The following is a 72089-nucleotide window of genomic DNA, read 5'->3' as shown; positions in this document are numbered from 1 at the left end:
TATGGTATATGCACAAGAATATTTCCTGTTCATCAGAAAAGAAGAACAAAGAATATTATAATATTTGGAGAATATAGAGAAAGACTCACTCTCAATGGAAAAGATCAGATTATGGAACTTAAGCTAGATAAATGAAAGTCCACAGGGCCTGGTGACAAGCAATTAGGTGAGCTGGGGGAGCTGGCTGATTCCGTTGTGAGGTGACTCCTATTTTATCTCTGACAGTTCCTGATTGTCCAAGGAGGTTCCTGACAACTGGAAGAGACCAAAGGTCATTCCCATCTTCAGGAAGGGCAAGAAGGAATATAAATGGAATTACATCTTAATCTGTGCATAGGCAATTGAGCAACTAATCCTTGGAAATATTTTCAAGCACATAAATGACAAGAAGGTAATCTGGAGCTGTTGGATATATGAAGAGGAAATCATGTTTGGTCAACCTTATATATAACCTTATGTTATGATGTGACTAAAAAGAGGAGAGAAGTGAGTGTTGTTTCTCTTGGCTTTAACAGTTTTTAATTCTTTCTTTCACAACATTTTGATAGAAAAATTGATAAATTATAGATTAGATAAGTGGGAAGAGACATGAAGAGGAAACTGGTTGAACAAGTGGGCCCAGAGGATTTTGATCAGCAATGTAAAATCCACTTAGGGATAGATCATAAGTGGGCCAACACTGCTTAGCGATCCTTCAACTCTGCTCAGCAGTGGTGAGACACATCTGGAGTGCTGGCTTCTGACCCTCATGTAGAAACTGATAGAGTGTAATTAACTTTTCTGTTAAAAAAAAAAAAAAAAATCACAATTTCACAAGATTTTCACCACCACTAGTTACCTTACAACTTTGTTCCTACATTTTTCTAAGTGTTTTATTTATTTCAGTTCTTATCACTTTACTCCACTAGGCTATAAAATCCCATTTGCCCTTGAAATTTATGCTCTTCAGCTATGTATAGATTTTTAGTACATTAAATTCCTGTAGTTATTGAGTGAAGCTACAACACAAAATATTTTTAATGGCCTCTATTTTGTACCAGCACATTGTTCCTTCACTTGAAGTGTTTAAATATCTAAGTACTTGATTACGTCCATATATCAGGCATGTACTGAGATAAATGCTTCAACTGTTTAATCAAATAAATTACAGGTAAAGATTCTACCTGCAGTAATACAGACAGAAGTATGAAAAGTCCACTGAGCTGTTGAATGTTATCCCATGTATCTGCCAATATCAGTAAAGAACCCTTAAAAAATTTATTTTGTATACGGTCAAGTGATAAGTAACAGATGGTGAAAAAACCCTGCACATTTGTTTTCCTGTTTTGGCATTTAAAATATGTCAAGTGTGGATAAAACATATAATACCATGACCAAACTATTTTCAGTGAAGGTCTCGGAAGCGCAGTATTCTAATTTTTTTTCGTAATGTTAAGTTCTATTTGTTATCTCTCTCTCTCTTTTTCTCCATCCACAAATAATCATGTTTACTTTGGATTACGCTGGCATAAATGCAGATAAAGGTTAAAAGACAGCTTTAATCATGAGCTGTTGCTTTGAGAGACAGCTACCAGAGGGATGGTGGGAAACGAACTGCAAGTGTACCAAACTTCAGACAGTGAACATTGGAGAAGTTGCTGGATTTACACCCAGCTCTAAACATCTGTCACTCAGTGCAGTTTGACACCTAGACCTGTTTCTAGTCAGGTTTTTGATTGATTAAATCAAAATTCTGATTAACATCCTGATATTCAGGGCCTGAAGTAGAGTGGGCCATCCCTTTCTGCTTACCATGAGATATCTTTGAAGGTTGCAGTCTGCAGCAGAAGTCTGAGTCGTAACTTGGAAACAAATCCAGAAGGATTTAAACCTTAATATATGGCAAACATATGCAGGAATTCTTCCCCAAGAAGGGACTGTCTACTCAATGCACCAGATAAACTTTATCCTTCCTGAATTCACAGAGGCCTGAATCCTGACTCAAAATGCTTAACTTTTCAAAACTGTCAAAACTGACAAACATGGAATGAAACCTCTGAATAGTTGTTGTGTACCTCTTTCACCTTAGGGGATCATACTTGTCAAAGACACTTTGCCAAGATGTAAGCCACCAGGCACTCTGAACAGGTGATTTTCCGAATTTGAGTGTCTCTGAAGTCAACAACGGGAGTTCTGAGTGCAGGAAATAGTATATGAGAACACATGTCCTAAAATGGAGTAGCATAGGAAGAGGGAGCTTAGGGCTGCCTTGCTTTCCACTCCTCTCAGCACAAGGTGAGATGTGTTTGAGTTCCACAAGAGAGGGCTGGGCTCTGGAGATGTTCCTTTCTCAGGCATATCCCTGTGACTACAATCCAGCACTTGTTTCCCCGCTGCTTTCCCAGAATAATGAATTTTACATTCCTGGCTACACAGCAGTTCAGTCTCGGGAGAAGGAGCAGTAAGTGCCTCACTCCGATTATTCATGGCACAGTGGTCAGGTCACTCTCCAGAGTGACAGGAGAGATGGATTTAGTCCCCTGCAAGACAATCAGGGCTGGGAATGCAAACCACTCATTTGCTTAGTGAACACTCAAACCACTAGACTATTAAGCATAAGACGGTGTCACCTTTGCCAGATACCTTTCTCAGAAGAGGACTAAAACACTCTGGGTCCTGAGTGGATGGAAGCACCTAACATTTTCTATTAATTTTCTGCATTCTCAGTGGAAAGATAGACACTAAAAATAGGAGTGGATTTCCCTCTGCTTATCTTCAGAGGCTCTCTCTCCACTATGGTAGGCAAACTCCAGCCTTCTTCTAGGGCCAAACAGGATTCTGTGCATAATGTCTAAATTAAGCACCTAAATGAAGTGTGCAGGATTATAAGCAGGTAAATGAAATCTCTTCAGACATGACTGCTATGTAAGAAGAGTGACATTTGAACCTTTTTTGTCAGAAAAATCTCTGGGGAGTTCTGAGCTGAGACATGCAAGTACAGCAGCATCACTTTTGACCCTGACCAATTCTGAGTTGTTCAAATATTTTTGCTTGGGTCTTGCTAGCTCAGGCATTCCCTGTGCCATACTCCTTTGTGTGAGGAGCCTGAGGACAGCGTTTGATACCAGGAGTTAAGCATCTAAATCCACCACTTATGTATGCAAGAAGTAATGAGTTATTCAGAGGCAAGGGGCAGGCAGAGCCCCGTCAACTTAATGAATATTTGGGGTACAAATGACCTCTGAAAATCAGGCCATTTATTTGAGCACCTAAAAATAGATTTGGATGTTTAATTTTACATATTCAGGTTGAAAAATTTTGGCTAGAGAGTAAATTAATTGCCTGAGGTCACACAGCAAGTCAATGTATAATGAGAAAGTAATAATGAGTGAAGAAAAAAGGTATTTTTAATCTCTACGGATTTATTGAATCCCAAAACTCTTTTATTAAAAGTGTTCTTAAATATGTCTCCACATTTTTTTAAATTGTGGTTTAGCATTATTATTTAAAATGCATTTCTTTTAAATGAAACCATTCTTTTTCTCCATGTTTAACCCCAATTGGTGGTATCTCCTTATTGCTATGAAAACAAAAGGTTCACTCAGATCTTCAACAGTAGATATTTTGTTGCATAGGTAGTTAATGAATGGGATATTTGATTACAAAGGGATAAGTAACCTCTCTGTAGCCTGCAATTAACATTTAACTTGATATGGTCAATAAGCCAAACGAAGGGAGAGTAAACTGAATAAAGAGGATTTTTCTCCCATTAGGGGTTCATCACCCACACATATGTTACTGAAGCATACTGTTGTGATTGGCAATTTTGTTTGTATGTTCCTATAAAGCTAAGCTTTCATCTGGTCAAAAAAAAAATAAAAGAAATAAAAGAACCCACTCTCTGGAGAAAAACAAGATTTTAATCCATTCAGATTTCAAGTGTGTGAAGATAATTTATAACAGTCAAGTGCATTATTAGGCAATAATGATATCTCAGGAAGTTAGTCACTCAGTTCTTACTAAAATCCTGTGAGACTGGAGTGCCTAATTCCCTCACAGGCTTTCTAGTTTTAATGAGCTCTTGCTTACACACAGACACAGCAAATGGTATCTGTTATATCCTTTTCATGCAAATATAAAGGAAACCCTAAGTGATATGCTCTGATTCAAAATATATATAAAATATCTGTTTTAAACAGTTATGCAGTTCAAAGTCAGCTTCACTGTGCCTTTTTCCTGGTACACAGAATTTCTCAAAGCTGTTCATCATAAACATAGCAATAAAATGAGAATGGTCTCCACGTTAAGGTTTGAAGCTTGGGAAATACATGCTGAATTTCTTTTACTGCTGCCAGCTTCCTGCACTATCTTGGCCATATCATTTATATCATAGCACTAAAGACCAAACACTTTCCTCAGCTGAAAGAGAAATTTGAGTTCACAAGATTAGCTTTTTCTTGGCTTTGAGGTTGATTATTCCTGCTGCGAGCACAATTCTAAGAGAAAATTAAAACAGAAGAAAGCCCAAACTGCTAATTACATGAAACCCATCAGACAAATGAATATTAATATATGTCATTATTCTGTTATGAAGAATTCGGTAAATATACCTTTTCCTGGTTCTTCTCCCTGGTTCTTTTCTCCATAGTGGTTTTCACCTTTTTTTTTTTTTTTACTCTTTCCAAAATTTCAGATTCTTTGTTGCAGAAGTCCCCAGGATGGATTCTTCCCCCAGGATATGTTTGGAATCACACCATGGTAAGGGATCTACCTTATATACTGGACTTTTCATGCAAGAGATAGAAAAAAAGTCTATACCATCGATCCTCTAAACATTCAAATGTTATATATATTGAAGAGAAAGTACAAGAACTGCCACTTTTTATTATTTTTAAAGTTCACCACAAATGGACTTTTCATTGAGCCATGATTCTGAAGATAGGATGCAACAACTTGGCCAAGACTCACAATCAGTGAGTGATCATAAAATTTTTGACCACTGCCACTTTTTCATTCTGTCATGCGAGCCACGTGTGAGCGTGTGCTGGCTCTCTTTAGAGAAGATTTCAGCAACTCAGGGGAAAATGAGGGTTCCTTTCTCCCTACAGTGATGGCTGCTTTTCTCCCTACAGTGATGGCTGCTTTGTGAGCTGCATTTTCTCATTGCAACTGTTATGTATGTATGTTCAAAATTGTTTTTTATTGCACTTTTGTCCATGAAACACATCTTATCTCAAAGCTTCTGAAAATGAATGTGTGCCCAAACTACACATCACCTCTCTGCTGTTCTCTGTTAGGAGCCATACTGGTCCTGGATACCATTCCAAGACAAAAGTTCTTGCTTAAGCAACATTAGCCTGTTTTTTTTTAAATGAAACTAAGAGTAATGTTTTAACAAAATGGATTTCTGCTTTAGGCAGTGGACATGGACTAAAATGAAAATCTGCTGCCTCATACTAAAGAAGTAAAGGAGTTGGGTAATAGAGCTCAGTTTGTGGGTTTGCTGCTTTGTTTCTTTGGATCTGATGAAGATATCCTGTGGTTTCTGAATTCCGGAAATTTTTGATGTCTAATGATTCAGCCAGAGTGAGTTTGAGGTCTAAACCACTACCTTCATGGTTATAAACATTATTGCTTATCCACAGCTTTAAATGTGGTTTCATTCATTGAAAGAAACACAGAAGTCCTGTGCTTTTCTCTATTCCCATCTTCTATTTCCTTTCATGTTTAAGTATTAAAATAGTTTTTACTCTCCTCTTCTGAGACCCCTCTTTAACTTTTTCTTGTGTCGGTTAGGGGAGGACTAAGCATAAGATTACACACAAATATTTTAAGAGAAAAGCTCCAGTAATGGAACTTGCTGTTAATACTGTCTTCACTTCTCCTATCTGAAAAGGAGATCTAACAGGTGATCTAAGGGCAGGCTCCTCTGGCTTAGTCTGTAGCTGTGTTGAGCAGGTCTATGTTGAATTGTGTTTGTAGCACAAGTTATTGTGTCCATGGGGAGAAACAGACATGCAATTGAATTCATTTTATGTAAATGTTAGAGAGGAAAATTCCACAGGATGGATTTTCCTATATTCTTAAAACTGATATAAGACCAAAAGGAAATAGATTTATTATTTATTTATAGTAGTAGTTAATATTAAGAGAATGTGTAATTGCAATATATTACAATATAAATTTAATAATATATTTTAGTACTTTAATTCTTACAAAAATATAAGCACATAACCAATTTTTTGCTAATTTTCAGTAAGATATTCTATTTTTATTACCCTTTTATTATTTTAAGTTAAAGTTTGTGCTGCATAGCAAACAAAGAAATAAAAAAGTTTGGATTTTTTTCTTGCTTTTCAACACTGCAAACTACATCTGGAATGTGAAGTGAAGAGAAAAAGCTCTTTTTTTTTTCATACCCCATCCCCAACAATAAGTATTCTGAAGGGCAAAAGCAGTCTTAGATTACAGTATTGGCTTTCCTTTGCTTTATGAAGTCTGCTTTGGCCTTCTAGTGTAAGTCTGTGCCTTCAATGGGGCTCCACAGATGTATGTATCTATGAGCATAATTTGTACACTCAAGCTGAAGAGTGAACCTGCCACAGGAATTTAATGCTGTGGATTGATGAGCAAGAAAAATAAAATGTCCCTTTCTTAGAGCTCTCCCCTTCTGTAGGACTGTCACCAGTAAAAAGTAAAAGCTAGTCTATGTCAGTGAAAGGATATTATACTGAATACAACCAGGACAGGCCAGCATGCTGAATATAATAGGGGCATTTTTAGTTGGAAATGTTAGTTACAGTTTAGGTTTTCAATTCTGTGTGGGTCAATAACAGTAATTAATTCTATACTAGTTTGTTCACCATAATACCTGAGTCCATAATATTTGTGTTGCACGGTGGAATTGTGTTGACGTGTTCTATTTCACAGCTTAAGATTACTGCATGCAGTGAATAACACATATTTGCCTTATTTTTTAAACCATATTACTATTAAACAAGCAATGTGCAGACACATTGAACCAAAGTGCAAATTCAATTAGACAATATAGGGTGAAGAAGCAACTTTATACCCAGTGAGGACATAGGGAAGACTTCTAAGTGCCCTCAGTTTCTGTGAGGGTTCACAGTTTCAAGCTGGCTTTCAAAAAAATCTTTGCTTCCCTTCAGATGAATTTCTCCCTCTGTGGATCTGTGCAGGCCAGGCACAGTTCTCAGCTATTGTCTCCACACCAGAGCTTAGTTAATCTTCCAGCCAGACTGGTTCCAGGCCATTGAGTGCCTGAGAGAGATAGGCTCTGTGACACTGGCCATGATTGAAGCCAGAGGCAGCTTTGGGCAGCGAGGCAATCAGGGGTAAAAGCGAGCAAATGGAGTTTGCCCACATTTCTTGTCAGCAATACAGACCTTACCCACTTCTTGCTGCTTTGCCTGAAAGACAAAACAAACTGATTTCACCACATTTCAAACCCCATTTCACCTCAGGTTTTTAGTCTAATTCTAGTGGGCAAAAGCCAGAGGCCTCAGTGGAAAACAAATGATGGCTTCACTGATAAAATTACAAATGAGAAAATTACCCCTCTCTACACCCTGCAGCTCCTTTTTCCTCTTCTGTATCTTCTCCTTTCCTTTCCAATCAACAACAGCACCAAAGGCTAGCAACACACTGTGGTTTGCAAAGATTGCTGCAAACTGGCTGCCTCTCCAGCAAAGTGAAGCATGCTGCAGGCATGCCTGGATGGCTGGAACATGCTCCAGAGCTTGCCCTGTTCACAACATGGCATGGAAAAAGCTTTAGTGTGGCCAAGGTGAAGAGAGGACTGAACAGAGGTAAGATATTTCAATTTACACAAGAATTTTTACTATTAGGTCCTGACAACATATCGAAAACCTTAACTGCCATGTGATTTTGAGATTAATTAAAAGCTTTTAGTTTACACAGGATGTCAATATCTCAAAATGTTTAATGTTTGCTCTTCATTTAGGGCATTGTCAGTTTCCCCATTGCTATATGGTGCACAATAATTTCTTTAAATATTGCATTTCTTGGTGACTTGCAAGGGCAATTACTTGCCATGATTAAAGATTTGAAATCTGTAGAAAAGGATTGAGCTGCCTATAAATATTTTAAAACATACAGGTAAAAGTAAAAGAACAAGTATATATTATATAAGTAAAGAACAAGTCTGAAGGAAGAAGATTGAAAGAATAGGACAGAAAAATGGCTGGAGTGAAATGGAATTCAGGCTAATTTATAATAATCATCATACTTTTGATGACTGCAAATTATAAAACCGAAGGACTTTATAACTACTTGAGATTGCTAGAAAGAGAAATATGCCATTCCCTCACTTTTTAATCTTATTTTGTGATCTCATCTACTTTACAATATATAAAAATTATAGAAAATTATGGAAAATTATGGATTTTATATATATATATATATATATATATATATGTCTTACTGCAACAAGTATATATAAACTCAATGCTAAGAGTCTTAAAAAAAAAAAAACAAACCCAAAGACCAATCCCATACCAAAAGAAAATACAAAATTTTGTGCAGTTTAAATGGCTTCTGTTTCATCTGAGTGTATTTTTTCTTTTGCTCTTAATTTGCATAACCCCAAACTCATATTTTGATTCCCATTACAATATAGCGAGGAACAGGCAAGCAGGTGTCATTAGATAATCAAGAGCTTCAGTCCATAGAATTTATGTCTGGCTTTTCAAAACCAGATGGTTCAAGTACTGCTGCGCAGGCACTGTTAGAAGTTGACTGAGAGTTCCGTGAGTCTCTAAGGGTCTTTGATTCAAATATTTGTCCAGCTGGGTGTCATGAGGGAGCTATGTGACCACACATTCTCTTATAAATGTGTGCTCATACTTTTTGGTTCAACCAGCTTGGAAAACAAACACAGAAATAGCTCTTGGAACTGCTGCCCCTTGGCTTCTCTGAAGAAATTTAGCCCTTGTCTTCATGTCCTCCTGGAACCAATGTAAAAACTTTTAGCACTTTTAATATTTTTAAATATTGTGAGAAATTCACATTTCTGAGAAGAGCAAGATACATGCTTATCTTTCTTAGCACCAGTGAGCCTATTCAGATTTGATGCCCTGCAGTAGTGAAGCACGCTGCTCTCATGGAATGCTAAAAGGTGTTTGACAAGGTGCACATCAGTTAAGTCCATAATTTTAACCACTCTCTATATTCACTTTTAATGTCAAATCTTTCTGTTATTAGAGGTTAAATATACTTTAATATTAGTTTTTGTATCACATGAGCAAAAAATCTAAAAACAATGAATCAGATACAGAGCAACACACTAAAGGCAGGACAGGATGCAGTAGTGATATTATTTAATATTTATACTATTTGATAACAGCTATTTCCTCCACAGGAAATGTGGATAAGGAGACCACTGATAACATTCACTGCTCTACAGGAGAAGGCTTTTGGTGCAGTTTATAAATCATATTGTGCTGTATGGGGAGCCCTAAAGGTACTATATTGAAAGTCTATAATGCATTAGAAGCCTTTCAGTTTTATGTATTTAATGTTTCTTCTTGGTCTGCTCTGATGTGGAAAATAGGAAGCACAAACTTGCTTATTTTGAGTGGTTTTAGACTGAGATTCTATTGCTAAAGGTACAACTTTATTGTTTTATTTGCAATACAGGACAAATGTATTCAATGAGAGTAAAGCAACAAACAGCCATTCAAACTCAGTGCTCAAGAAATTTGGTTCTGTCTCGTTATGGAGGTTACGTTGTTTGTTTCCTGTATCTTTACATGTTTTACCCCAGCAACAGATATGAAAACAAAAGAAAGAGATTTAAAAAAGTGAGTAAGAATGGGGAAAAATAATACAGAAAACTGGAACTAACAAACAAAGTTTGCTTCATACTGAATTTGTGCCATTTTAGGATTCAGTTTTTTAACCCATAGTATTGGTCTCTTCAAAGGAGTGAAATACTTTATCTTCTTGACAGAACAAATTGAGTGGAAAATTACATAAACCCCTCAGCAGATGTTCTTTCCCACATTGTTTGGGAATTTATCCTGTTACACAGTTCTTCTAAGGCCCTTGCCAATCTGAATGGGGACATTAGAAAACTTGAAGATATGTTTAGGTGAGCATTATGCAAATATTCTCTTACCATTTCTTTATTATTTTTCGGTGCCAGTCAACTTCACCATGGTATTTTATTTTTCTATCAAGAATATCTCTGTGTAGGTGCTAGACATATCATATCTCCATTGCAAATCCAATAAATGAGAACCTGTTTTTTTTCACTGAAGCAAAAGCCAAAGTCCAGACCTCTATAAATTCAGTTTGCTATAATGAATGGGTCTTGGAGTCAAAGTTGTCAGGCAACAAACAACAGGAAAAAAATAACCCAATTCTAGTTCCTACTGCCTGCAACATATCTATAGCTGCATAGCATACTAATTTCTGCAAATCAGATGGTATCTTCAAAATTATAATGCACACCAACAAGTTAAGCATCTGTATAACAGTAAGATTTGTCATCCATCATTCAGTGAACAGCATAAGGCAACTTACTGTCATCTAGTGCCAAGTGACATCCATCTAAATTGTCTGCCTGTCCATCTGACTCTAAACTTTTCTACAATCTTTAATCCAACCTTTGTTTTTAAATTATTATTGCACTTTTTTGATGTTCTACTACTGCATGCACAAAGTTTGTGAATGAAAACAAGGGCATTTTATAACTAATGCACAAGGAAAATCTCTTCAATAAATATCCATTATCCCTGTTTATTCTTTAGCAAACATCATGAATTTCACCAGTGAAAGTCCCAATAGAATGGCGAGAGGGATTTACAGTCCAAACTGAGGAAGATACATCTGCAGCTGAGAAGTGCATGAAGAGATGCATAGGAATCTGGGGATAAATCAACAATTCCATGCTCTGGGATGCATTCACAAAAAAATTAAGACTACCTGCAGAGAAAAACGTCTCTGCTGTTTTCCCTGTATTTCCTTGCTCCTAAAAATACATCGAGAATTGGAACGGTGGAAAAAAGAGACTGAAGAATAGCAACAAGAGATGAACAGTAGTGGAAGTTTTCTCCACTGGGATTAATTAATTAGTCTTCCTTGGCCTAGGAAGAATGGCACAAAGCAGATTCATTGGATCTGAGAATTGGACAGAGCCGGATGTTTTTAAATAGAAGCAGCAATTTAGACAGGAGAATACTCAGGAGAAACGTGAATTCCTTTTGTAAAAGATAAATGCTGTTTGTGGTGTTTCCAGTAACAGACCTAAAGGAGATGATTTTGGAAATGAAACATTAGTGCAGTGACTGGTGGCTACTCCTGAATGATTCCTGGCACACTATCATGGTGAGGTGAGCTTTCCAGAAAAAACTTGATGCAAAACCCACTAACACAACTACATGAAAAGGATATTTTCAATAGTATCAGGACAAATCTAAGGAACAAGAAATAAATTTTTATTTAATTATCTGTAAGTAAGAATAGTTATCATGATCTTAAACTGATATTATTAGAGAGAAAAACAGAAGACAAATACTATGTTAAAAGGAATTGCAAAAGATAATAAATAAATCATTATATACAGAGATCTCAGACCTCACCTAGTAGTAATTGCCCTAAGTTTTACCAGCATCCTGTACGGATCATTATTCTCTCCTAGAGCCTAACTATAGGGAGCTGTGTTAATACAGCTCTGTTTTTCACATTGTGGAATCACTTTTCACAAAGTGATTACAAAGTGTTAATCCATCAGTGGTGAATCTAATGCAAGAGTTTTCCATTTTCCCATCCCTCTTCCTCCATCATCAGCCCTTGCAGAATACAGGCCCCTCTGCTGCTCTGCTGACCTCAGCCAAGAGGTCCTGGAGGAACACTTCTGGAGGCTGATGATACAACCCCTGAATAGTCACAGATCTGGTTGAAATGGTTCATGTGAATGTAGTCAAACCATTTTTAGTAGTCATATACTCAAAGGAATTTCTCACTGACTTCTGATCAGGGGGTCCCTCTAACTTCAGAATAAGAGGGTTGAAAATAGTAAGGAGGGAATGGTAAGATTTTGCCTCAATCTTCCCTGTCCATAATACTGAAAAAGCCAAAAAAATTATTTGAAAAACTATGGTGGAGTTTTGCTAGCATCTCATAGCATCTCATATGCAACTTAATTAACAGAATGCAACAAGTTGACACATAAATTTAGGTGATGCAGCTCTGTTTTTATTAGCAGAAGTTAATTAGTAAGTGTTCTATTTATGGCCCTTGTACTTGGACAAATAAAAGCTCCAAATTCTCAAAACCATCCTAACTTCAAAAGTCACCCAGGCTCAGATATGTGAAAGGATTTATGATACTTCTTCACTTTCGGGAAAACTGAAAAAAAAATCTAGGTAACTTGTTTGCTAAATCCTTTCCTATTTGCGCACTTAAGTTGGATCCACAAAAGCACTTGTGCTGAGTACTGCTCCTTTAGCTTTCCTAATACAGCTGTTTGTCTTCCTTACTCCCAGCTGAAGAGCCAATTCAGTTTGATACTAGGGTCAGCATAAAACATATGGAAAGGTTTAGCCTCTTGGGGGGCAATGGAGAGCATGCCAAGAGATGTCTGCAATAATGGATGGAGGATGCCACAGGAACCATGTGTCATACATGTATGTGAAGGCTGCAAAAGTTAGCACAACCAGCTTTCATGATTCTAAGATATTTCTGCGCACTTCCTTGTTAAATACTATTAAAAACAAGAAGATATGATCATTGATGCTTTCCTAATCTTTAGACCCTTGATCCAGCCTAGACAACAGACTATATGGACACGCTCATGTAGCCTTTTTCTGGCCCACCAAGAAAATCCACCAAAATGGATTTTTTTACTGTGGATGGCTTCTTCCACAGTAATTTAAAGTTTTTATTATTTCATTATTCAAGAACAAAAGATACCACTTTTGCAGTCTAAGTGTGGAGGTGGATTTTGACACTAAAAGTTTTATGGACCTAACTCAGAGAATTTTACTGCATTGCTTGGCATTCATGGCCAAAGGTCTGTAAGGAGAATTTATGTTTCTATCTATGTTATTGTGTTTTTAAGTATGGACATGGAAAGAGCAAGATAAACTCCAAGAATGCTATGACAAAAAGTAATGTTGAACTTTGGTCTGGAGCCTTTGTCCTTTTTCTAACACAAAATTTCTGTTAAAAAAGCTAACAAAAAAGAAAAAAATTTGAGCCCAGACTGCACTAAATGAAATGTGTTCAGCTGAATTTTGACTAATTATTAGTCTTAAAGTAAAAGCAATAAAAATAATAATTACCTGTAATCTATATATTTGATACTCAGATGGCAGAACTGAACTCTGTGCCTTCCAAAGAGATGCCAATTTTCAATTCCTTCCTTCCTTCCTTCCTTCCTTCCTTCCTTCCTTCCTTCCTTCCTTCCTTCCTTCCTTCCTTCCTTCCTTCCTTCCTTCCTTCCTTCCTTCCTTCCTTCCTTCCTTCCTTCCTTCCTTCTTTCCTTTTCTCTTATTTTTTATTAAAATCGATCTTATTCTAGCCAAAGGGACCATTGATTGTAATGTGAAAATACTCATAGAGGATGAGGTTTTTAATCAAATTACTCCTATAAAATACATTTAGATCTTTTAGAAATCTAAACCTGGCAAGGACAAAATTTTTTCAAAATGAGCTCCAGGTCATATAGGTATGTTTTGAGATTTTTATATTCTACTCAGTGTATGCTCTCTATCTGTTTTGTAATAAACACTCAGGTTTTTGGCCTGCTTTAATATTCAGCATTCCTGAGGTTAGAAGATTATATGCAAACACTATTAATAGCATAATTCCTCTTCATATTTCCAACACAGCCTGTCAATAAATCAGGTTTAAATAACTCCCAGCCCTGTAAAATAAGAAAACATCACAAATGAGACATTTGTGATGTCTCCAGTTGTATTTTGGATGTTTATTATAAAATACTCGTGTCATGCTGTCACTCTTCCTCCGAAGCTGGGACAGGAACAGGCGAGAGGCAGGATCGTAGCAAAGGCGAAGAAGAGACTTTATTCAAAAGAACCACGCAGTTTTTATAGAGTGGTACAACAGATTCTATTCTATTGGCTAACTAACAGAAACATCTTTCTCACGCACTGTCCTTGAGAGGAACAGAAAAATAAAGTAGAAAAACACCACCTGCAAATTGCTTATAGTCAACAGGTTATCACATCTTTCCAGCTCCCTGAAACTTCTCACAAGGTGCTGTGAGAAACGCTTGCCATTTCTCTCTCTCTGTCCCATGGCATCCACATCATGCAACATTGGAAATGAGTTTTGGTGTATAAAAAGAAACAAAAATTCTATCCCCTATAATGTGGGACAAATTAATATTTCAATAAACTTTAATATGGGTTGATAGAGATATGAACTCAAAATCAGGAGTAGGCCGATGTGCTCCAATTAATGCATGTCCTTAAATAACTTTAGTTTTGCCTACTATGAATACTACTTGAACGCTTTAGTTTATCTGCTTCTTTACAGAAGCATCTTTAAATCATCCCTTGACAGCTAATTGTTTGAACTCCCTCTAGACCTCCCTGTAATAAAAAGCAGTAACATCCTGTGGGACATTTGTTTTATCAGCAGCCCTTTAGCTAACACTCAGGATGAAATCCTCCGCTGACTCTCTCTTGCAATCATAAGACTTTTTCCAGGCACTGATAGAGGAATAGAAACCTTTCTGGTCAGCACACTGCCTCATTGTCTAGCAGCCCTACAGCTCCAACAGCAAGTACAGTTCTGGAGCTCGTGCTCAGGCCAGTAACAGCCACTCAGTTTAATCCCTCACCTGATAAACACATCTCTAAGTACCACAATCCTCTGCACCCAAACAGTAACCTTGGGTAGTTTCTCTGAAGCTTTCAAGGAGGAACTGCTTTTTTTTTTAATAACCTGCATTCAGCTGTGGGAATGGGTAGTCCAAAGCTGTGAACCTGTACTCACCATTAGCACCTGTGTTGATCTTCAGCCAAGTATTTAACTTTCCTGTCTTGGAAAGTTGCCTTTGGGAGACATATTTTTAGCAGCTGACCAGCTCACTGTCAAAAGAGATACCTTTATTTGTTAATTTTATGTTAATTGGCTTTGATGGTTAAGCTGCTGGAAGGATAACTCAGTTGCTGTGTTCTGCACAGTAACATCTTCAACCACAACTGCTAGATTCAAAAATTTGCATTACAAAACTGCTGCTGCAGCCCTTTTGGGGTAATGGTCAGAAGTAGGATATGCTAAAAAGATATTGGTGCTGAATGTCTGAGATAACCAAACTGTGTAGTGGATGGCACTGTATATTAGCTCTTTCAGGACACAGTTCATGATATCCTGAAGTAGGTGTCTGAAACAGGGAAGATAAATTACACCTCCACTGAGTCTGCAGGGAATCCAGGCTGATTAGTCTAAATGTTGATGTCTCTATTGCAGCTTCATAGAGATAGCAGAGAAGAGTCACACAAAAGGAATGCCTGTACAGGAGTAGTTATGCCATCTCTATTGTAATCCAAACATGCAGAATTGTCTTCTGTTTATGCACTTTTATCTACATCATGGATGTTAGCATAGCCATTTCACCTGGAAACTGCACTTTTATGCTCCATTTGTTATAACTACCCTGATAAGCATTCAGTGATTTCTGGCCTGGTTTCCTTGTGAGATGTAATCAAAATGGATATTTTTAAAATAAAAGGCAACACTATATTTGTGGTTTCAAAATTAGCATATTCCTAGGGTCCAGTGGAAAAAAAATATATTAGTCTGCTGAAAAAAGAACATGTTTCTTGGGTTTATAAAGTTGTCAAGAAGAGACAAGAAAAAAAATACAAGAAAAAGAAAAAGGGAAAGGAAAAGAAAAAAAAGAAAGTGGAGGAGAGGGGAGAAAAAGAAAGGAGAAAGGGAAGGGAAGGGAAGGTTTCGGGAAGGGAAGGGAAGGTTTTGGGAAAGGAAGGTTTCGGGAAGGTTTCGGGAAGGAAAGGTTTCGGGAAGGTTTCGGGAAGGTTTCGGGAAGGTTTCGGGAAGGTTTCGGGAAGGTTTCGGGAAGGTTTCGGGAAGGGAAGGTTTCGGGAAGGGAAGGGAAGGGAAGGTTTCGGGAAGGGAAGGGAAGGTTTTGGGAAGGGAAGGTTTTGGGAAGGTTTCGGGAAGGTTTCGGGAAGGTTTCGGGAAGGTTTCGGGAAGGTTTCGGGAAGGTTTCGGGAAGGGAAGGGAAGGGAAGGGAAGGGAAGGGAAGGGAAGGGAAGGGAAGGGAAGGGAAGGGAAGGGAAGGGAAGGGAAGGGAAGGGAAGGGAAGGGAAGGGAAGGGAAGGGAAGGGAAGGGAAGGGAAGGGAAGGGAAGGGAAGGGAAGGGAAGGGAAGGGAAGGGAAGGGAAGGGAAGGGAAGGGAAGGGAAGGGAAGGGAAGGGAAGGGAAGGGAAGGGAAGGGAAGGGAAGGGAAGGGAAGGGAAGGGAAGGGAAGGGAAGGGAAGGGAAGGGAAGGGAAGGGAAGGGAAGGGAAGGGAAGGCATCTGATAGCAGAAAATTAAATAATTGAATAACCATCTAGCAGCTATGTTATTCTAGGATATATTTAGTTGATGTGAAAACACTCATACTGTCCACAAGTAATTAAGAGTGTTTCTTAGTTCAAAAGCAATGAAAATATTCTTTGGTTGTTACTAACTCTATTTCCACCATTTTATAATGTTCTTTATCTCCGATCTACAGGAGATGAACCCAAGGTAATGATATGACATTTCATTCATATTTCATTGGGTGAGTACATTTTTTCTATACTTTGTGAGCATGCAGAGTTAGAAAAGCAGCTTCAGATTTGCCTAATCCTGAATGTTTCAAAATCAGCTACTGAGGCAGGCCTGGCTTACATGCCAGGCTAGAAGATCAGGTGGAATAATTCCCTATTAATTATATACAATTTCAGTTTTGCTAGTAGTGTCATGGGAACTGCTGTATAGAATCTGATCAGTTGTTCCTCTGATCTAAGAACAGTGCTAACTGTGAGTAACACCAGCTTCTTCAAAGCAAAGTTCAAAAACCACTGTAGTGAGGCCCTATTTAATTATATGCCTGATGAATGGTCCCTTTTTCCTCTTCTTTAAGACTTTGTTTATGCCTGAAGCTCAAAATATTTCAATGTTTTCCAAAAGAGTTACTTGAGCTGTGTTTTAACACTCTTCACTGTAGATCTATATGGGTTTTTTGTTCATACACACATCTAAATTGTTTTAGAGATTCAACCATAACAATGAGTTCCATAGAATTCTTTTAATCCAAAATAAACATTTCACCCCGTTCCAGCTTTTCTTTCTTACCATCTCATTGATTGCCATGTGTTCTTTTATTCTGAGAAAAGGGAGGTAGAATTTTAGAAAATCTATTAGTATGCCATAAAACAACACCAAGATCTTCTTTTTTCCAATGTTATTTATACTGCACAATAGTACATAATTTGCTCTTCTTACAGTCTCTATACACTCTCAATTTTATCAGACCCAAAAGAGATCTCCCAATAAGTGTTATCAGTTTGGAAGAGATTTATACTAATTTCATGGAATATGAAGGAATAAACAAGTTATCTTTTTTTTCTTTTCTTAATGTCTTTGGTAGAAATAGGTAGAAATTTGAAGCAAAAAGAAAGTTAATGCAGGACAGATAATATTACTGTGGTTAGCTCTATCCTTTCTGCCCTGAATGTCAGATTCTCTTCTTTTTTGAAGGAGGTGTTGTGGCAAATGGAATTGTTGTTTTATACAGGAAGTCAGCAGAGAACAATCTTTTATGAGCAGGGGATGGGTGCCATTCTAGATAAAATTGCATTCCTGTGCCATTCTAAATAAAATTGCAAAGGTGTCAGCAGGCTCTTCTTTCCTTTTACACACACAGCCATGATGAGGAGCTAGGAATCCTCCAGTTCAGTTCAGAGCTTAACCTGTCTGATCACACCCATATACACACACTAAGCATGTCATGAGCTGGAAGGGGCCCACTTGAAAAAAGAGAAAAAACAAAAAGAAAAAAATAAATTTAGAGGGTGGAAGGGTGGAAGGAAGGGAAACTGAGAAATAAATGGAAAATATAGTTTGAACATCTCAAGAGCTGGAAAGCTTCCATGTATATTGGATTATCAGGGTGCTCCCGAACAGGGAGAAATTATAAGGAGGACGCTATTATATCAGAAGGCTAATTAATTACTTTATTATACTATATTATTCTATACTATATTACACTATGTTACACTACATATAAACCAAAACTGCACAAGCTCTCAACTCAACAGAACAGAATCTTGTGACTGCCTGCTGACCGACAGTCTGCACACTTGCTTGGCCCTGATAGGCCAAGGAAACAAAACACCATCACTTTGGGTAAACAATCTCCATATTGCATTCTACTTTGGAACAACACAGGAGCAGAAAATGAGATAAGAATTGCTTTGATCATCCTTTTCTCTGCTTCTCTCACTGCTTCTCTCAGGTTCAGAGAACGTGAATCCCACATCATGTAGGCAAAATGCAGGCAAATTGTGCACACAAAACTGCAGTAGAAAGCTGTTGTGCCATGTTTGGTGAGGGATGTTGACTTTGGAATTCATCCCTATGGGCTTTCAAACAGAGATATGCTCACCCTGCTGCACTGAGAGCCAGCACCACGCCCCTCACTGTGGCTGCAGTGCTTGTGCTTGAGCTCAGGGAGTGCTACAAAGTACAAAGCTTATCACAACTGTGACAGTATTATTTTTGGACCCTGAGCACAAGCAAACTTCACTCACAAAGTGTGTTATTTCAATACATTCAGCTTTCTTAAAAAATGTTTAAGGCTAACCCAAGAGAAAACAGTGTTTTCTCTAGATCTTTGTGACAGTGGACTGTGGGAATTATTGAGTTATAATCCTCAGGGGTCTAGTATAATCTCTAGAGCCTAAAGCCTTAAACTTGTGATATAAAGGTTGCACTTTACTGAAGAGGTTACAGTCTTCAAACGAGTGCACTGCTAAAGAGAGCACAGTGACTTCAACCGGACTTTCCATAAGCCCTAAAACAAATAGGTCATTAATCAGAAATTAAACCTTCTGAAGCAGTTGGAAGTTGAATAGGAGACTACTTAATGTAATGAAATAACCAAATTTAGATTTTCATGAGACAAAATTTTTTATTTTGCTTAATCCCTTCAGAAACTTTGGCACTACAGAACTTACAATTTCCATCAAAAAACCTTCTCAGAGAAAATTTTTAATCAAGATTTTCTGGTTATATTTTATTCTATAGGGTCTGTATATTTTGTTTTGCTTTAGGCTTCACTAAAATGATTCAACTTTCATAAAACTCTTCTGAGGAAAGGAATTTAATTTAAAAAAATAAAGATTCCAACTGACTCAAAACCCAGGACTATGAAAAAAGTGATAATCCTAACAATGAATATTACTCTGTCAGCATGCTTCTCTAAGTCCATAATGCAGATCCTTGACAGTATAGCTGTGTACTGCAGTCAGGGCAAAACCAAGGGCTGGTAGAGCTGTGACAGCAGAAATCTCTAATGCTCCTAGGGCACCTGTGCTTACACCAGCAGCACAGCTTGTGGATGTTTTTCAGTACTTGTACAGGGCTTATTTGGCTGGTACAGATGCATCCATGCAGGAGCTCTTTGCCAGTGTAGTACTAAGGTAAAATATTGTTACTGTGGACATAAGCTCAGTTTGTTTAAACCCCATCCAAATGAAAAACAATCTTTGGGAGAAATGACTTTGCTGCTAAATCACTGAGGCGCTTGGCAGTGATGATCATGGAGCCTTGCAGGACTCAGACTGGGATCCAGAGAGAGCAAAGGAAAAGATGTTTCACCCCCACTAAAGCAAGGACAAGCTGTGTGTCCTGAAGAGGTGGAGCTGAAGTGGTGAATTAAAACTAATAAGCTCTTCTTTGGTAGATGGTTTGTGACCTCATTGTGATTTCACTAGCTGGTTTTAGCAAAATGGAGCTAGCAGCTTGAATCCTAACCCTACAGGGAAACCCAAGTCGCTTTGGAAAACTGTTTCAATGTTTGCGGGGTCATGGTGCTTTCCCATTGTGTCACGGGTTATTCCAGTGCAGAAGGACCAAAAAGTAAAATTTTCTGTCCTGAATTACCCTCACTCTGGATGGTCCTACTTTGCAGCAGGGCCAGTGAGAGGATGAGTCACAGCGAGGCACAGGCTTATGAGATAATCTGAGAAAAAATTTCTAACTCCAGTAACTTGTCCTGTGAATATTTCTGGGGGCTTCAGACAATTAAAGCCAGTGGCAAGAGAGGTTTGCTGTTTCACTTACTATCATGTACACTATGTATTTAGTCACATGTGTAAAGCTACTTGATGCCAGTTAGAAATTATTTTCTGATAATTTTCCCTTTGGGGCTATGGGAGCCATAGTATCCCATCCTCTGTTAAAGGAAGCAGCTGTAACAATGTTTCCACCTCTCTTCCCCTCAGGAAGTAGAGCTTCATCTACTCTTGAGCTGACTGACAACAAATGTCTTAAAAAAGACATTTGTATCCCTATTTGTATCCCTATTTCTCTGCTATATATTTTCTGGGTGTGTGCTGTGTCATCCAGGAATGGAGCTACTCATATTTCAAAGAGGTGCTGGAAGGCACACATCTTTCACAAGGTTTGCTGAGAAAAAAATAACAGCAGAATTGTTGTCATTGAATGTAGCTGCTATATCTGTGAAACAGCTGGACTTCTGGCATCCTGATTCCCATTTTCTGGACAGACAGACAGACAGGGTACTGGAAGGTAAGGGGAACTTTCAGATTCAGCAAGACTAAACAGCTGTAGGTCCCATGTCTTTCATTCATTAGCACAGAATGAGCAAAGTGAAGTTCTGTTGTGGGGGGGATGATGACATCTGTGAACGTTGCAGGCACCAAAAATATTTATCAAGAATATGTTTTCTCACGCAGAAGTTAAAAAAGTATACCTTGATTTCTAACCTTCCTGATTTTGACTCAGTTGGTAGTGGTCAGATGCTAACTTCCTTGTTTTCCTTTACCAGGACTGATTAGGGGGTGAACTGCTCATTTGCTTTTTCTCACTGCCAATGTTTTACTCAGGAGCAGTATAAACACCTAAGTGAGAGTGTCATGACTGAAGGAGAATTAGACATAATAATCTGCTCTCCATGCCAGCCATTAATATACTATATATCCTGTCTCCACTTCACTTTCATATTCATTACTTCTTTAATGAAAAAAAAAAGATATTTTAATGGTCAAAAAATTCTAAATGATTAATGGTACATCAGTTAATGACATTTTAAAAGTATTTCAGGCTGGAAATGTGACACTACAATCATTAAAAATCAGATTCAATTTCCAAAGGTCCTAATCTTAAACTTTATACTGCTGGCAGAAACATAAAATGATATCCCGTAAGCGCGGGTGCTTCTGCATGATGGAAAAGCTCAGGAGTTTTGTGAGTGCTGCCAGAAAATAATGTGTTCTCGGAAATTCTGGAAGTTGAGCAGGAAGATAACTGATGAGGATATGACAAGGCAAATGAACAAATTGTTCGGTATAGAGGAATGCTTAATACAGAGAGATCTTTTTCTCTGAGACATTGTTTGGGGTCCAAGAGTAGCATAATGGCTCCAAATGGATAAAAACAACAGTAAATCCCATTCTCATGCATTATGCATGAGCTCTCCCTATTGGAGTTTGCACCACCATCTGGTGTTTAATTATTCCCGCTTTACACCACACGGTGGTGTGAATCTAATGAAATGAATATGTACATTATAATAATTTGGTGCATAGATTCTGGTTTGCTAATTATTAGGTGCCAGGCGTCCTCTTTTTAAAACTGAAAGTTTAAATTCATTCTAAAAAATAACTGTTTCTGTAGGCTTTCACTGGCAAATACAACGACAATTACTTGTTCCATTCTCTAAAGATCCATTATTTCTATATGGCTGGTTGAGTTTCTCTAACATCTGTACAACATAAATTAATTATACAGTGGTGTCAGAATTTGCATTATCATACACTGTTAGTATTGTTAGAAAGGACCTTGTCTGTTTGTAGTTTTAAAAAGAAATTTATATATATGTGTGTGTGTGTGTATATATATATATATATATATATATTTATATATACATATACATATTTTGGTATTGAAGGCCTCTCTTCCTGTCTCCCTTGCTGACACAATGGCTGTCACTATCTACACGAAGTTTTGCTATGTATCCAGGGGTTTTTTTACACATTATCCCCTGCAGACCATTAGATTTCAATCTGTCATCAGTGAATCTGAAAACAATATCCTGTGTCATTAGTTAGGATGGTGGTTTCTACCTGGCAATAAGACCTGCTGTGAAGAGTGAGACTCCTCAGCAAGTGCAGTGTTCCCACTGCTCCCAGAAAGAACGCTGAAAAATGACTGGGTCCCCATAAACAAATAATTATTTCTACATATTTTTTCTTTTAACAAATGTTTCCATAAATTGAGATACAATGTAAGGAGGGTCAGAAGGATTTTCTACAATAATGACTAAGAAAACTTGGAAGGCTGTAGCAGTATGTTCAATGGTGTAACTTCCTACCAGATGATGGTTATCTGGTACAATAATGCTTTTAAGGGACATTCAGATAACCAATGTATCCAGCAGGATTACAACTTACAAATTTAATTTGCTCTTCTTCTATGTTCTGATATACTTTTTTAGCTCGGTGATTTGGGAACTTGCAAGCAAATTCACAAAGTTAGTTATGATATATAGCACTAGAAACATGTCTAAAAGCTGCAAGAGTTCATATTTGCAGACATTTTTGAGCAAATAAAACAAAGTAGAATGGTAAGAGACTCTGAGAGCCTGGGAAAAAAGTATTTTGATGTGGTGGTTTGGTGGTGTTTTTCCACCTTTGAAACATTTCCAATAATTTTACCTATGCTTCTCCTTGATCTGTATTTCAGTAATCTTAAAAAAATAAAGATAAAAAGAAAAATTAGAAACCATACTCCTCAGATAATTTTCAATGAAGACTAAAACCTCAGTTTCATATTATCTTGACAATTCAAATTACCCCATCTTTCTTTCTTTCCTCCTGTACATGAAAATTTTGATAACACACATTAATTTCCATACAATCCTTGTTAGAAAATGAAGAAAACATCACAATTCAAAAGAGCATTTTTCACTCTTCTGCAAGAAGCTAAAAAAGCCTCCCTAAACTTTTCATTTATTATTATGTGTGTTTTAATCAACGGTCTTTTGAAATTAATATGTAAATTTAAATGGCATGCAGAAAACTATAGTTTATAGCAGACATTGCAGAAAGTGTATGTATTATAATAGCAAAAACATTCAATTGGAATTAATGTACTTATCCATAACATGAAAGGAATTCTTTCACTCTATCAACTTTCAAATTTTCATAAACATAATTAAAGTAGAACTTCTAAATTAAATAATATCACCAAATCGGAATGCTTACAAAATATATTACTTGCAGTATCAGCAGCTAAGCAAGTACTCTGTCATTTTTATTTTGTTGTAAAAAAAGGAAAAAATTCCATTATATTTACCACTTTTCAAATATCCACATTTTAATATTATAAAATCTAAACAAATTCAGATCTAGGACATTTCTCTGTAGTCCCAATGGGTATAAAAAGTGATGTTCATAAAAATAAGTAATACAATATTTTCTGATACAGGCTCTCATTTATTTTTTGTGTGTAAAATGGTGATAGAAAGAATTTGAATGGAATAATGATTGTCTGGGAAAAAATTCTCACTTTTTTTTAAAGAGAAAACCAAATAAGAAGCCATCAAAAAGTCAAACAACATCCAGCAGTTTCTTTTGACAGAGTATGTTGCTTCCCAAATGCCTCTCTTCTGTCTCCAGGAACTATTCTATATTCAGTGGTCCTGGAGAAAGTGGGAATGTTGTGACATCTGTACCAGCTCAGTGCACTACCAGGGAACCTCCAAAATCTCAGGTCATATTTTTAGTTCTTGAAGAAATTAGGGAAAGGAGTCCATGGGGTTAAACTTAGTATTATCTCATCAGCATTATCTCATCAGCATTCAGTACCACTGCTATGCCATGAAGGAGAAAAAATAACAGAGAAACATGAGAAGAGGAATAGATAAAAGGCAAGCACTGAGAGGAAAAACATGTTGTTTCTTAATTGAGCTGGAGGAGGGGAAAACATTGCTTGCAGCTCTCTTTTGATGAGAAACCTTCTTGTGCCCATGACTATGTAGGTTAAAAAATATTGTGCTGCCTCTAATATAATAAACAGTCAAATTGCAATCCTTATGTGGTAAATCAATGGTGAAAAGTTAGGAAGACAACAAGAGGAGGAAGTGAGGAAAAATATAATTCAGCAATGTGAACATTTGTAGGAAGTACAAGCTTAATTTATCTGACTGAAAACATCATCGTAACCCTTTTGAAGCTGTGCATATCTACATCAGCTGAGATTTTCTCTCCCTTCTTTCTCTCAATATCACAGTCCCTTTCTTCACACCATATCCCTAAGTGTCTCTGATAGTGTTTATAGTTCCATACTGTAGTTTATATTGTACACAAAATGGCAAAAGGGGAAGACTGCACAAACTTGTAAGAGTATTAAATTCGGTGTTAAGCCATTGTCTCATACCTGATGTTTTTTCTGAGCAGTCTAAACTGCTCATATTACTGATGTTAAATTTTATTTTTCTTGACTCTTCAGACAACAGCATCCCTACCTATTATCTGGGCTGGACTAGAATTAAACTCACCAAAGTAAATTCTGAAATGGAATTTTCAATGTATTTTATTTGCAGACTCAGATTAAACATGGCAAAAACAGCCACTCTAATGGCATTCCAGCACTTTGGCTCACAGATGGCAGGGGAAGGTACAGAAACTGAAAAAATAAACAAAACCCCTCCCTACAAACAAACCAGTAAAGAAAATATACTTGAACTTGGGATAAAGGTTGGGCTTTGGGCAGAGGCTTGAAAGTGCTCTTATTGTAACCAATCCTAATGCAATGTTTTCTAATTATAGAATAACATTCCCTCTCGGATGGAGCTGCCTGTCAGCCCACTCCACGGCAGAAATGGCCATATGGGCTGCTCTGCAGACGGCTGGGCAGTGGCATGTGTACAGCTGTGCAGGACGAGCACCCAGGTGTTTCAGCCTGCCTGTGATAGGCAGCCAGCAGGCAGTTCAGCAAGGGTGGGAAGGAAACTCAGTCAGGATGAAAGAAACCAGCAAGATGGGATTTGACAGGAAATAGCAATAATAATAAATAACATTCATGGATAAAAAGAAAGTTTTTTTTTTTTTCTTTTTTGATTTTTTTTTTCCAGGTCAGATCAGGGTTTTCTATAAGGAACAAAGTCTGATCTTATTTAAGGTTTGCTGAGACTGTAAATAAGAAATATGAATATAACACAAGTGTAGGCATCCATGAGGTTGCTCAAAATCATGTTAAAAATAGCAAAAAGGATGGAGCTGCTTTGCTTCCACATGAACTAAATGAACATACCTGAAACAGACAGATAGCATTAATTTTTATCCCCAGATTTTCTCATTCCTGGATCCTCTGCTACCTGATTCCAGTGGCTCAGCTCATACAGATTTTCAGTCCTATGCTAAATATATTATTTAGACCATAAGGAATGCAAAGTCACCTCATTGACTGCATCCAAGTCTCTTTTGACTTGGGCTGGGGAAGCTGCTAAAGAAATCTGAGCTTCTTTCTCTCACAGCTGAATCTGGAAAGGATACGTTTTGTGCTACCGTCAGCTGAATCCTGCACACAGCTGCATCCAGATTCAGATACAACCATATACACAAATAACAGTGCTGTGAAGCTGTGAGCACAAAGGAAATACAGATGGAAAAAGCTATTACAAAGTGCCAGAAAATGTTTTGTGTTATACAAAAATACTTATTACTAAGTATTTGCACTGGTTACAAAGCTTTAGAAATGCTTTAAAGGAAGCTTTTAACCAATGCATGAATATGATAAGGAGCACCTGTAAATATTTTTGATTATCAGTCTGTATATGTAGGCTGTTATTTTGCCTTGGGCTAAAAAATTTGGAAGAGAAAAATACATTTTTAAAACATAGCAAAAAGTTAGCAATATATATACATCATATATACAGTTTTCTTAAATGTAAAATAATACATTAATGTAAACCAATGTCAACTTTTTTTTACTTTTAAATGTTGTCTTACACTATATACACTATAGACCTTGTTATACATTGGTAAAAAAACCCAGAGAAAATTAGAAATGTCAGCCTAAGCATCTTTGAATTTTTAAAAAGTGTGGACTCTCCACTTCCTACAATAATCATCCTAAATTTGACAAACTTTTGAGTGATTTAGCAGTGGCCAGTGTGTCAGGAGTCTGTACTAGTGGGAGTCTGGACTGAGGAATGAAGTAGAAGTGAATTAAACACATTTGAGTTTTGGTCATTAGTTTTTAACAAGTCGGAAAACATCCATCCTCTTAATCTTGACAAGAATTGAGTGTTATAGACAGTTAAATGTAGGTCTTATCTAAGAGAGATCAGATAAAAATTAGACTTCTTGGAATTCTCCTCCCCTTCCATGGAGACTTAGAAATGAGAAAAGTTGCCTTCTTGCTCTTCAATGATTAGAAAAGGAGACTTGAAAGATTTCTTAGACTAGACTAGCTCTTACATAGCTGCACTAAGAGGAAGGAATCCCATCTGTGCAGTGAGATTTTTGAAAGTGTTTACATGACTTCTGTGTTTACTTTTCATGAGGTCTCCAGAAATCTTTGTTCCTCCATTACATGTATTTGGTCTTTATTTGAATGTCAATAAAATGAATAGACAAGCACCTTACCAAAATCCAAGTCTGCTGACTATGTCCTTAAATTCTCAGTTCATTTTTAAAGCATAACTTACAATTTCTTTGCCTGTTTCTTTGTTAGCTCATACTAGGGAAAGTAATGCATCCACATGAGGATACTGATTTCAAAAGTATAACAGAAAAAACACAGTAGAACTTTCTGTAAAACTACACAGGGAAAGAGAAAGTAACCCCAATGATTCTGAATTGCCACACACACAAAGAAATTTTCTCTGTAAGTATGGATCAGTGATTGTGTTATAGTCTGAGCCATTGAAGTAGTTCTTGTATGTATACCAGATAGAGAAAATTGCAAGCTGAACTCAGTCAAACCTGTCATATCTATTAAATTATTAAATATAATTTGACAAATATTGTGTTTTAATAATTATATTCCTGAGACAAGGGGTTGCTCTCCAGAAGAAACGTTCATGCACACTACAAGGATTTCATTTCTGAGTGGTAAAGCACACCTTTCTCTATAGCACTACTGTGTTTCACAGCCCTCCACCTCATGACTTAGTGCAGGAGCCAATGTTAAAGCCCTTGAGCACCTAAATTCCCATTAGTGAAGTTCTCCTAGCCATTTAATCCTGTCATGCACAATAGTTTAATTCTGTTAGCTTTAAAGAGTGAGGTGCCAAGATCCTGCTTAAATCTCAGCTTGATTAATAAAACAAGTATTTCCAGAACAGTTTTACCTGGCTAGACACACAGTGTAGCCAGACTGTAAGAAAGGCAAAGCTGCTGTAACATTGAAGGGGCAATTCAGTAGTTGATGATATGTAAGGGAGCTAAATTTTGAATTTTTTTCTGACTGAACCCAAGCTGCCTGGGGGTACCACTGATAAGGTATTCCAGAATGGGAATTTCTCAGCCTCTTCTGTCTCATTTACCAGGAAATAATTGAATAACAGAGGAGCCAGAGGTAGAGCAGAACAATTTTCCAGCCTGCCAGTTAGAGCACTCACCTTGAATGTGGGATCACCCCCATCTCGAGGGAGTATAAATGATCCAGAAATAGTGAAACAGCTCCATCAGATAGAAATGTGTTCCCCCCTCTTTAACCAGGTGGTTTCAATTTGCATAGTAGATGATTGTTTATACTGCTTTAGTAAAGGAGCAAGGGAAAGGGAAAGCAGGGAGTGGGAATTATATATATTCTTTGCTGTACTGTGAGTCCTTTAGGTGAGATAAAGGCAGAGGATAGAAAACATCTAAATTAAAGACACCAATCTTAGTACTAATGCTTAATCCAAGACCTGTGGATATTCTGAAAGCTGAACAGATATCAGCAATAGTGATTCTTATGTCTTTGGTGAATATATCTTTTCGGAGTTTCTGATGAAACCGAGCTCTTCAAGAGTCTTGTGATATTCCAAGTCCATAACTGGAAAATTGTGTGCTCCATTTTCTTCCACGTGGTCAGACATTCCTATGATTTCCTTCAAAAGGTTCTGGTACTTGTTGGATACTTTCTTGCACGACCTCAACTCAATGTATCTACAGCAAATCAGACAATAAAAGTGACTGATCAATGCACTGAAGGACCTTCATAAGGCCAAGAAAGGAGCAACACCAGAGCTGGGGTAAGGAGAGAACTCAAAATCCTACCCAACAGTGTAGAAAAAAGCAAGAAAAGCAATTAGAGTAGTTCAGGCTGCCAGAGATCTAGCCACTTCATTTTGGCTTTGTGTCCTCTTTTAGGTGCCCTGATTACTTTGGACATGTGAAACATATACATCTTCATCTACCGCATAGAATTTGGAGTTATTAAACTTATTAAGTAGTCATATGCCTGAAGACTAGCATGCAAATCTCTGCTACAAGCCTATCCCTATTTCCTTTTCTAAATCTTATGAGACAGAATCCAAACTGGTGTCAGGAAATATGTTCTTGAGGGACTATTCACCAAGATTTGTATGAAACTCATTGTAAGCACCTTCATAACTGGATAAAAAAAGAAGCTTTTTTTGTTTCATTTTTTTTAATCATTGTACCATGCAAAATTACTTCTCTATTGTATCTGCTTTTACTTTCGTTGTGTCCAGACTGAGACCCTGACCTTGCAAACTTCTAATTTTGAGCATGTGAGTATTACCTTGGGGTTCAAGAAGGGCAATAGAAGTGACCAGAGACATCTGACCCCAATTTAAACCTTAATCCCATGAAGAGTTTTGAATATGAAATCAATATGACTATTCACACAGCTAAACATAGGAATGTGAACTCTTTACAAGGTTGGGACCTACTAGAATAGGCTCTTTTAATTTCATTTAGTGCAGGAATTCCACTTTTCAAACAATTTTGTTGTTCTTGTAACCTTTCATATTATTGTTTTGATGTTTGGGGAAGATGATTATCTCAGGGGTTGCAGCAGGACCAAAAGTGTTTGGGTGAGCTTTCCAATATCTGTTTATAACATCCTACTAGAAATCAGAATTTCCACAGTTCTGCAAACTGTAACTATCTGCTAATATTATACTGCATTCACTTGCATCATTGAGCCTTCACAGAACTCAGGCTTCTAATTCAGAATAGTCCCCTACTGGCTTGTGCTGTGAAGTATTATCTCCACATGTATCGTTAATTTTCTTTTCATAGTATTAGTCCCCATTAATCTATTCCTTGTTGCCTTGTATTTAAAAATAGAAGTTATTAAAGTGGATTTCTCTTAACTGCATAGTAAATAAACTATATAGGTCATTTGGCTCTTAAACTTGTGTTGTAAAAGTGTATTATTATTCATATGTATGTGTACAGAAATAAGGATACACAATATTATATTTTTCTTAATAAAACAGAAAATTATGTTAAATAAGATTCTGTTATTTATATAGTGAATAAAGCTTATTTACAGGACTTCATTAATATGCAAGAAACATGCAACCTGTCAACCTACTTTTAAAATCTATTCTTAGTGTGTACCTTTTTGCAGTTTTTTTTGAAAATCCAAGTCTAGGAATTCATGGTGAGATACACTCTGCCTTAAATCCATCATAGTACCTAAAAGAAATCCAATACTCTTGTACTTTTTGAAATAGTGTAATTCCTAAGGCATTTAAACACAGTATTTTCATTCTTAGATTAAAGCCCCCCGGGTGCTTAATTTTAATTGCCCAGACAGATGAATTGCATTCACACCAGGCAGTGCAAATAGACACCCGAACTCTGTCAAAGACTTTAGAGAAGCTTGACAAATATGAACTATGAGATTATATTTAGCGTACTCTGGCATTCTGTCTGTTGATTGGAATTTATTTTTTTCTTCTGTAAAGGATTGATGTAGACTAGTGGTAGAATCCTGTTCCAGGTCCTAAGCTTCTCAGCAAGAGGGGACTGAACAGTTACACACTGACAAAGTGCCCAAACTCTCAGGTCTGTGGCGTTTTGCAACACTCAGCTTGTTTACAATCGAGCAGCTAAAAGTCATGGGGCAAGAGCAAAAGAAGACTGGTATCTATCTGGTAAGAAAGGAACTAGATTAAAATGAAATCATTGTCCCTACTCTGAGACTGGTGTTCTGCTTCATCTTTTAAGGCTGCCCTTACTGCTAAATTTTGGTATAAAGGGCCAGTGCTTTGGCAAAGGCAGCTGTGAGCAAGAGGGATCACAAATGATGACGGCAATTCACATTGCCCGTTTGTCCCTGAATTCTGAGGAAAATAGGTGAGGAGACATAAATCCTAATTTCAGGATGACATGATGGAAGGAGGCATCTTTTTGTCTGTATGTTGCCAATATAGAATATTAGTAGTATGTAGAACATTGCCAGCAAAAGCTCTCTCACCTGCTGCAGGATCTGAAGTGAAGCATACAGCATATCCCGCTCCAAGAGACACCAACTCACACCACTGTGCATGCAGGGAATTCAGGTTGCTCCAAAACATCCCCCAGCAAGAACCAATTCATCAAATTTTTTAGAGAAGAAGTCCTTCATCAGCTCTGTTGGGCAGCTGGATTCCTCTTCTGTTTGTACTGAAGCATCAATAGAGGGGAATAGCATTATACATTGCTTTGCTTTACCTTTTTGTTTTGACTCACTTAATTTCATTCCCTAGTTAATAGAGATCCTACTGGTTTTTTACACAGTCAGCTTTTCCCTTTGAAAATTTTACTCAGTTAAGCTTATCTTTTTCAGTACTCATGATCTAACTACCTACAGATATCTGAATGTTTTGTCACACTATCCCCATGAATTCACAAAATTGAAAAACAGTTTTCTTCTACTGAATAGACTGTTAAATCAGCTCTATGAGTGATAAACATGTCATGAGTTATCTATGTCCTGATTTTGGAGGACTGTAATATATTAGGCTAATATGATGTTTTATTCTCTCCTGCATTGTATCCTTTCTTCATTGATTATTTCTGCCATTCTTGAACTCAGTCACTTCAAGCAATAACTGCCAGAGAATTGTTTCTGTCTTTCTCCCACACTTCCTCTCTAAATGCACTCTGCCTTAAATGTAAAAAGGACTGTAAGTTCAATATCTTGCAGCCCTGAAGGGTTAGAAACAGAAGCTTTATCCCATTAGAAACAGATGGTTCCTACCTTCCCAAAGTGTCATACATAGCTCTAACTGGAGTGCCTGGAAAGTCCTGAAACAGTATGTTGTGACAGACTTGTCACACCTGCAATCATGCCAGTAACTCACCTACCCTATACACCTACCTTTTAAAAATTGGAAGGGACATACAATAGCAAAATGACACTAAATGTAGACAAATAAAAGCCTTTGTATTTTAAAAATTAGATTAATAAAAATTGGAAATATCCAAACAGAACAAAGATTTCCAACTACAATTGACATGCAATATCTAGTTCAATGAAAAGTTGTATATACCATGTGCTGCTGATGTTGATTTGCAATTTCCTCTGGCAGTACGACCAAGGGCTGAAATCTGTCATTTTGATTTACATTAGCTGGTGATAAGTCTGTCTCACTGGTAAGTCAGCAAACACAGGAACGTGGGAGTAGGATAAAATTAATTTTTGAAGTGTAGTTCAGTTTCTGATATTACACATAATACTTTTAATAAATTAAACAAATTCAACTTTCAAAATAAGTCAGATTTTTTGGGGTTTTGCTCTTTCTGTAGATCAATCATTATTCTTAAGTCAGAAATCTTATTCTCTGTTCTTGTCTATGTCTATTCATGACCTGGCTAATTGCCTTTTGTTTTGTTTAAATCTTAAATCACCATTATCACTTAAAGAGTTAATATTTTGTTTTTTTAGGTGTTCACACCTTGCATATGTTTTAAGTCCTTCTTGACCTTCCTTTTTATGACCAAAATAATAAATACCCAATAACATTTTGTTTCTTTTTGTGAGAAGGTTTTCTCCTGATCTTATGCACCTTTCTCCAACCTATTCAAGTTTCAATACATCTTTTTTTGATTGTATTTGATCAGAATATTTTTTCACAACATTTCACTTTTGCCTTGTACAATGTCATTGATTCCTGTCTGTATTCTCTGAAAACACTTCAAATGACACTTTGTAGGATCACATTTTTCTTTTTCATGGTCATACTGTCGTGATGGTACATAGTTGTCTGTGACATGTAGAGACAGATTTTCTTCCTCAGTCGTTTCCAAATAATGAATTTCTGATTTATTAAAAAAAAATGTTATTAATAATTCCTAAATGCACAACCATATATTTCTTATTATTGAATTTCATTCTGCTCCTATTTTTCCAGTACTCAGGATCATCCAATTCTTTCTGAATGATATCCCAATTTTCCTAACAAGTTACATATTTCATTTAACTCAGTATCAAATTCCTTTCAAGGTTATTAAAAAAAACATTAACGAAACCACTCAAGAGACCAATCACTGAGGAACTGCAGTTGCAACCTCCCTCTACTTGAGCTCATTCCTGTTCTTTACTCCTATTGTCACCCCTCCTTTAGTCCCTTCTCCACTTTATAATTCCCAGATTAATCCCTTTTTTCTCCTCTTCTTAACTAACAATTCCTGTGTGGTATCAGACTGATAAGATCTGTTCTCTTTTCCCATCTAGAAAATCAATCATTCTTCAATGCATTCTATCAGGTTAGACTGGCAATATCTTTTTCTTTCTTTCAAAATGCCTTTCAGAAGGAGCCTTGAATATTATTATTTATCAGACTAATGGGTTGTCATTCTGCCCACCTTTTCCCACCTTATCTTCTATTCTCCACTGATATGAAACAACCCAGGAAATAATAATAATAAAAAAAAATACTACAAAATACTACAAAATCTTGCTGTGAAGTCTGTAATTCTATGTTTCATTTTGCTCTGAATCCTGGAAAAAAAAAGGCTTTGTTCCTCAACTTTGAATACTATAGGATCCTCATATTTTGGATCTATCCCAATTGCAGTAATATCCATTATAATGGATAATAACCACTATTCACACACTCATCACCTTACCAGTGTTTTCATCATAATCACCATCATCATCAGATTCAAAGAAAAATGAAGAAAATATTAATTTAAATAGATATCTTCCTACTCTTGTTGCATACTACCACTGATTCTTCTATTCTTAATCTTTTAATTTATGGGATTGAAGCAATTTCTATGGCTTGACTCACAAGCAATGAATAGGAAGCACAGAAGTGTAAACCTTCCCAGTTTCTTCTTTTTTTTAAATTTCAGTTTGTACCTATATATTCTATTTTCTGTTTGTATTTGGCCTGTTTTCATTCCCATATTTCTCTATGTTACTTATTTACACAGTTAGATTTGGAACATGAACAGTGAAAGATTTGTCTTCTTGCACTTTTGGGTTCCTTACATGATTCAGATGATTTTTCTCCTTTGGTTTAAATAAAATCTGGATACTCTTTCCATTCAAGTTCCTGAATGCTATGGACTAGCTGGTTTCACTCTCTGATTCTTTTATTTTTTCAGCAGTAGCACACTCAAGTATGAGAACCTTAACAGTAAACTCTTCATTTACCTCTATTTATAATGCAAATTGAATAAGAGACAAGAAATAGATGATCATTGGGATTTTTTTGTGAATAACCAAACAGTTTCTACTATAACTACTTATGCAAAATCATTGAAGCATTCTGAGCTTCATGTTGATTGGGTGACTGGCTGGTGGAATAGTGTAACATCCAACTCCTGCATTTATAAAGTAAGTACTGCTGTTTTCAGAGAGACAGAGAGGAATCCACAAATGTAACAATGAGGTTTTTCTAGTAGGAAAAAAATCTGGTATTTGGTAGAAGTGGACATCTAGAAGTCTACCAAATACCAAATCTGGTATTTGGTAGAATATAGACACAATCTATATTAATAAAATATGTAAGACCTTAATTTAAATTCCTCCTTACTCATTCATTTTGTGACGATATTAGGAGGAGAATGTGCCCATATAAATGAGTTTATAGTATTTTGAAGAACATCATGACATCTTCCTGAAAGTCTGTTCTCTAAATATAGCATGAACCCATCCCCGGTTAAGTCTGAGATTATCATAATTTTAGTGGTCTGGCTGCAGATGTTGTGCAGTTGCTGTAGTCAATGGCAGGAACAAAAAACTGAGAATCAATAAATCTCTACCTGAATATTGATTATACAATATCTTTCTTTGTTCTTTGTGGGATTAGCTGGTGGTCTATTGTGCATCAGCAAACAGTTACTTAAGAGGAAACTAACGTTACAGATGCTATAAAAAGAGCAGTAGCGGAGCAAACAGATTTAAATAAGTTCAATTCTAACAAAAACTCTTTCATCTTGAAACAATTTCAACTCTACCAAGGGTAAGTAAGTAAACAGAAACAATATATTTTCTTTCACCTTCTGCTGTCAGTAGTTGCTTTCATGTTCCCTGTCTTCAGATATGAGAAACGTTTTCATATCTTTCCCAGTAAAAGACTCTTTTTAGCTGCTAATATGATTATTTTTCTTTAGTTTACACATTTCTTACTATATTTACATGATATCAGTTGTGAAGATTTTCTAAAACAGAGTTCCTCCTACAGATATAGAACAAGAAAAGTAGATACATGAGAATCAAAGATTTTCTTTTTCCTATAACTTTTGTTGATCATACAGAAATATAAAAGCCAATTTTAGCAAATAAGTTTATTTTTCTTTTCTATATTAATATCATCAGCCTAATTCTCTGCAATATACCTAGAATCTTTTTATATGTTCATACATAGAAAGAACAATTTACATGTATGAACACAGGGAACAGAAAAGATCCAAAGAATCTTTTTTTTTTTAAAATAAGGAAATTCTGCATGTTCCTTTTCTTTTAAGTCTAATACACCATTTTTTAAAAACTAAGAAAAGCCACAGGTATATCGAAGAACTATCTCCCTTGTTTAAGGGAACTAAATTTGAGTTCCTTTAGAAAATGTCAAAACTTTTGGCTGGAAAAAATGTTCTTCAAAAGATTTTTTTTTAATAGCATTAGTAGTCATACTAGCTGCTCCTGCTGTTCAGAGTATAGGATTAGGATGATCAGAGAGAAGATTAAAGTTTGTTCTTACAAGCAGAATGGCCCAAACATGCTCCTTGGTGCTCACTCTTCAGAGGTCCTACCCTCTCAATTGTGCAAATTGAAAGAAGGATGGGGGTGCTTCCTATTTGAACTCTTCAGAATAACTCAGATGATTTATATTTAAAACAGATTAGGAAGTATTTGTGGGAGCTATTACACTTGCTGGGCTTGAATACTGTACTCTCCAGCTGAGGAAAAGTAACATCTGGAATTACAGACCTCTTCAGTGTCTGTTCACAGCCTGAGAAAATAAGATGAAGACAACAAATACACCTGAATTTACAGGGATCCTCATATTGTTGTTGCACTTAAAAGCTGTATAATTTTACCTGACTGATTCATCTGGCTCCATCTGTTTAGCAGCAGAGATCGGTAGTAGGGAAGTCTTATTTATAAGTACAAACTTTATAGCATCAATTCCAGTTATGCTGATCCAAGAAGAGATACTTGGCTGTCCAGGCACATCCTTTAAGAGAAGAGTTAAACTTGTATACTCAAGGAAATATTTTCAGGACTAAGAAAAGTAATGTCTTATTTTCATGGGCTGTGTTCTGTTAAATATCATCCTTGAGGAAAAGTACAAGCACAAAAACATTCTGTGGCTTCTGTAACAAATTATGGGGAGACAGATGTTCCTTTCTCCACCTTGTTTTGTGACAATTTAGTAGTTCATGCTGCTATTTTTGTTATTATCCCGAAGCAGGTTCTTTTTCAGATGCTGTTGTTTCCCCCCTGTTACAAAGAAAACTGATTGGCATGCACAAAGCATATCCATCTTAGTTCCATCCCCTCAGCCTTTCACATTTGACATGTTAGGGAATTGGCAATTATCAACAGATGGTGCAAATTAGAATGTCATGATGTTACTTTAAATTTTCTCCAATGGCAGGTTTTCTTTCTAATAAATCCAGGGGTTAAGAAAACACAAAGATAATATTTCCCTTCCTTTGACCCATTCACCTTTAGTCTTGAAATAAGTCCAAGATCCAAAGCAAGTAAATCCACATATTTTGCTAACTCGCTGATTTAATTGCTCAAGTAACTAGTCCTGAACTTATCCCTTAATCCAAAATTTCTCCTTAGTTTGATCCCTTAATCTGGAATCTGACAGAGATAAAAACTAATATCTATTATTATATAGCAAAGTTATTAGAAATGAATCACTCATCTAAAACAGAATGAGAAATAGTTTATGAACTAGGGACAGAAAAGGGTAACATAAAATTGTATCAATGACTACTCAGGGAAAAGCAAATATTCAAGAAGAGGGAGGCTTTAAAAAATGGGAGGTTCAAAATATTTGCCAGTCAATGATCTAATGATATCAAACATTAGAATTCCAAACTGGGCTGATATTTTTGAAGCATATTGCAGAAATTATTAAGATTCTGGTAAAAATCTTAGTAAGCAACGATAAAATTTCTGATTGTTTAATTAATTTGAGATAAATCCCATAAATTTTCATAATGTGTTTCCTTGTTAAGTATTTTCTTGAGAAATAAGGAATTCACAATCAGTTTAGAAATAAATGAAAGTAAAAAGCAGAAAATGTGTGAAGTATAAATCTCATAATTCACTGGGAAGAAAAGTTATTTTCTAGACTAAAGAAGTTCTGGACTGTCTTTTTATGTTGAACAAGCAATCCTACTTATTAGAGTTAAACATTTTGCAGAAAATAATTTGGTGCTCCCTGGTTGATTAGACATCCTCATCTATTTCAGTAACAGCAGTTTGGAATAGCATGCTATTTTAGTGATCTCTTTTTTACCATTTACTCTCTCTATAGGTTTATTTCCTGATCCATTTATTTTTAACCTTGGACACTTAAATCCTTTACGGTTAACTTACAAGGAATCCAAAGATGGGTATAAAGTCACTCCAGGTTTATATAAATCCTACTTGAAACTTCAAAACTTCCTGGTCAAATGAATTTTTTAATATTAAGACCTTGAAGAGATTTTAATAATCTAGATAAGCAAAAAACCAGAATAATTTTCTAATTCTTTGCCTTTTCACTCATTTATTAAAGGAATTTTCTTGACTTTTCTTGGCTTCAGTTTTTTATGAGCTGGGGATATGTCAATGTCAGATTGTGCTAGTTGTTATAGTTTTTGAGCCTCTATATTTTTAAGGCAAAGTTTAATAAATAAAAATTATAATTAAAGAGGTTTACACTGATTTATATTTTGTAAATTTTTTTTTTGCAGTGTTTCATTTGGTAGTAATTTATTGAACAGTGTCCTTTTAAATATTGATGATGCTCTATCTGTTCTAGAAACAAATGCAATTACAGAGTTTCAATCTTCACACTCTTCTTCTGGGCTTATACCTGTATACTAACTTAATTACCTTAATGAAATTACTCTTGATTTACACTGCTTTACCTGAGCTACAAATCTAGCCTATGGACTGCAAGAATATACATGGAAGTTTGGGGCTTTTACCTACAATAAAGTGGGTGGTATACATGCATGAAATTATTTCCATTTTTCAATTATAAAAAAAAAAATCAATATTTTCCTGTTGTTTCCCATGAAGCTTTGCATAAATCTTTCTTGTGTTGTATAGTTATACAATACATCCTTGAGCTGTACAAACCAGTCTACACCAACGTCTACTTCCACCTGTTTTAAAAACAGAACTCCTGTCAGCTTCAGTGGGAGGAATCACTTTCCGGGAGAACATCATCCTCTTTTTAAACTGGTGGAGGGAAACAAAAAAGGTGCTTGGAAGAAAAGTCCATTCTAGTAGCCTAATATTTGTTATTTTTTAGATTCCTTTTCAAAAAGAGTGAAAGAGGCATGGGCAGTTCTATCGATGAGAAGATTCTTTTCCATCAAGGCTTGAGTACAATGTCTTTGAAAGATCCTTTTTAGAAATGCTAGCATTTGAAAAGGACAAACAAGGAAACAAACCTCAAAGGAGATGACAATAGTATATGGAGAGGAAGTGGGTGGGTTTAATGCATCTGAGAAGCAAAGCTCCTTATAAAGGCACTGAAGAGATTTAAGGTTTTATTTAGTGACAAAAGAAGTTATGGAATGAGGTATAATTTTCCCACAGGATTTTTGTCTTTTGATGTTTTTGAAACACAAATTTTCAAAAAAAGGGGTAGTTTGTGATTTGGTAGGTTGGAAATTTATGTAGAAGACTGTATCCATTTATTATAGGGAGGAGTATTATGCCACCATTATTCTGATGTATGTAGAAGGAATTGAACTTTCATTGGGAAAACTATTGGAAAGTTATAAAAACATGTATTATTTGAAAGCACGGTAGTTCTCCTTCCCCATTTACTGTATATGAGTTCTCTGTACATTAAAAAGATCTAGTCTTGACTCAGTTTTAGGTCTACACCTGCTATTAGGATTGTCCTAGAACTCTATGAATCTGGAAGCAAACTGGAAGCAGCAGCGAAATATACCTATGCCAAATCTAGGTCTCTCCATTCAGAGTGGGCATTGACCACAAAAATTAAATAGCCTGGACTTAAGGCCCCTGCAGAGGATGTCTCCATGGTTAGAGCACTTGTAGAACCTTTTGAACTGTAATTTGCCTGGTAAAAACCCAACTATTAATCATTATTTTTATGGGAGGCAAAGAAAGGAGTGAACGAAAATTCCTCCTTGCTCTTAAATTAGAAGCAAAGTATTCTTAGTCTATGTGTCCTAAGTATGCCATTCATATTAAAAACCTTTTTTTTTTTTTTAGGTGAATGCTCTTTAACTATTGCAGCAATACCAAAGCTGTTTCGTCCTCCTGAGATGTGAATTTCACTTTGTGGTCCAGGTGCACAACAATGTGAAGCCAACATTCAGTCATCTTCTCTACATAGCCTATATCATGGCATATACTTCCATGTAAGTGTACCTTCAAAAGCACATGAATTTATTGTATAGTTTGCTTCCAGTTATCTACACTACTCCTCCTATATGTCAGTGAAACGGGAAAGATAGGGCACATGGTCAGAAATCTTACCTTTAGGACATTTTAAATAGCAGATGAAATCCCACATCTCTTTGTTCAATCACTTCAAAGCTTAAGAGGACTTAGGCAGGGATAGATCTGTGCTCAGATTTACAGCATGATTATTCATATATTTTTTGTTATGACTTCAGTGGGGAAAAATGTTCTACCAAAATCTCAAAGCTATAGGCTGTACTACTGCTATCCTTCCTTACATTAAGCCTACACGTCAGGTTACACACTCAAAACTACAGGCACAAGATAGCTGAAAAGCCTTCCCTCAAATATAAGCCTAATTCTACATAGAATTTGTGATCACAATTTGTTATCAAAAGCATGCTCAAGTCCATGCTTGTGATCCAGTACAGAAGAAGATTCATTGTTCCAGGCCTGAAGCTTGCCTGGTGAATGGTTGTAGGGAATGGAAGAAAAGTCAAAACATACAAAAAGAGGGCTAAATTCGCTTGAAACAACATGTTGCTTTGTTGATTTGTTGGAAACGATTTTTTAAAAAAACATTTAATTGTAAAGGCATGTCAAGAGACAGGGAGAGGACAAAATAATAACAAAAAAGAATGATAAAAACTGTTAAAATATCACGATGAGGAAGGCTGATGAAAAGACTGTGTGACAAGTAGTGGAAGTTGGAGACAGTACTGATCACAACATGCAGAAAAAAGTGCAACACATTCCAGAGGAAATATTGTCAGGATCTGCTGATACCACTGCTCAGACTTCTCTGCCAATTTCACTCTTTGGGGGACTTGCTAAAAAAAAAAAAAAAAACAAAAAAAAAAAAAAAAACTGACCAAAAAACCCTGAAATAATAAAGACGAAAACTCTAAATGCCGTCCTGAATTTTGAAGTTTATAATAAAACCTTAAATTGTGTGACTTTATTCCTAAGCTTTCTTTTACTGACAAAATATCATCATCTGTTTTAGTACTTTGTAGCAGAGCCTTTAACCTACCAGTTCCTTGGGATAATCAAGTCAGTACAAAGGGAATAGAAACTCAAGTGTCAGGCAGTCACACAGCTTTACCTCCTTTACACCTGCTAAAGGAAGCCCACACCCTCTTGAATTTGTATAGTGAAAAAAAAGGGAAGCAGGAGGGAATTTGCCCTACAGGTGCTAATGCCTTCTATGTTGCTATTACTCCATCAGACTGCCCTCATTATCAACTAGAGGCTAGTTCAGCCTCTCCAGAATTTTTATGAAGTCCTGCAGACTGAAAGCATGCCAGACTTTTTACCAGTGCTTCTGATTTTGCATCAGTACAATCACATTAGAAGAAAAACACATGGGAGAATCAAATCCCATAAATGAAATAGAAAATCCCTTTGGATGATTAGCTCAGACCAATGTTAAAAGAATATTTTGTGTGCATGTCAGGTTCTTTGCCAGTCTCAAAGTAGTCATTTGGATTCACTTCATTATAGGCACTGCAGTACCTTAGGAGAGAAAGAGAGAAATAGAGCGTGAGACAGAGTAATAATAACCCTTGAACAATGAAGTCTTTCTCCTAGCAGAACTTCAAATAACTCAGACAACTATCTTTTAATCAAATATACAAGCAGCAGTGTAACTGAATTCAGCATAGCTAGCATCTACGAGGAGAAAAAAAGAAGCTCAGAGGAACTTAAAGGAGGAGATTCTAGATAAAATCAAGGGAGCACTGTGTCATGGACTTAGACTTACATAAAAGCATGAATACCAACTTGACAGCAGAATAAACATATGCTCTAAAGATGGTCTGATCTTTTCCTTTTTGAGTCAACAGGACTTTCCCTACTGACTACAGCAGGAGAGAAAACAGGCTGCTACTCTCCCTCCTGCTTCTTTCTAGCAGTCTGGCTCTTGTTCCCTACTTTTCCACTTTGATTTTCTGGCATGTATTCTCTGTCCACATTATCCTGGGGGGTTCTGCTGCTTCAACTGCTCTATTTTAAATTTTCCTCTCCTGGTTGGGCTTTTTCATTTTCTCTTTTTCTGACAAGGATATTTTAATTAACCAAAATAAACTCTGCTTATTAGGAGCAGGTAAATCTTAATGACACTCAAAGGACAAGGCCAGTTTATGAAAAGTAGTAGGAAAAAGTTTTAGCAGAGTTTTAACTCCTAACATACTTGTGTGAATTCCCAATTGTCCATCCTGTGCTGAGTGGGTGAAATACTTATTAATTGGCTTTACCACTGGGGTTTTTTCCAGATATGAATTCTTATATAGAACTTCAGGTTCTAATCCCAATTCAGTAGAATTATTTACTAGTGCTGAGTTTCAAGAGTATAAATAGTAAGGATGACTCAAGTGTATCATATGTCTCCATTAAAATGTTGCTTCAGTTGCAAAAAAAAAAAATCCTGTGAAAGCATAGATTTTTTTCAGATATGTTGTTTATAATTAATTTCACTTCAAAATTTAATCAGTATTTCTAGAAATCAGAGAAAGTTTTTTCAAACTGTTAATGATTTTTTTTTGGCTAAGAAGAGACTTCAGTAAATATTTTAATAACTTTTTATGGAACCATTGAGTAACATATCATGAAAGTTTTCAGGAAAATGATAATTATCCCAATCTGAATTTTTTTTAATGAAAACAATGTGAAGCTTGCCGTAAATATTTAATTTTCCCTTCCAGCATCTTGAATGAACAATTTAATTGACTTTGGTAAAGCTTTTCCCATTCTTTAACCTAGACATATACTTACATACCTTATGTAATTAGGGTGGTGTAGGCAGTTGCTTCATATTTTTTTGTTTGCTCGTGTTTGGTTTGGTTTTGTTTTTTAGGGGTTTTTTTTTGTTGTTTTTTTAATTAAACTTGTATCCTCACGTCAGCAGTCAGATTCTTCTACCATTAGCCATCTCTAAAAGTTACATGGTCCAGTCCAAACTAGCAGTCTAGTCTTCTATGGTGAATGGAGAAGGAGAGCTCCTTCCAAAGATAAGGTGTTAGTGACTGCTGAGATTAATTGCTCTCAGAAGCTGCTGTGTTTTGTTGTGTCAAGGAAAAATAAATAGGCTGGAGTCTTAAAGGATGGACAGGAGTGCATTGGGGGGATGAGACACCTGTAAAATACTAATGATGGCTTCATTTCTGCTACTCCTTTCAATTTTGTTGGCTATGCCTTCTGAAATCAAGGAAGCATCCCACAGCAAGAAATCAACAGTCAATATTGAGCTCTATGTGACATCTTACTACTTTTAATTCTTTTGCCGTTGATCAACTTTCTTTGATAATTCCTGACGGCTTTTCCTTCTTCTTTCACCCTTCTTATCAACAGCTATTCTGGTTCTGTATTAGCTTAATTCAACTGAACTTTTGAAACAACTTAATTTTTCAATCTATTTTATTCCTTAAATGCCTCATAAAGCAGGAGAGGATACATGTTTCTGCTAAGAAGTGACTAAGAACTGATCGTCCTTTCTTAAAATATTTTAAATTGTTTATTATAAAAAAGGAATTCACTGTGAACAGATTTATTTCCTCCTTTGATACTCAAGAGGTCATATTTTCCACCTTCTATTTTACAAATGGTGAGCCAATTTGCTACTTATTTTCAAACTGTACCAATAGGTGGCACTAGAAAATTCCTTTGTTTTTTATTTTTTTCCTCATGAAAAGAACGGTGGCAAGAGATTTGTCTTTTTTTCAGTACAGTACAGCACCAAAAGAAAATAAGATCTTACAGGGCCTGGAGAGAAGCAAAATAGCATTCAGGCATGGCCTGCAGCTCTTTCTTACAACTATTTGATCTTTGAGATGTAAAGGTAGTATTGCCTAATGAACTTGTAATTCTCTTTTTATACTACATATCCCTACTTACTGCAGAAACTTAGATAGAATGGGGACTTGGGCTGTATTTCCTACTGGCATAAAACCAGCAAAATTTGAATGGCTGTAACAGAATTCATCTGCCTATTGACTGAGTGGTTTTGGTAATTAAAGCTGTCTTCTGTGGTATGATGCAGCATGTCTTGACAGTATGTCAATTCATTTGTTTTCTGGTAAATTTACTATGGACTTTTGTAATGTTTTTCCAACTGGAAGTTTTTTAATTAACTTCATAAACCTATGAATATTCATAAAAATAAAAATGGAACATTGATGACACATTTTTTTTTGGCGTCTTTGAGAATATATGCAAACAATTTTTTACAACAAATGCAGTAAAGAGAAGTAAAAATTGGAAAGATTAGGTAAGGTTCTTTAGATTTCTAAACTTTCCAAAGAACACCTGAACATAGCGAAATCATTCCTGTTAATGGGAATCCAATTCCTGCCTCCACAATCATTTCATAATGATTATCTAAGATGTCCAACATATATGTAACTCTTTTAATTTAGTATGGAATAAACACAGATTTTTATTGGTATTTTGCAGAAGTTGAATTTTCAGTCTTCTCTGGGCTTGGACTATGAGATGCATATCACATTTTGATTGTCTTTTCTCAAAATGTTTGTAAGAATACATGTTCTTATACTACCCATATGATGTCATGTTTACTTTTTCACTCAGTGATCTTCCTTTCAATACATAATGACCCTGAAGTGCACACATTAAAGTAAGTTGGTCATTTTCTTAAATAAAAATTTCTTCCTACATCTATGTCTTCTCTGTCATTGACTACTTGTTAGTTTTGCTTAGTCATATAATGAGAATGCTGTATTTAAAATATGCATAATACAGTACCTAAAAATATTTTCTGTAGTGTTCTTGTCATAGCCATAAGATTTCTCTAGTCTGGTTTGTTATCCTCTTTGTAGAGAAAATTATCAATAATGAGCAGGAATTGAAGATTTTACAGACATTTGAATAGGGAAATGGTATTCAGGGATTTTGGGAAAACGTCATTCCATCCACAGTTCTTTCCAACCAGCATTCCCACTATGGCCAAGCACCTCAGGTATCTGAGGTCCACCAGGTGATATAAACTACATTAGCAGGTCCAGAATCACGCAACACAGATCTCAAAAGGACTTGAGAACCATCTCCATTCAGAAGTAGGTGGACTTCACATTTACAGCAAGGAAAGAGGAGAAAAGAAAAAGAACTTCACATTTCATTCAGCCACAGTTTTATTAAATTGTGGGTGGATAGCTCTGCAGCTACCTTTTGCTCTGTCCACTCATACATTTCTTCCTGTGGACAATTTCCTGCAGCCCTTTCTAGCCCTTAAGCTATTTAAACAGGGCTTTAATCAAAATTGAGTCCAACACCCTTTCACTCTAGGTTTAAGGCAAAGTAAATCACTCATATCAAGTTATTAATGTACACATGCAGGTATCAATAAGAATTGGAAAAAGGTGAAAAATTATTTAGAAAAAGGTGAGCAGTCTCACACATGCATACCCTATTTTTATATGTTTTGCTCCCTTACTTTGGAACTAGAAGTATTTAAGCAGCTATAAACATGCAGACATAAGCATACATGTGTCATATTTCTAACTTTATTTATACTTGTGAAATGTATAGTTTTACCTCAAGCCAAACATAAAGAAGAGTGATTATTGCTGAAAACAATTCATAATTCTACACTCAAAACCAGGAACTGAATGGAAACTGGAGAAATTCTCTGAGAATGGAAAAGATCAAAATGCAAATTACTGGGGGTACAATACCTTCATCTTCCACTTAAAGTCCTGGGAGTGGGTGGGAGAAATCTTGAGAGAGATAACTCCTTTCATGACCAAGCTCAAGATGAATTAGTGCAATATACTCACTGTCATGTCTAATTGCTTAATTGACGACCTCTAGGTATTATATGGCTGGCTTTATCACAGAAAAATCATTCTGATTTATTTGATGCATTGTATATTATAAGGAAGCATGCATGAAGTTATTAATGTCTGCATAGCTGTGACATTTTCCAAGGGCACAGATAATGTATTTCATCATATGCAGTACTAGCCAGTTATTACTAGTATGCTGAAATTGTATTTTTTATGAATTTTACTTTTTATTGTATTTTTTCCTCACATTACCAGCTTGGCATGTAAGAGCAGCAGTATGAACAGTGACTATGGTCTAAAGAAATCTACTTTAAATGTTACAGAACTTTAGTTGGAACAGAGCAGTTGGAAATATTGGCTATAATATAAAGGCAGATTATAACAATTCCATTTATTGCTAATTTATTATGGCAATTGAGTTGTTAATTGTCCTCTTTGGCTCATAAATGTCAAGGTCTATCTATAAGAGTTCAAGTGGCTGGGCCATGGTCTCTAAATAAATGTAGCTCTGTCACATAAAAAAATAAATGTGTTTAGTGAAAATCATTTTTTCCTCATCTTCTCCCTAATATTCTGGATTTCCTAGTGAATTAAGGTGGATTGTTTAAAAATACAAATTTTAAAATATAGTACAGCGGTCTCGACACTAAAGAAGTTTGTCTTAAAATTCAGATGAGTGCAAGGCATCTTGATGGAGCAATTAAAAGTCATGTTTGACTTTTCCAATAAAGGGCTAGTAACTTTATTTAAACAGTCTAAATGTTTTATAGAAACCATTCTGTAATTCTATGATTCTACAACATGTTTTTCACTATTTTTCTATTCCAGTGCAGTCAATTTTATTTCATATAGGTGTGAAATACAGAAGAACTGCCCTAAAATCCTCTCAGATAAGCACAACACAGTTTACACATGACAACAACTCTTTCACTTTATTTTTTTCTTCTTGCTTCAGGGCCTCCATCTCATGTGTTTTCAACATGGTAGTGCTGCCTTCTGCCTTTCCCTCAGCTGAAGGTGCACCTAAATTGTTCTGGCTGGTGGAAACACACAAGACTCAGCCCATGGAATTGTGGATGTTGAAGTAACTCTTACAGAGATGTTAAAATCTAAGAAATGTTTCCATCTGAAGATGCTTTTCGTATGAGCCACATGACATGACAGATTATCTCAGACAAAGGGCATGCTAAGTCAAAAGATTTATATGTTCATGTCATAGTAAAAGAATCATCCCCATCTCTTCCTGAAAACACAACAGAGTTTTTTTCCACATAAATATTTTGGTAATTTATGGAGTCTTAGGAGAAGAGATGCTTGCAGCTAATTCAAATAAACTTAGAGAGTGGTATTGTACAGAATGTTTTTACATTTACCAGGAGACTGTCACTTTACAATCTGTTGAAATATCAGTAATAATCTTTGAATGATAGAAAAGGATGGATTAAAACTACTGGTAAAAAAGTTTTCAGAACTAAGCTTTCAGATTTCATCTGGAAAATGTGCTTTCATTTTGTTTTTGAACTTGTCTGGCAATACTTGACACACTGAAATTTCTCCAAGTGACTTGAGACAGAGTCTTGGAGGACAATGAAAGAATTCTGGGTTTAATTACTTTTTTTACCACGGGAAAAAAAAAAATCCAGTTTGCTTGCCACTGAGTTTTATTTTCAGTCCTTTTTGTTTAAAGCAATGTCATCAAACTTATGCAGAAAAGAGGATAAGGGTCTCTGAATGCCGAAAATTCTAAGGGTAGTGTCTAGAATAACAACAGATCTAAATCTATACAACTAAATCTCAACTGCAAACATGCAGATAAATTGAGTGATCTGGTACACTGAGGTGGAGTTGAGGATACTTTCCCATTTCAAGGGAGATTGTAATGAAAGCTATGAAGTAGTCTTGGTCAAAGTGGCTCTTCCTTGATCTACTACATTAGGAATGCTGCCAGTGCTGGCAGCCCCTTTGGTTTATGCTGAGCTGGGCATGAATATTGATAGGACTGTGAGGCCTTTGAGATTAAAGTCTGGGGGTTTAGTTTTCTTTTGTTTTTTCTCTCTTTCTGTGCCCAGCAATTGTCTTTGCATGCCAACAAGGTGTTTATCAGGAAAAAATCAAGTAGACTAGATACAAATGCTTATTGATCATCTGTTCTTCTTCCAAGAAGATTAAACTTTCACATTATTGCTGAGGTATAAATCTGTTCTTTCGTGTTCCCACCAAGATCTCTTCAACTAGAACCATGAGAAAAAATATTCAGCTGCCAGAAAAATTGGAAGAAAATTGTTCTGTCAGAGTTTTGAGAACTGGAATTATTTTTGAAAACACTTAAAGCACATTATCTTTCATTTGTTCCCTAAGGCAAGTGTATTAAATACATCTAATTTATCAGACTAAGTAGGTCCCAGTTAGCACCAAGTTATTTGTCACATACAATTCTGCTATGACCTCCAGAGAGCTGGAGTGATTCAGATGCACATGGAGGGTTCACACAACTCTCTGTATCTTAATAGCCCATGTTATGGGCTCTCAGATGAATTCCTTTTGAGAACCATGGCAGGGAATGAGGCAATCCCAAACAAAAAGATAAATTGATGTTATATGCTATTAACACATGAAACAGGTAAGATAGATTACCAAATTTTTTTTTTTTCTTTTTTCCTTCTCTTTTAACTTTCTCATTTTATACTTCCCTTGTAATTTCTGCATGGAAATGACTTTTTTTGTTTCCACCATAAATGTTAGGGGACTCTAAGATACTTTATCAATGCCTACAGGTACAAGCATTATAATAGCACCTATTCTAGTACAGATTTCATTAGCCTGAATTCTTCAAAAAGTGACAGGAAGTCCAGAAGCCTTGCAACCCTGTACCTTTCCTACTGTTCGTGGCAATAAATTCTGTTAAATCAAAACTCTGGAGTCTCCCAAAAAATCTTACTACTCACATTTCATACAGGGATAGAAGAAGAAGGGAGGAAAAAATGTCTTTGTCTCAGATCAGCTGGATTTTTCTTAATTTTAAAATATTTCAGTCTTTTTATCTGTTGTCATAATAGTCTGCTAGTCTTTCCTTCAGAAATAAAACACTTATGTCCATGAGATTTAGTCCCTTAAGATATTCAGTCAGCTGGCTGCTTTTGAGACTTAGTACCTTGTCCAGACCAGCAGGCAACATTTTTAAGCCAAAATCAACAGAATCAGGATGCATGAAATAGCTATAAGCTTAAGTTTTTTTCCTATTTTTCCCATATTTTATTCCAAACTTCAGGTAGAAATAAGAATAATGAAAAGCTGTACACATTAAGACTGTCATTTCTGTGTATCAATAATCACAAAATGAAAGTCAATACTTTCATGAATTTCTAATTGCAGGTAGAAAATATGAGGTCTAAATAATGACACATTTATTTTACATAGGTCCAATAAGTTCTAGAAACAATGCACTGTGAGGAAAACTTTACATAGTAGGGCCTTACGGGAAAGACTTAGGCATTATTGCAGATTGGAGGCCTGGAGACTTTTTTGGGTTTTGATTCTGTCATTCCAGAAATCCTGAAATCTCCATGAGTATGAAGGGTCTATAGAACAGCAATGACCAGGTCAGGGTGAGTGAGCTAGTTGTTTATTCTCTGTAATTAGAGATTAAGAATTTAGGAGATTTTAGACCAGAAAACAGAAAGCAAAAAAAAAATTGAGAGAGATAACAAAAGTATCTCTAGCCAGTATCTATACTAGATTTTCTAGTATTATTTCTATGAAATAGGTGATGGATGTTAACCTGACAGTTTAAAACAACTATTTTAAAACTGCCATTGTTATTCTTGTAAGAGTTAATCAACTCAAGGAACTCACACATAATATGTAGCAGAGTTTTCAGTGCAATCATAAAATCGGATTATTCTTTTGTAAGACTCAAAATTGTGCAAAAATGAAACCAGTCCCTCTTTATATACCAGGATATCAGCTGGTGAGCAGCTGGTGTCAGGACAAAAGTTCGCAATTGTCAAGGGCAAGGAATAGCTTTAATTTAGCTAAATGTTCTGTTACCTTGTAACGGTATGACAGTAGAGTAGGGTTTCTTTGTTCAGTATTTCCTAATGACACCCAGATAATTTTTGTGTTACTCACATTTTATAACTTCCAGTCTCTACCAGCTCACCTGAGATCTGAATGCCAAACTGCATTGCCCTCTGATAAGAAATTCAGCATCTTCACTGGATAATGTAGCTCCTAACCAGAAGGAATCTATCAAGAGGATGCCTGGCCTATACTGCCTGGCTAAGTACAGCTCATGAGTTTGCATGAAGAGGCATAAACCAGCAGATTAGGAGCAAGGCAGGAGAGCATTTGCTCTATCCTGAGAATCACTGAGACTCAACTGCAGGCCTGACATTATCCAATGATGAGATAAAAAGTCATTGCCAATTTCCTGTTCAAGTTACTCCTTCAGCTCTCCCCTTCTTTTACTTTCTGAAAGCATAATTTAATTATTTAGTGGCCGTAAGATTTGGATGTGTTGCCCCTAGGACAGGAAAGATTCAGAAACCCTGGTCATTATCTATGCAAATAGTAAGTTGCAAGTGACAATTACAATTCAGAACATTTTCTCAAAGATGGATTGATTGCAGTAAAAAAAAAAGAAAAGGGAAAAAAGAAAATAAATGAGTTGTATTATTCTCTCTGATTTGAAGGAAAGACAAGATCACAATAGACTTTATTTCAGTCAGTGTGATAGGTGGGAAGAGAGTTACCTACTATTGTTCCTTATTTCTTGAAGTTTAAGGAGAGAGAAAAATGGATGGTTGCCAAGATCTGATAATGAATGTCCAATGAATCTGTCTTCAAGGAATATCAAGGGGCTCTGAACTGTGGTCTACTTTTAGATGTAGACTTATAAGCATTTCAAATTTTCTATCATTATTTACATTATTATAAAAATCATTATTATTAAAATTATCATAATTATTGATAATGGGTTAATACTTGTCACATTAAAATTAGAGCTATCAGTATTTAGTGTTCAGAAGTATTATAAAAAATAGAGATTTTATTATTTGGCTCATTCAAATATTTACTGGTATTGTTCAAGTAAAAAGCATAATTACAGAATTGTGTTTCCAGATCTGAAAAATAAAAGTGAAATGAAGCATAGATCTTAGGACTCACTTTTTAATGGACATTGAAAAAACCACTCTGTTCTTGAGGGTTCCTGGGAAAGCACTGCTGTTTCAAGCTGCAGGACTATATACCTTTCTAACTGTAGTGAACTGATATACACTTCAGCTGAGCAGGGAAGTCAGGCACTGAATTAATATTTTATCTATTCCTGTGTTCTGGGAAAAGAAAAAGGTTTCTTCTGCCCTGGAGAAAACAGTAGAACTCAACCATGAATAAAAAGCAAAGAAAAAAAATGGTTATTAGAATTAAGATTTCTTCATACTCTGACATCAAAAATAAGGCAGGTCACAATGAGACAGCTGTATAGAAACTCTTGCATGGTTCAGACTTCAGGCTGCTGCTTCACACGCTGCAGAAGAATGAAAATTTTGCACCATTTCTTCTTTCATATGATTTAACTACATTGCAGATTGCAGCTTAGGGCAGCAACACCTGCCATACTTCTAGTGTTATGCAAAGATGTTTGCTCAGTTATATCAGCAAATAACAATCTACAATGAAGACAAACATAAGAAAGTCCCTGACCTTGTAAAATTTATGTGCCATTTCAGTTGTTATGACTAACCTTAAACACAAGATATAATTGGCCTATTGCCACATCAGTTTCTCTCTAGTGTCCTGCGCTGTTTAAAAAACCATGTGATTTCTCCTATAGAAAACTTGTTTCATTTGGAAAGGTTATGTTCCTGTTCTCTCTTTTCTCCTCTCTGATTCAGGTGTTTTATTCTACTGCACATCACTAATGGGAAAAACTGACACAATTGAAGAGGGATTTGCAGAACCTAGCTGATCATTAAGTAGGTTGGTAATGTTTTCCATTTCACTTTCTTTCCTACAAAGTCTTAATGTTTTTAAGGTACAACACAACAGAGTTAATTAGACAGTCAAAATTTTACTCAAATCCTATTTAAAAGTCTCAGAATTTATTTTTTCTGTTGTCTTTCACCTGCTTTGAGAAGAGACTGTTAGCTTGCAGTGGAATGGAATGGCCAAGAAATCACATCCTTAGGAGAGACCCAGCTAGAGGAGGACAAATGGCCATCAGGAGGACTTTTGCTCAGTCACTTCTCCAATGGACGTCAAAAGTGTGCTATCGAAGTGTAGTGTGTTGTCTGTATAATTTCAGGCTTTTCTTCACAAGAAAGAAACTCTAGAAGAGGAAATCAGCAGTTCCATATTTGAAAATGTCATGGACTACTATTCTTGAAATAGCTGCCTCATTGACTGCCCCATTGTATAAAGTACCTTCATTCAGCATCTGTTGCTTTAAATCTTGGTTGAAAATAAAAAAATTACAACAAAAAAAAATGAGTCAAAATTTTTCCACTGCACTTTTCCACAGGCATCATATTTGATCAATGATAGGAAACACATAAAAAAAAATATTGAGTTCAGGTACAACAGAGACAGTGTTTCACATGTTGTTTGGGTAGCATTTAATTTGTAATAGCTACTGATGGATTCCTACTTCTAAGCAGAAGTTGATGGCAGGATCTGAAAAGTGAAGCCACCATTCTTGCTCAGCTGTGGCACAGACAACAATCCTAATTCTTACTCAGTGGGAGAAATTTTAATCTCAGTCCTCTTCAAATCAAGTTTCTTATATTTTTTAGATTACCCAGGTAGGGACAGCAGTTCATGGCATTACTCATTCCTTGGCTGCTGAAGATGATCTCCAGTTCTGCAGACTGCATTGTTATGATTAATACGCATGTGAAGCTCTTGCATCATTACTGTGGATGCATGTGTAGAGAACACAGAACCACAACCCTGTGATTACCTTTTGCAGCATAGGAATTTAGTTTGAGGGGATTTTGCTTTTTTAAGGGAGAATTTAATTAAAACCCTTGCTAGTCTTCAGAGAATGAGAAACCTTATTTCTTGACTTTCAGTAATAAGAGCAAGTTTTCTCTGTTGGCATATACGTTTCTAGCACTGGAAAATCCTGATTCTCCATGCCAGTGGGCTAAACAAATAATAAGGCAATCACAGAAAATTCAAACCTAAAAAGACTCAAATTGAGATCAGGTCTCTAGACCACCAACAATATTAGATAGCTAAGAAGAAGCATAGCCTAATGTTTTTGTGTCACTGTTATGAAAATATTTTTTAAACTGATAATGGTTTTATATACCCATAAAAATGGCATCAATTTTCACTGAAATGCAGCCTCAGATAAACCTGGGCGTAAAAGCTATAGCAAGAGACGTGTAATGCATAAATGTACATTTCACTTCAATTTAAAGTACTATTTAATTTGTTTTCCCTAATGATTTTAACCATGCAACTGATTAATGCCAGTGGCATTGTAGAAAATTGGAAGTAGAATAGCTTTAAATGTAAGGTGTGGTTACTGCATTACCCTACTTAGCTAAGCAGGCAATTGGAAGCTTGGTTAGGTAGAAATCTTGATTTGCCATGGTTTTTTTGCTATTTTCTTGTTGTTTAAAATTTAGCTACATTTGATAACATTGAACTGTATTCAGCTCTCTAAGATTCAAAAAAATCTTCCCCTGTCACATATTGGTAACTTGCTTTTCAAACCTTTCATTTCTTTCCATTTTGGAACTGGGTTTAACCTAGAATTTAAATTTTTAACTTCTAAGAATATTTAGCAATGAAGTCCTTGATGTCTCACGCTGCTAGTGGGTCTGTTCAACATATCAAGGATCTCTTAGGATCTCAAAATGACGCCATAAGGCTTCTAATTACAGACCTACCAAAAAACTGGTCACCTGGTGAATTATTGAAGAGTCTTATATTTATTTTCCCTTGACTAGCTGTCCAGAGACACGTTCAAACAGTGTTCAAGACTCATCCTTTGCTTGCCCTGTTTTGTTTATTTTCAACCAAGATTTTTAAAGCAACAGATGTTGAATAAAGGTACTTTATACAATGGGCCAGTCAATAAGGCAGCTATTTCGAGAATGGTAACCCATCTCCGTTTTCCATATGAACAAATTCAAATCCATATCTCTGTTCTGACCAGAAAGTAGCATAAGGAGAGTGGCTATGGAAGCTAGAGCAGGACATGCAGATAATTCTTATGCTTAAATGTTGTATTAAATAGAATTCAATATTTTTTGACCAAAATGCAGAGAATAGAAAAACCCACAGAAATGGCAATCAGACAATAAAGGCAAATGTTCACCATCTGAAAAGATTAATGTTTCCTCCCTCCATTCTCTCATCATAGAATTCACTTCTTGTAGTTTAACAGGAAGAATTGCAAATAACCCTTTCTAAGTATCCCCGTTTACTAGAGTTTAGAAAACTTCTTCTGTTCCTATCTGTGGGAAGATATTCGCTGGGCTAGATTTTCTCTAGATTAGACATATTACTCTGGTTTTTTGATTTTCTTTTGTTTTGGGGTTTTTTTGTTTTGTTTTTGGTTTGGTTTGGTTTGGTTGGTTGGTTGGTTGGTTGGTTGGTTGGTTGGTTGGTTGGTTGGGGTTTTGTTTTGTTTTTTTTTCTATTTGGTTGGTTTTTGGTTTGGTTTGGGATTTTTTTTTGTTGGTTTTTTTTTAAAAAATTATTAAAAAGTATTGTTTATTTCTAGGTTCTGTTTGGATGTTAATCACTTTAGTGAGCATGCAGAGCATCAAGCCTCATGGATTACAAGGAGAGAACACTGCCTAGGTATCTGGATTCAGAGAGATGGTCCATTGCTCAGCTCTGTCATAACAGATCTAAAAATGACAAACTCTGTCACAAAGATTTACATTAGTAAAGATTAGATGGCTGCTCTTCTGGGGTGCTTAGGACTGTGACCTCCAGTTCAGGAATCTAAATTTTATATATGTGTTTATTTAGAAACTGATGTTCCTTTTCATTGTAAAAGGAGTTCCACTCATCATTTTAAACACCCATCAGAGCCAATAGGAACTTTACACAAGCTTGCTCAGCCATTGCCAAGCACAACTCATCAGCGATATGTTATTCAAACGTCTTCTGAACTCAGTTTTTATTTTTATTATACTTTCCCTGATTATCATTATTACCCTGATTTGTCTGATTCCCACGACAAAATTCTTGGCACCTAAGATAAATCTGTATGGCATTACAAACCCAAGTGTAACTTGCGTCTGCCTTTTTAATGTGTAACACATAATAGCATGTCTAGGATAATACAGGTGGCAGTTTCACCACTGACTACTTTCCAGATGGAATATAAAACAACTTGACTAAACTAGGAAGCTTTTTTATTATTGAGGCAGCTTCTTTATTCTCTGTATGGAGATTGTCATCTCAAGAACTCTAACATCCATTGGTACTTTCTGATAGTTTTTAGGGGGTTATCTTGGGAAGCTGATAAAGTCACTAAAAAAACCTGTCCTCCCTTAACAGCTCCAAACTCTAATACTTTAAACTGTGTTTTTTGGTTTTGGCTTGATATTTTTGTTTTGTTTGGTTTCGTTTTTTGTTTGTTCTTTTAATTAAAAACTCATTAGATTTACAAAATTCATTTCAGATTTCTCATTAGCAGCCACAAATGGGAACAACAGCCTGCACACCTTGCAACACTAAAAGAAGTTTCTTTAATGTCCTCAAAGGAAGCACCCTTTCAGAAGCTCTAACCCTGCACCTCTGCCCTACAAGATTCTGAGGCTGAAGAAAAGCAGCTACAATTCACAAGAAGATATCTGGGGTATCATAAAATCTCATCTGGAAAGCATACTCATTCAACCCTATACCTTAATGCTAGAGTACTTCTGCAAAAATATTTCAGGCATTCTTTTGCCTACACTGGCTCTGAGGCTGGTCCAAGGAGCATTGATATGAAGTCCAGATCATTCCTTGGCCTCATGTGAATTTGCTTCATAGTCTATCAGTTTGACCATTCAGGGACTGAAAAGTGTAAATCTTCAAAAGACATTATTATCCAGTTAAGATTGCTCAGGAAACCCATCATCTTTGGTACTACATATTTTCTGCAGAGGCTCAGCTTTTTTAATTTTTTGGTTTTGCTTGGTTTCTCTCAGCAAAAATTCTCTGGACCAAGAAATATTTGCTTCAGGGAATGCCTCTTTAAAGGTATAAGCAGCTAAATATTCTCTCTCGCTCTTATTCGCTGCTAGACATTCCTCTGTTCATTTTTTCTAACTAAAGGATATCACATATATATAATGAAAAGTTCAGTGATTAGAATATTTCCTGGGGAGGCACAGGAGATGGGTTGAGATCCAGTCTTTCTCTCCCTAATGGACATAAGAAGTCACATTTCCTTTTCCTCTTTTCTTTTTTCCTTTTCTCAGAATAATGTTCTAAATAAAGTATATCTGCAATATGGTAGCACATTTATTATATCTGTCTGCACTGTCTCACTTTTCTGAGTACTCGTTAGGCAAAAAGCAGCATGTGGCAAGATGGTAGAGCACTCATATGGAATGGGTGAAACCTGACTATCTATTATGGTTTCTTCCCCATATTCTGTTTTTATTATACACCTATTTAGGCAACTGTTTAGCCATTTTCTTTTCATTAAATAATTGAAACATTTATACTAACAAATTAAACAAATAAGCTTTCTATTCATTCATAAACCAGTGTGCAACCACAATTGAATTCCTTAGCCAACATGAAGTATTTTATATCTCTTTTTTTTTCTGCGTTCTTTGCTGGTTATAATCAGCTCCTTACAGACACACACACACACACATATATATACATATATATATATATATATATATATATATATATATATATATATATATATATGAGAAATACTACCAGATTTGTAATGGCCTTAACTGTTTAATTAAACAGAATAGTGTGGGTTGGCATGTAAGGCAATTATGTGATTACCTGTATGTATAAATACAAATAATAAAAAAAAAATTAAACTAAATTGCTGTCAAAAAGCTCCTCTGTTTGAGAGAATTTCTGTAAAGTATGACTTTCACACTAATTTTTGTGTGATAAGGAAAATAATTTTCATTGAGTTCCCTCTGCTGAACTGCAGATTTTCCAATACACTGGCCTAAGTTTGAATAAAAGAATAAAACAAATAACAGTTGATATGCACAGTGCTGTACTATAATAATCCAATTACATCCCATAGTCCAGAAATGGCATACAATTTCCACACCTGTGACTCTCAAGAGATGTTATTTGCACAGTTTGGATCTGAATGCCTAGTCAAATTTTGCTATGGTGCCTTGGGTCAGATTTATGTTAAATTTCTCTCCTTATAAACTCCACGGTCACATATTATTTTCTGGTGTGCTGGTTACATACATTGCTCTCTTGCTTGGCAGGAAATCTGTCTTGATGATCAACTTCTGCATCCTTGTGGTTAGTAGCCATGCCATAAAGACATCCCCTGTTGTGAGAAGTGCCAGCTCCACAGTGGGGAGAATAGGAAAGGTGGGGCTGTGTTTTCCCCATGGCATTTTATCTGTCTTTCATAACATAGCTGTGGTAGTGGTCATAGGCAAGAGACCCTTCAGTTCCACAGCAAGAAAACTGATGGTCATTGTCTGGGATGTAAGATTTTATTTCTTAAGAAATAAATTTTATATATATCAGGAATCGTGGTCTTAAGAACCAGAGTTATTTTTTCAAGTGAAGAAATAGCAATTTGTCTGATGCTTAAGGCCATACAAGCACTGACAAATTGATTGCAGTATAAAGGATTTTTAAGGCCAATCAGAAGTCTGACTGATTTTTTGTTGTTTTTTATTGGATTTTACATCAGCTGATTAAATTTTACATGTTTTACATTTGCACCTACAACTATGTCAAACTTTCTGTCTAAACACAATCACATTGACTTCAGCTGTGCAAAGCACAGCCAGAATCATCCATCCTATTTGTGTATTTCCCTACACAATATTCCCAAATCTGTGCACAAAGATGTAGACTATATGCAGAGCCATCTCCAGATACTTGTAATCTATTTAATGCTTCTAGTGCTCACTCTACTCCACTGACTGGTTTATGGAGTATACTCTGCCAGAAGTATCCTGCCAAAAACCAAAAGTGACAAGGTATAACATTTGAAATCAAGCACCAACCAGTCTTTTAAGTGCATGAAACACATTTCTGCTGCAAAAACAGAGGCTCTGTTTCATTGAAGAGACAACAGGGGGAGTTCATTGTCAATTACTTGGGAAATGATAAAACTCTTCCTGTCTATGACCCCTAGGCTGGAGATATAAGTATTATGTAAAGGTTTTTTTGTGTACACTTTTGTGTACTGTTCTTTCCTCTCCTTACTATTACTAAAAGTCTCCATTTGTGATAATTTGCTTTCTGGTAGTATGCTTCTATATCAAGTCACTGAAAGTTTGAAGACATACCTTGAGGTTTTTGATTTATTCATTCTATTTTATCTAAATGCTTTAAAATGTTTTCCAGGTCTTCTTAATGTTATCTATTTAAAAAAAAAAAATCTTAATATGACAAGTGAAGCAGTAGGATGTAATGCAATCCATCAACAGTGAGTCTCACAATTTGAAAATTCAAGTCTCCCTTCCCCCTTGTTAACCTAATTTTAAATGCATTTGGGAAAATGACATGTGCAATATATCCTCAATGTCTATAGATTTGGCCTAGTTCAGTACAGGTGGGGATTGATTCTAAAAGCCCCCACAGAAAAAAATAGTGCCATCATCTTACTCTCACTTTCACTAAAGCTCATTTCAGCTGTGTCAGTACTGCAAAGAATGAAAGGTTTTTTACTAGGTAGGGCTGAACCTTTTGGACATTTTCATCTTAATCATCAGACTATACTACTTTCTAACTGTTATTTCCCACCTAGTAATGTAAAGCAAACATCTAGCAAAAAAAAAAAAAAAAAAAAAAACTGGTTACCTATGTGCCTTATTCAGACACACTATCAGCAATGTGTCTCTATCATAATAAGCACAACTGCACCACACTGTGCTATGTTTAATACTGACTGAAATGTTTCTTATTGAAAAGGCAAGAGTTGAAAATTCTTGAACTACTAGGCAGTGTAAGCAAGAAGTCTACATGGATTCCTACAGAAACTCAGGTCTGATTTAGAAAGAACATAGAATAATTTGGTTTGGAAGGGAACATCTAGTCCCAACCATCCTGCCGTGGGCAGGGATATCTTTCACTAGACTGGATGCATCACTGAGTAAGTTTCAAGGTTACACTCAAGTAAAGAAAACATTATATTTTACTGGCACACCCCTATTACCAAGAAAACAAAATGAAAAAAAGTAATTTAAATTATTTTCTGATTTTATCACCAAGCATGGTGATAAGGTTGGGTTAATGTGGTTAAGTGATAAGATTAAGGTGAGTAACCCAATTACAGTTTCAACCATTGCAGCACTGATCTATGTGGATATATCATCTAGGCAAGGTATGGTTTAGAGCTCTTGCCTTTGAGTTAATGTTAGCTGAAGGTGAATCAGAAGCCTCTACACAGGCATCCCTGGGCTTGGCCAGTGTAAATATGCATTCACAGAGTTTTTTAAACTGAAATAACAATTTCCCAAAGTAGGTGAAAAGGAAGCCTGTAATTATGTGAGGAGTCATTTTTTGTCTGCCGAGAAAAGACCCTTAATGATCCATGAACTACTTTTAAGGAATCTGTCAAAGATGGTGATGAAAAGTAAGTTCATATGGATTGCACGCATTTTGTCAAAGTAGCAAGTTTTGGTGGCAGTGGTCTGTCTGAATGACTTCTGCAAGGCTGGGCTACCCTGTCCTGGACACAGATGGTTCTGCAATTAATCCACTGCTGGTCACAGCTGAGCCCATCAGCAAAATGTGTTAACAGCGCTGGAAAAACAAATTTTAAGAAGGAAGAAAATGCCAGAAAGGCAGAGACGGAGGGGAAAAAAGTCTCAACAGCAACAAAACAGAAAAAAACCCCAACCCTATACCCCCAGAATCAAAACAAGTATAAAACAGCCAACAGAAAAAAAAAAAAAAAAAAAACAGAATGGCAAACATCTGGGAACGTCTAAGAGATAAAACAGAAAGAGGAGATGTTCCATGGTTCCATGCTGGAAAAAATATTTCCTGCAGAATGTGAAGGACCCACACTGGAGCAGGGCAAAAGAGAAGGAAGGAACAGCAAAGAGGAGCTGCTGTGTACTGGCTATGCAACACTCCCTTGCCTTACTTAGAGGTGCAGGTACAGGTGTCTGCAGTGCAGGAGAGAAGTTAAGCATGGAGAAGGGAGATGACTGGTGTTTTGATGTTTATCTTTCTGTTCCAAATGATAGAGATCTCTTTTTATTTGCAATAAATTATTTTCCTCACATCAAGTCTGTTACATTTAGAACAGTAGTTGATAAGCAATGTCCCTGACTCTGAGCACACCAGCTTTTTCATCTTATGTCCTCCTGTTCTGCTTTAGAGGAGGAATCTGTGAGTGGCTGTGTAGGCATTTAACTGTTAACAGATACTTATGTACTATGCACATCTACCTGCACACTCATATATCTAATTCTCAACTGTAAAACTTCTAGAAAGGTATAAGTTCACGTTGGAAATATTTTAGGTATCTTCGTCAAAAAAGGCCCTTCCATATAATTTAAGTAGTAATGAGAAATGCTTCAAGCCTATTTTTTCAAAACTTAGCCATCTTTTGTCCTTAGAAAGTGTTAGAACTCCACAAGCCTTGCTTTTCGTGTTTATCATAGTGAATTTTCTGTCAGAGGCAATTAGTTAATATCCTGTTGGAAAGATAGTCTGCTCTGGAAATAATATTCCTGTGTTGGCTGCAGGGAAGCTTTAATTCCTCTTACACTGCGTGAGGTTCCTTAAATTCTGCTGTGGCACTTCTGTTGGTCTTTTGGCATGGATAGTAGTAGTTTTCAAGTGTTCCTCTCTTGTTTAGTTCTTTGCCTGATATGCAGGGCTTTTTTTTCCTCATCTTGAACTCATATTCAGCCAAGATCCTTTTCTGCCATCCCCTTCACAGAAAAACAACATAAACCCCCCCCAATTCTTATTTAAAATTTACTTTTACTTCAGCACAAAATAATGCTCAAACATTCTAATCATATCATTATTGAATGATCTCTGTGTCTTACTTTTATTCTGAAGTCTGGATTATACTTAATTTATAGATGCTTCCTTCTTCTCAACCAAAGTATTTGTATAGTTAAACTTTGTTATGCACACACATACATAATACTGTGTACATTTTAATTTTAAAAGGTCTTGGTATCTATCAAACAGAAAAACCCCAAACCACATCATGTGTCAAAAGATATTTCTCACCTCTACTTTATCAAAGGGGATTCTTATCATCCCATTAACTGGTAACTTTTAGTTAGCATTTGATAAATTCACCACACACACACACACACACATACACACATACATATATATGTATATGCATATTTGTGCACGAATATACAGATATATAAAAATATACACTTCAGACAGTTATTTTAAAACATCTATAAAATGTTCACAGCTGTGATTCTGATAAGGTAAAATGAACTGGGATAGTGAGATACTAGGAAATCCAAAGACCCTCCAACAAGCTGTTGTTGAGAACATAACTCATTGATTCATCAAAAAGGTATTTTCCTCTTATGAACAAGAACTAGCCATGTGCCTTTACCTGAGACCATTACTGCTGACACCATAGCTTCTTTTAGCTGATGATGAAACACTAAAATATATTTATATGACCTAGAACACAACCATCCTTGAAAATAATTAGGTTATATATTTTTAAAATGTTTAAAGCATGCTTCAATATCTCAATCCAGTTCTTTTCAGATAAGTAAAACTTGGGCCTCCAGAAACAGTAATGCAATTAAATATTTCCAAAAATATCACAAGATGTGGAAATTACATCTTGTGTGCATGTTGTTACTGTCTGTAAGTTCTATTAATTTCCATTAAACTAACAAAGTTGATATTCATGTGGTGATCAAAACTAATCTTGGAAATATTTTCTTTATAATTAATTTTACCTTGATTTTCATCAGAAAACTATGTTCCTATATGTTTTCTAGCCAACACAATTTCTGCTATATGGTGAGTTACACACAAGGAGTGCCTTTGTCTTTCCACCACCTCGAAAGAGAGCAGGGAGATTTGGAGTTATGGAGTTTATCTTCCATCACTTGTCATGATTACTTGTGATGGAACTTAGCTTTCCTGGGGATGGCCGAATACCGCACATCCAGAAGAACTGGTGAATTAATTCCTTGCTTGGCTTCTCTTGAGTATGCAGCTTTTGCTTTACCTGTAAACCTGTCTTTATCTCAGCCCATGGGTTTTCTAGTTTATGTTTTTATGACTTTTCCAAATTCTGGTCTTGGAGGAGTGAGCGAGGAGCTGTGTGTTACTTGGTTGCTGGCTGGGGTTAAATGGTAATAGTTAAAAAGGTATTTAATCTCTAAATTAGATTCACCAGAGAGATTATGGAATTTCTATCCTTAGACATTTTCCAAGGATGTGGTCCTAAGCAACCTATTCACCACTTTAGGATTGAACTAGATAACTATAAAAGTTCCTTTTCAAATCAAGCCTAAATTATCCTGTGATCAGTTCAGCGTCTGTTTATCTACTTACATTATTTAAAAAAAAAAATCCATAAACTGTTGGAAAAAATTTGCAAAAAAGTAGACAAACTTCTGCTGAAATAGGATGTTGCACGCATGCTATAATCAGGAATATCCCTTGTCTTTCTATTCTAGGGCCTAAGCTTTGTAGACAGCAGCTGTGCTATATAGACTGCAGTTCTTAGAGGTAAGCAGTGAACTCTTTAGAAATTAACACAGAGCCAGCAACATATGCAAAGAACCTTGAGTTGGTTGTTGTGGTTTGGAGGTTTCTGTGCCTAGTAACGTTTTGCAAAGGTATCTATATCCTCTGAGAGTGCTAGAAATAAGGGTGATTTCTTATTGGTTTTGAAAATGTTAATTTTAGTTTCAACATTAATTCAGTTTTCCAGTTATATCTTGTTGATATGAATAGAATCCAGTGTCCAAGCTGGTAAGTAATTGAGGCTTTGGGAGTTGGACTGCTCTTGTGCTAATTAAAATCTAATCATCATCATGAGAACAAACACCTTCTGAGACTTTTAAACTGTAACTCCTAACGAACCCCTCTCAGAGTTTGCATGAACACACATTCTTTTTCAAGTGTGAAGGCTGCTCAATATGCTGAATATATTACACCTGTAACACCACAGTTCCTTACAGGTTTGTGCACAGCAATGATCTCACTCTCAGTTCTATGCATAAAGCTGTGCAACCTTTTTACTTTTCTCAGGGACTGAGGATACTTTTTCCCCTTCCATCTCCTCAGCCAATGCTATATGGGCACGTTTCAGGCAGTGGTAAAAATGTTTTAATTATTAGTCCTATTTTCAATAAAAGCTTTTTATGCACCTGAATATAATATCAACCCTACCAACATGAAATGTTCTTGTCTTTTGCAAGAATGTCATCTAGGAACCAAGTATAGATGTATTCATATATATATGTGAATATTGTAGTACAAGCAAGATTTATGCATCCAAGTAAAGTTGTGACTTCTTGTTTAGGAATTGAAAATATGCCTTAAGAAAAATGCTCTGAGATCACTGAGACTGTAAAGACTCTTTCTCAAATTGAATCAACTGGAATATACCATGAATTCTATCCATTTGCTCTTCTGTGATATGGGAACATTAGGATCTTCCAGGCAATTAAAAAAAAAAAAAAATCAGATAATGAAAAATACAAGGGACCATATCAGTCCTGGTGTTTGTATATAAAAAAATATTGTTGCATGTCTTATTGTACCCGTAGATTTTTAAGAACAAGAAAACTGTGATAAGGATTTTAATTTTTGTTAAATTTTAGGAAAAGAGACAACAAGAAAATTTAAACACAGAACATTTCAAACTTTAAGGATAATGACAAAAATTATCATAGTTCTTTGAATAGTAAAATTTTAAGGATTTCTTCTCATTGCAATCCTTCTGAACAGTCATCCTAAAAAACACTCATTCCACTCATTTTCAGGCTACATTTGCTATCTTTTTGCTGTACATTAGCTGCACATGTCAACAGTAGCTGTCAGTACCTAATGATGGACATGGGACAGGGGATAATTATAAACAGCAAGTTTCCAGTGCCCTCCTGCCATATCCTTCTGGTACCAAAAGTGAGTAAACCCTATCAAAAGTTAAAGCTGATGGCAATTTCTGCCCCTTTCCTTTGCAAATTCAAGGAAGTTTTATGAAGTGGATATGATGAGAAATGGTTCCTCACTGGAAATGATGTGTGAAGGAAACTTCCTGCAGTGCTAAGATTCTACCTGTTCATGAAGGGTTATTTAGTTCAATCACTTAAAAATTAAATAGAATAATTTTTATCCAGGTTTCTTTGATCCAGGTCTTTGAGTCATTCTATCAGATAAATCACAATAGTTTTAACTGGAATATAAAGGCAGGTCAATGATATGAAACCAACTTCTATCAAACAGGTAAAAGAGAGGAAGAGAGTGCCTTAGAGAAAACAATTATTTTGGGGTTGAATTGAAATACAGAGTTTTGGTACTGATGTTTAGAATACTCGACAATATGAAAGAAGGCAGCCAAGAACATAGGTTTTGCCCTATTTTGTTTATGAAGAGGGCATGACAGCCTGTTTATCAAAAGCAAAAGAAAAAAGCTTGGGCCTCCATGGGAGAGATATCTCTTTTAACAAAAAGAAAATTTGACAGGCCAAATGTAGTCCGGATAGTCAGTTTCCTTGGAGTTCTACCAACATGGAAGATTTTTTTTCTCCTGTAAAAGAACTTACACTTAGCTCATGAAAAGCAGAGCAGGAAGGAGACAATACCAAAGGGGAAAAATTCTAAGTCACTTGAGCCAATGAAATTTTTGGGCTGTGTAGGGAACCACTCAAGCACAAGCTCAGACAGGCTCAGTCAGAGCAGCATGGTTACAAGAAGGAAAAGAAAAATTATCGTAGATCTCATGACAATATTAACTAATAAGAGGGTGTTTTAAGGGCATTTTGGAGAGGTGCAAAACTTCTTAAATGTATTAAGAAATTTTTTTGCACGTTCAATAAATCAGAGCAAAAGCTGGACTGTGAAGAAGCAAGTGTGAGAAAATAGGGAGGGAGGAGGACAAAATGCGCCAGTCGTGTAAGCTGTGTTTCAGTGTCATTGTCTGCTAAAGACCTACATCTAATTGTTGCACTCTGTCCTATCCTCTTGCTAAACTCTGCTTTATGTGTGATACAGTCTGTGTGTTTTTTGGTGATTTGGTAATGCAGTGTACACTAGACTAGCTGTTGAGTTGGAAAAGAAGGAAATCAGAACTACGAAAGGCTCAAGATCAGAGCTAGACACTGGATGAAAAAAGGCTGAGGGTGTGTATATAAATGTTGTCTTAAGACTTGGTCTAGGGTCTGAGGGACTCATACGTGTAGATCACTAGAGTGAGTGTGTGTAAATGTACCAACCTGCAAACTTCAAGCCTGATCAGTCAGACCCAAGGAAGAGCATAGTCCCATTTGTGTTCTTCATATTAATGTGAGTGCTGTTAGCCTGATGTGGCTCCCAGTAAAGGCCTTGTTCTCCTGCTTGTGATACTCTGTGTTTTGGCCTGACATGTTTCTCTTGTGTGCACGTGTGTTTGCATCTTTTGAATGCGCTCTCAGCTTCACAACTGAGCTGGAAATGGGCAATAGCTGCAACATCCAGCAAAGCTGTGAGGAAAAGTCCCCTGGGTTCATCTTCCTTTCACAGCTGAGATTTTTATTGTTACAGTTGTTCAGCAGTACTCAGAACTGACAGGATCTTTTTTCCTTGCCACCTGCACCTCTGTACCTGACATCGCTCATACTGAAGCAGGTCTGTGAGCATTTCTGTTGGATTTTGCAGAAATGCCTTTCAAATTTCCTGGTGCTTTAAGCATTTCTTTTTTAATCTTGCTTCAAAGCACATGGCATATCTCTGAAGCCCTGGAATCATTCAAATCTGAAACACTCTGGGGTTTCTGAGTCACACTCTGTAATTTGAAGCATTTGAATCACCTGGGAAGATCTGGGATGTATTTATTAATTATCTTCTTACAGTGCCAAAAATATACATAGAGATGTACAGCCAAAATTAAAGGCTTAAGCCTTACCCCCCCACCACCACTCCCCAGAAACTAGATGACTGATCATATTAAGTGGCAATAAGTGTCAGTGAACATCCAAGGACAACTGTGTTCTCAAACTCTCCAGACCAGGTTTTAACAACAGGTAGAACATTTTCCTGCAAGGGAATTTTGAACTCACAAATTAAATTCATGCCTGAATTTTAAATGCTTAGGTGAATCGGACTTTTGAATCTTTTAAATTCAGGCACCCTAGTTCCTTAAGGGATATGAAGTCTCCAATCAGCTTTTGGAGGAAAAAGAATTCTCTATCCCTCTGTGCTAACACCATGCGTCTGATAAATACCCTTCTTCTTCTTCATTACTATTAGAACTTTATATAGGAAAATAATTTACTGAAGGGTCCACAGAAAAGCTTTAGTCCATGTTTGTGGGAAGTAGGGTCTGTTTCTACAATCTCAGGTCTTTCAGACTGTTTGCTTCCATATGAAATGGACTTCCCACTCCAGCTCCTTCCTCCTCTATTTGCTTTTGTCTTTCTGACTCCTGCTTAGATATTGTCTATTGACATTGCTGGAAGCGAAGGAGCAAGCTCTTCCTACCTGCATATTCATGTAGAAAAAATCATGAAATTGCAACTCATCTCCAGACTTCCCTCAGTTTTCCTGTTCATGGATCAGTTTCTCTTTCTCATCCACCTGGCTAGATATGAACTGATGTCCTATTTTTATAGAATTTCTCTCATTTCAGGCTCTGTTTTCAAATCATCTATCCAATAGAAAATGGATAGAAATTCCAAACTTTTTATAAGACTTGCAATTTTTTTCTGTCTTCTTTACTACTATCAACTACTTTAAGGTAGTTAAATGTATGTAGCAGTAGACCTTAATGAAACTAAAATATATTCTCTATTTTTCTCAAAAACTACTTGTAGTCAAGTCCCTTTGACAGTAGGGCACCATCTAAGATTAGATAGACAAAAGAAATGAGTTCATGTAATTGTAACAAAAATACAATTATGGAAAAGATTTTACTATATTTTCATTCTACTGTAACATTCTCAGTTTATGTAAATTGTTATATTAGATACCAAAGAGTATCAGGATAGTTAGGCTACCTTGACATAAGCTTGTACTAAAAAAAAAGGGGAATAGTTTGATTAGTACTCTGTATTCTACAGCAATATATATGCATTGCTTAACAGACAGCTTAACACTGTTAAAATTATTTTTATACTTTTCTAACTGTAAAAACTTACAAGCTAGAAAACACAGGAATAATATGTGTTGTATCAGGTATCAGTGGGATTAACAAAAAAGCTGTTGGGTTTTTTTCTCAGCTGGCAAGTCAGCATTTCCAGGGATTATTCCCCTGGAAATTAAAACACAGTGCCACATACAAGGTGTCATTTGGATTCTGATAGGTCAAATATTAACTTTTGACTTATGTGATAAGAAATGCCTCTTGTAATGGCTGGTCATATTTTAGGAGCACACTAAAGCCTGACTTTGGATCAGGGCTGTAACCTGGCTTATCTTATTGTTCTGATAATTAATTGCAGGACCACATAATCGATACACAATTCATGGCCAGTGCCAAGCTGTGCCATAAAGCTGAGGAAACTGGCACTGAAAATACTGCTTGAAGCATTTGGTTCCTTCTGCTGCTCAAGTTGGTGACAAAAATCCTATTGATCTGAACAAGAACGGAATTTGGTCCTAAATGTTGGATGTTGTGCCTGTGATTGAGGCTCCTTTAATGTAAATGGACATGTCTTAGTCTGACAAATTCTTTTCATTATGGGCTCGAGGATTACTTCATGGCCTAAGGCATTCATGACTCTAAACTGTTCTTGACATTTTAAAAAATAATTATTTTAAACCTATGTTGTCTCTTATTACCTTTTTGGTACTTAACTTCTCATGCTTCAGTACAGAGCCCGAAAACATGAACTAGTATAGCATAGGGCAAGGGAGGTGCACAGAAGTTGAGTAGTAGAGACCAGCAATTTTTTGCTGGTTCCTAAGTGTAGTGTCTGCAGTTGAAATATCAAAGGGTAAATTCAGGATTCTGTTACAGTTGGAGTACTCCCACCAGTTTTGGTGTAAGAATGTAACGTAAAGCATTTCATAAATATGAAAAAAATAAATACTAGACACAGGTGCTTTTCTCTCTCTAGCTTTTAAGTAAAACAGTTTTTTCTTGGTTTTTTTTTAATCATGAGCTGCTTTTACTTCAGTAAAAAAGCTAGGATGCTGCCAGTCAGAGCATCCTCCACAACTTTGCTGTTCTTTACCAGTTTAGTGTAGACCTTATGATTACAGTCCGTTTTTTACAAGATATGACCTTCTAGAGTGTTCATGATATTCAGAAATTCACTCATGCCATGGCATAGATAGTATTTGTGCAATCAATCCTCTCAGCTGCACTGTATAAAGCTGCCAATGCAGAAATTATGGCATCTCAGACTAAAGGAATGTAGGAAAATTCCTTGACCTACACTCCAGTTGTCAAATGTAATAACATTTAAGGGTAGAGGAAATGGTAAAAGAAAGAGAATAAGAGCAGGATTTTCCTGTTAAGAACTTATTAAGAGGAGAAAAAGAAATAGAGGAAAAAAGGAGCCAACTACCTACATCAACATGCCTAAACAAGAAAGAACCATTTAGTCAATTAAAAAAAAAAAAAAAAAAGCTGGGTTTTCTAACGAACATGTAAGATATCTTAAAGAAATAGTGAAGGCAAGAAAAGGCTGATATTTTTCCCTATATTGAATAAATTTTTTTTCTAATGTATATAAAGATATTTTGATATTATACACACGGACTGTCTGAGGGAGGAGTTAATTATCAATTTCTGTGGTAATTGTATTAGTGGCAACTGTGTAATTTTTCACCAAAATTAGATTCTACTCCAACAGTGAAGCTAGCTAGGTGGTAACACCTGAATAATCGTATTTTTCATACTGTAGCAGCAGACAAATCAATTATGGATTCTCCCCCCCTCTCATCTCTGTTAGTCATATTTGAAGTTTTGACACTGTGCATTCCGTTTATTTGCTGCTGGCCTAATAATCCCCTGCATGCTGGGAAAACCTTTGTTCTCTGACAGAAGTAATAAAGCCGTCTGCACGATTCCCTCTTGTGAGACATGGAGTGCTCCCATTTTATTTAATCTGGTGGTGTGTAGCCTTTTCAAAGTAAGCACTTCACAGGGTCTGAATGGGAAATGACATTGACTGGCCTGTGTGACCAAAAAAAAAAAAATCTTTTAAAAAAATTAAAATTCACCTTTCAAGGTAACAAACCAATGACTCTTAATTTCAGATTTCCCCTCTTCTCAAGAAAACTGCATGAGAAACATGGGTCAAATGGGTTTTAGCTCTCATTTCTGCTGGAGCATGTGTCTTCCTGTGGAAGTGCTTCAGCTTTTCCCGCTCTTCATTCACTCATTCCCACTGAATGGCAGCATACAGAAAATGAAGAGATCTAAATGCCAGCAGGAGGCTGGCCGCTTTCTTCTAGGCATGTCCTGAGCCCAGTCACCCAGAACAACTTGTGATCCCTGGACAAAGACTCTCACAGCAGGTGGCCATATCAAGAAATTTTCCTCCTGGAATTAGATATTATTCCAGGAATCACTACTGAGTCAAACATAATGCCCCATCCTGCTGGGTCAAGTAGGATTTCATTTCAATTTCTTTACACAACGATGCGTTTCATCTTGTCTGCATACAATGACAGTGCTCAGGCATGAAATAAATTGAAGTGCTTGAAAGGCAGAATTATCCCTTGAACCTGCAGCATTCCCGACCCCCAAAACATACATTGTCAAGTGAGTTCCAGATAAGCAGGATCTTCACCGAGTGTTTGTGCTGCTTGGCTTCCTTTAATCATACTCCCTTTTGTAAAAGGGATTTTCGAGGGGAAAGATAAATCATTGCTGAGGAAAAAGGTCATTTTCAAAAGGCTTTAAGAGCTTCATTTCATGTGGCTTTTCAAGGTGAAACAGGTAATTCAGTGCAGTGAAAACCTTTTGTATTCAACTTAATTCACAGTTCACACTACCAAGAAAACAGTAACGAAATAAGCTTGAATAAAATTCTTCATTAAAACTGTTCTTATAGGTGTGTGAGCCACATTTTGTTGTTTGCTAATACATTGGCCTGAATATTGAAAAATAAATTTATGACTAATACTGAGGTGTCTATTCCTGCTTTAAATCATCTGTGCCTCCAATATTAGATCATTTTCCTCCTGTAGCACAAAAGGCATCAATCATTTCTTCTGGGAATCGCTTTTGTTACACATCTACTGAATATACTGATACTGAGACATCCAGGCACATTGGCATCCTGCTCACAACCAGAGGGAGACTCATATTTTTAGGATAGGGCAGCAAATATTTTGCAATGTTTCATAGATAATGAGCCTGCCCTATGATATAAGGACTTTTTCTTTACTTCTTTCAGACTACCAGGGTAGGCCTTAAGGTCTGACACCTATCTTTGGCCACAGGTCAGATACCTATTTTTCTTTAGGATATCTGTGCTTTCCATTTAAACCTTGAGATATGACCTCAGTGTAAGAATTATCAGATTGGTATACATACTTTGGGTTAGTAGACTAAGTCATGATCCTTTCAACTATAATGAATGCACTTCTCTTTTTTTTTTCTCATTTTTCTTACTGAGCCGAGTATCCTCTAAAGCATGGCTACACACGTTTCACTGGGAACAACTGTGCAAAACGTTCATTAATGTTAATTGAATCATTTATAACCATAAATAATGACCCTGACTGAGAAAGTCTTCTTTCATAATGAGGACAAAATATTTTTTAAACATGCAAATGTACCAAGAATAAGATACACAGAAATGGTTCCCATTTTACATTCTTGTTTTTCCCTCACATAAAAATAATGTTGATTAAAATATCTTCAGCTCTGAAACAGAGCATGTATCTGCCCCAAACTATTCTAGAGACTGAAGTTAGTCATAGTTTAGTCATAAATAGGGAGAAATGCTGCTAAAAATGAAATTTCTTTTGTGATATTGCTTCATTCTTTTGTTATTTCCTCTTTCGGTGAAATACCAACCCTAAGGAGATGCAACCAATATCACAGATAACATATACCCGACGAGGGTCCCATGAAGAAATAACGTTCCCAAACTCATTTTCTTGTCCCTATCAAATATATTTGTTAAGCAAAAGATAATACTCCAGCCTGCAAATCCTTTTTTGTGAAATACAGTTGTTTATTAAGAAGTATCTCAAAGAGACTGTGCATAGCATATGGGTTGAGTCTTGCTTATGAACTGTGGCAAAGTACATAATGTAGGTGCGAATCTGGTTCAAATATTTAATATAATGCATCTCTCCAAAGCACAAACCAGAGCCCAATCAGTGCTCTTTAGCAACTGGAGAGGTTATAAATATATTCTATTTATAAAATAATAATTGAAAGGGTGACAATTTAGAAGAGAGAATGTCTGCCTTCAAAAAATAATTGGTATATTAATCTTGTGGAGCAATTGAATAATGACAATAATGATTATAATAACAACAACAACAAAGCATTTCTATTCTGCACATTTTTTTTAATGTTATCCTCGTGACTGCAAGAAGCCATCTCAATTGGAAAAAATTCTTCTTTATATGTCCTTTAATATGGATAAACCTGGCCTGGAATATTAGAGACAATTAGGGCAGAAAATAATAAATATGGGAGAGGGAAGCTGTGGGTTCAAAAAATTATTACTAAGAGCAAAGCAACTTATGAAGTCATTGATGTCCTTGGGGTTACCGAAAGGAAAGACAAGTCAAAATTTTTCTCCATTCTTTCCACTCCTCCAGAAAAAAACCTAGATGTGGTTCTCAAGGTAATTTAATCACAAGGGCAAAAACAGTTTTCACATAAAATCTTTCTCTTCAAGGCCATTGGTAGAATTTTAACCTAGAATGAAAGGTATATATTCTATGCCAATGAAAATGTTGGACCTAATTTTACTAAGTCTAAAGTAAATCAGGGCCTCTCAGTGTATTCCAGCATCTTCAGAAAAAAAAGTTACAGGGGAAATCCCAATAAATTTTCTGAAGTAGATAATTAGTCTATTAATACGATCTGAATCAGAAATATTATTTTGTGTATTAAGTTTTTCCAAATGTGATAAATCAGACAAAACCTTTGTGGCACATTTGAGTTTGTGACAAAATAAATATATCAGTCTTGTAAGGAAAAGTGTATATTTCTCACAGTTATCATTTGATCAGGATCAGAATTTAGGCTCCTTTTTGTCACACACCTATTTTTTTGTTTTAATCCTAAATTTCTAATTTTTTTTTTTTTTCTTATCACATGGGCATTAAATTGTTTTGGAGTTTTTTTCCTAGTTTTTCAGCTGCTTTTCCCTATTTTTTTTTCTCAAAACTTCATAATGCTGAAAGTTGCACCAAATGCAGAAAGCAGTTTTCCACCTTTCAGAAAAACTATTTTTGTTTAGTAGGAAAGGGAAAGTTACATTTATAAAGAAACAAACAAAAAAACCATACCAAGAAGATAATTCTAAAATTAGCCAAGAAAATCTATCAACAAATGACTATCAACAAATACCAGTGTATCTAAGTGAGTATTTTTCATTGCCAACTGAAATGGCTTCATGTAAGGAAAGACGCAGAATGATTTTTCAGTAATCTTGTCCATTGGCTATGGAAGTGAGTAAAAAGAAGTTCAGTGAGGAGATAAAAT

At 36.1% G+C, this 72089-nt stretch overlaps 1 long non-coding RNA gene across 1 annotated transcript; it reads left to right on the top strand.

Annotated features, from left to right (window-relative positions):
- Positions 1-20663: 20663 nt before the first annotated feature.
- On the top strand, positions 20664-54166 carry LOC132325826 (uncharacterized). Its single transcript, XR_009486034.1, has 4 exons — positions 20664-20801; positions 39120-39268; positions 51004-51088; positions 53847-54166. It is a non-coding gene; the product is annotated as an uncharacterized LOC132325826 (long non-coding RNA).
- Positions 54167-72089: the final 17923 nt, after the last annotated feature.

This window comes from Haemorhous mexicanus, chromosome 3, assembly GCF_027477595.1.
Source record: "Haemorhous mexicanus isolate bHaeMex1 chromosome 3, bHaeMex1.pri, whole genome shotgun sequence".
NCBI classification, from domain to species: Eukaryota; Metazoa; Chordata; class Aves; order Passeriformes; family Fringillidae; genus Haemorhous; species Haemorhous mexicanus.
The sequence above is the reverse complement of the archived record's forward strand: the minus strand, read 5'-3'. Positions and strand labels throughout refer to the sequence as shown.